The sequence below is a fragment of the Pomacea canaliculata genome, linkage group LG11, assembly GCF_003073045.1.
Source record: "Pomacea canaliculata isolate SZHN2017 linkage group LG11, ASM307304v1, whole genome shotgun sequence".
NCBI classification, from domain to species: Eukaryota; Metazoa; Mollusca; class Gastropoda; order Architaenioglossa; family Ampullariidae; genus Pomacea; species Pomacea canaliculata.
The window spans coordinates 21,502,761-21,574,849 of record NC_037600.1 but is presented as its reverse complement, the minus strand read 5'-3'; the positions used below and the strand labels follow the sequence as shown (position 1 = coordinate 21,574,849).

At 43.6% G+C, this 72,089-nt stretch overlaps 4 protein-coding genes across 6 annotated transcripts; 3 read left to right on the top strand and 1 right to left on the bottom strand.

Annotated features, from left to right (window-relative positions):
• The first annotated feature begins 10,559 nt into the window (after window positions 1-10,559).
• LOC112575663 lies at window positions 10,560-14,284 on the top strand. The gene is made up of 5 exons (XM_025257639.1): window positions 10,560-10,856; window positions 11,047-11,288; window positions 12,227-12,430; window positions 12,594-12,690; window positions 13,243-14,284. The coding sequence occupies exons 2-5, from the start codon at window positions 11,169-11,171 to the stop codon at window positions 13,902-13,904; spliced, it is 1,083 nt and encodes a 360-aa protein (XP_025113424.1). The 5' UTR covers window positions 10,560-10,856; window positions 11,047-11,168; the 3' UTR covers window positions 13,905-14,284.
• A 1,302-nt stretch (window positions 14,285-15,586) lies between these two features.
• Window positions 15,587-20,847, top strand: LOC112575817 (calcium load-activated calcium channel-like). The gene is made up of 7 exons (XM_025257851.1): window positions 15,587-15,714; window positions 16,548-16,625; window positions 17,460-17,519; window positions 17,970-18,040; window positions 19,034-19,101; window positions 19,599-19,743; window positions 20,383-20,847. The coding sequence occupies exons 1-7, from the start codon at window positions 15,654-15,656 to the stop codon at window positions 20,473-20,475; spliced, it is 576 nt and encodes a 191-aa protein (XP_025113636.1). The 5' UTR covers window positions 15,587-15,653; the 3' UTR covers window positions 20,476-20,847.
• Window positions 20,848-21,944: 1,097 nt separating this feature from the next.
• LOC112575816 (dipeptidyl peptidase 2-like) lies at window positions 21,945-31,343 on the bottom strand. The gene is made up of 12 exons (XM_025257850.1): window positions 31,136-31,343; window positions 30,756-30,895; window positions 29,735-29,898; window positions 28,871-29,006; window positions 28,341-28,428; window positions 27,481-27,653; window positions 25,954-26,014; window positions 24,156-24,277; window positions 23,788-23,944; window positions 22,794-22,858; window positions 22,397-22,467; window positions 21,945-22,182 (listed from the first exon to the last, which is right to left on the bottom strand). The coding sequence occupies exons 1-12, from the start codon at window positions 31,308-31,310 to the stop codon at window positions 22,086-22,088; spliced, it is 1,449 nt and encodes a 482-aa protein (XP_025113635.1). The 5' UTR covers window positions 31,311-31,343; the 3' UTR covers window positions 21,945-22,085.
• A 7,798-nt stretch (window positions 31,344-39,141) lies between these two features.
• Window positions 39,142-60,251, top strand: LOC112576056 (coadhesin-like). Of its 3 annotated transcripts, XM_025258278.1 has the most exons (15): window positions 39,146-39,342; window positions 44,054-44,134; window positions 44,575-44,606; window positions 45,280-45,467; window positions 47,574-47,762; window positions 48,310-48,498; window positions 50,470-50,658; window positions 51,012-51,200; window positions 53,635-53,823; window positions 55,364-55,552; window positions 55,860-56,048; window positions 56,985-57,173; window positions 57,438-57,629; window positions 58,223-58,380; window positions 59,017-60,251. In XM_025258278.1, the coding sequence occupies exons 2-15, from the start codon at window positions 44,096-44,098 to the stop codon at window positions 59,179-59,181; spliced, it is 2,286 nt and encodes a 761-aa protein (XP_025114063.1). In that variant the 5' UTR covers window positions 39,146-39,342; window positions 44,054-44,095; the 3' UTR covers window positions 59,182-60,251. The 3 variants fall into 3 exon arrangements, with proteins under 3 accessions (XP_025114065.1, XP_025114063.1, XP_025114064.1); XM_025258280.1 differs by lacking the exon at window positions 55,860-56,048 and having other exon boundaries at window positions 39,142-39,342; XM_025258279.1 differs by lacking the exon at window positions 48,310-48,498.
• Window positions 60,252-72,089: the final 11,838 nt, after the last annotated feature.

Sequence of the window (72,089 nt, the reverse complement as noted above, 5' to 3'; positions counted from 1 at the left end):
TGTATGTGTCTGTGTTTTCTGGTATTTTCCAATTCGAAATCGATTTCAGTTTGAGACGTTTCTGTGGTAAATAGCTTCTTCTCAATCTGTGAGGTACCTGTCCTTTTCTTTGCTCCGTCGCTGGTCTTCTCCTTTCTTCTTCTGCACAGAAGTGACTTGGGTCCACCAGCGATGATGTCCCAGGGCTGACTCAGATCACATGACTCCGCATGAAACCAGCCTCGTCCACTATGGTCCACCAGCTTTTGCTACGCATGCGCAGACCATGCTTTAGTTTGCCCTGTTTAAAGTTCGAAGTTCAATACTTCATAAAGGTTAACGGGCGAGTGATGCTGCTGGCTGCTGTGTGGTAGTCATTAAGGGCGATGTCCGGCGATGTCCGGCGATGTCCGGCCTTTCATTTTTGTTTTGAATGGGAGGGTTGCAGATTCGATTTTATTGTCTGTCGGATACTTTTTTCCCTCCCGGATACACTTTTCAATGGTTATCGAGTTGTGTGTGTGTGTGCACGAGCGTTCGTGTGTGCGTCTTGTCAGACACAATGGTGCTGACGTCAGGGTTCGATGAGGGATAATGTTGGGAGGAAGGTTTGCAGTGAGGGTTAGGATCTAGGTGTAGTATTTTTCAGCAGGGTGAAGGAAAGAAAATGGCTGCCGTCAAGGTTTGGTAGTCAGCTACTACGCTGTTGTTCGCGCATGCGTAGAACAGGCTGTGCCAGAACCTTGTAATAAAAATGTTTTCTTGCGCATGCGCTGTGGGCGATTTGACAAAGCGGATGGAACGCCACCCGATAATCTACAGACTATTCAGCTATTCTACACATGGTTATTGAACTCTAAATCAGATGTTATCTATGTTCACAGTTCAAACCGATGCCCCTGTGGCCTTGAACTAAGCACGTGACTGTCTCGTGACGCGAATAGTGTTTCAAGATTCAAGGAACGAAGGACAGACAACCATATCCGCCATTAAACATCCGTGATTTGATGGTTAGTTGAGTGTTCCGTCATCACCACGGACGTGTTAAGGTGGATTGCTGTCTGCCGAGACCAACACTTAGCCTCTTACGATGTTCTCTGCTAGTCTCGGCGAGCCTAAACAATGAACGCGAAACAGGAAGCTTTGTATACACCATCTCGTTCTAGTAATCAATGTGAAATGTGAATCAACCGGAAGCACGGGCGTCGTTTTAGTAGTTAACTGGAAAAATTGTTTGCCAGCAGTCCAGTAACTATGCGAGGCTAGTGTCAGGAGGCTAGTGTCAGCACTATGCGAGGCTGGTGTCAGCACTATGTGAGGCTGGTGTCAGCACTATGTGAGGCTAGTGTCAGGAGGCTAGTGTCAGAGCTATGCGAGGCTAGTGTCAGCACTATGCGAGGCTGGTGTCAGCACTATGTGAGGCTAGTGTCAGGAGGCTAGTGTCAGAGCTATGCGAGGCTAGTGTCAGCACTATGTGAGGCTAGTGTCAGCACTATGCGAGGCTAGTGTCAGCACTATGTGAGGCTAGTGTCAGGAGGCTAGTGTCAGCACTATGCGAGGCTAGTGTCAGCACTATGTGAGGCTAGTGTCAGCACTATGTGAGGCTAGTGTCAGCACTATGCGAGGCTAGTGTCAGCACTATGTGAGGCTAGTGTCAGCACTATGTGAGGCTAGTGTCAGGAGGCTAGTGTCTGCACTATGTGAGGCTAGTGTCAGGAGGCTAGTGTCTGCACTATGCGAAGCTAGTGTCAGCACTATGTGAGGCTAGTGTCAGGAGGCTAGTGTCAGCACTATGCGAGGCTAGTGTCAGGAGGCTAATGTCAGCACTATGCGAGGCTGGTGTAAGCACTATGCGAGGCTAGTGTCAGCACTATGCGAGGCTAGTGTCAGCACTATGTGAGAATAGTGTCAGGACTATGTGAAAATGATGAACACCTGGGGAGGGCTACAGCCTAGCCTCAAAACTTTTGTTTGAGCTTTTCTTTGTGTGTGACAACTTGTGAATGGAGACTGGGGTCGTTCTTTGTGAACCCAGTGACTGTAGGGTGGGTGTCACCACCGACTACTGCTGTTGTTTTCACTGCACGTGCAGAATAAGAACACAAAGGTTCCTGTGCATCGTCGTGACATTGTTGCTCCTAAAACAATTTCCCACGCTACTTAAGAGAAAACAGCACAAGTTGTGGCGGGGTAAATAAATAAACAGTGACTAGGTATCCCACCCCAGTCAGCCTGCGTAGCTGAGCTTGGCCGAGTCGCTCCGTGGTACTAGCACAACGTCATCGACAAGTCTCGCGAGAAGGCGGTGCGGCGCGAGAGCAGGTCACTTCAGCCCAGACGCCGCCATCTTAACTCGATTCCACGAGGTGCGGGTAAACAACCACCGAAGTGAAAGGAAAACAATGTCAGACCCCAGGGGGAGGGGGACGAAGGGTGATGGGGATGGGTGAGCGCTGCTGGGGTGGGGGAGGGCTGCAGGTGGGTGGGAGGTGGCTGCGGAAGTTAGGGTTTGTTTTCTCAAGAATAAATCTCTGGGACCGGAGCTGGCGGAACTGTCAGCCCCGACGTCGCCATCAGCGCGGCACAGCCTCGCGCTTGTTTCTCGCCAGCTCCGGGAGGAGGGGATGGGGTGGGTTCAGACCTGAGAGCGATGTGTTCTCAGGGCTTCAGAGGCTGAGAACAATATCAGGCCCTCCAGCTCTCTCAATCAGTCCAACGAACGTCCAAATTAATCTTTAGAGATTGTGTGAGACAGCCTGCCCGCCCCTACCCCTCCGTGTCACAAGGCAAGGGGGCAAAGGTTGCGAGCGACGGCAGAAGCATTTTTCAATCTCGTGCAAATCTCGCAAAGCTACGTTGTCATTCGTGATCAAGCGGTTATTTCTTTAATGGGGTGAATGTGGGTGAGATCACGAATCACACATCCCTCTTGAAATCTGAGGGACAGGAGAGAATGGTTGGACTCGAGAGACGGAAACGAGAAGCAGACGACGCAGTGGCAGCGACCCTGGTGGTCACCCTTCTACACATTCTTCGCTTATTCTTTCCATGTGGCCGGACAAGTATCTTCGCCTCCCTCGCTGGATCTTTTCCAGTTCCACTCTCTCCTGCCGGACGATGAAAGTGTTGTTATTTGGAGAAACCACAACATCTAAAGCTCGGGGAAAAGTTGCAGGTAAATTCGTCGCGCTGAACTTGATGGCCTGTGATGTAGACACCTCGCTGGAAACATGAAAGTGGCTCTGCTGTCAACAGGCCGGGAAGTGCCAGGTGTCAAAAGGAAGAAGCAGCCTAGGTCATGCATGACCTCCTAGTTCTCTGTGACCAAAGAGGAGGCTGGGGCACTTGAAGAAAGAAAGGGGAAGAAAACCCCAAGTAAATTCCAAATACAAAGTGAGTTGTGATCTGGAAAGGGATCGAGGGTCATAGAGGAGGATCTGTTAAGAACGACAGGTAAACATAAGATTTTAGTCATCAAAGACAACAATAATGGCCGCCTACTCACAGAAAGCAATGCTGTAGTCAACCGATGGACTGGGTACTGCAAGGACCTGTACAACTTGCAGCTGAAGACCGACACCAGCATCCTCCAAAACAACCAGAGACAGTGAACATACTGACCTACCAGTCCTACAGGAGGAGGTCACAAGAGCTGCACACAGTCTGAAGGGAGGAAAGTCGCCAGGTGTTGAGCTGCTCAACCAGGATGGGGATGAAGCAGCAAAGACTCACACATCTCTGGGACAAATGCTAAGAATGGCCCAACGAATGAACGTAGTCACACTTCACACCCCTTTCAAAAAAGGAAACAACAAACAATGCCAGAACGACAGAACAAGTTTAATTATTCACTAAAACGATGTCATGCTTAAAATGATACAGAGTCGCATCAGCATCACCACTGATAAAACTGACAAACAACATTGAAACCAGCACAGGTGAGCGGATCCTCAACTGTCATGTTTGGAACGAGAGGCTTCAGCGGAATCTCTCTCACAGCTTGTGACAGTCCGGGTGAGGGCCTGTGATGACAACATTCCACATCCAAGACAGTCTCGTGTCTGTCACGAGCGCAGTCCTGCTGTAACCTAATGGGAGGTAACCCTGCTGGACGACCTCTCTTACCTGTGTCTACACTTTTCTGTAGAACATCATGAAACCCTCCACGTCGTCTACGACCACCACACTTCCATTGTCGTCAGTTAAACACTGATATTCAGCCTACGCTTTGCAGACGACATCGATGTGGGTCTGACCTTAGGTTTGCTATAAAGCACACTCTGTACAAGTCCCTCGTAGTACCCATCCTGTGAAACGTGCGTGCATCCTGTTGGCCAACATGGGATACAGGCATTCGTCATCAAGTGCCTGAGGAGGCTGGTTCGGATCTCGTAAAGAGAACACAAAGCAAACGACTTTGTAGGAAGCACTGTTGCCACACTCGTATGCCATCAAGAACCCCTGCAACAGTCAAGCTGTGTAAGCTGATTTGTGAGCCGGCACGACACGATGACGACGACGACGACGACGACGATGATGATGATGATGATGTGAACTTAAAACCCACCCTGTGCGCAGACCAATAATGATAAATGAAAGATAACAGCAGTAGACAGTGAGGTACTATAGACACGCTGAACAACACAAAGATGAGGCACAAGATAACACAGTGGACCATGGTGTACATGGTGTTGACGGTGTCGTTGTTCAGCAGGCCGTTGGAATGACGTGCTCCGCTGCCCCCCCCCCCCCCACTAATCGTCGGCGTGAAGGCGTTAGGGAGATGGCGACTGCTGCCCCTTGTGATGCTGTGCAGATGGACCACGAACTGTCGGTTGAAGGTTTCACTGCGGTCCTCATCCACTTCCGCTCTTGTCGATCCACTGTGGAGGAACTAGCGGATCCACGGGTACGTCCTCCCGACATCCGGTGTCCTGCCCCTATGCACGGCCCTGCTCACGCAACTAGTTAGACTTGGTGGATGTGGGGGCCATCATGGATTTTATTTCCAAAATGCTGGAGCAGTGCCTGATTTTCACGACATATTTCAGGTGTCAAATAAGTTTTTTTTTCTCAGAATGAGAGAGAGAGAGAAGCCCCAAGTATTTCACAAGTCAAGGCATCAACACTTTGGTCCTTCTGTTTCAAGTCCAGTCTGACATTAGCTGATGTTTGCAAGAGTTCGACCCAGTAGTGTATCAATGTTATTAACCCATTCCTTGCTGGTCATATTTAGATTATTAACCCACTTCATGGTCTCATTTATATATTTTCTCTGTTATTTGTAATCAAGGGATTTAGTGATTTGTTATTGGTAAAGCAGACTTAATAATCCGTTGTTTGTAACCAAAATGTTTATTGTATGTTACATGTAACAAGAGATTTAACGATATGCTCTACGTACCCAAGAGGGTTTACTGATCTGAGATTTGTAAACAAGATATTTATGTTGTTATTGGTAAGCTAGATGTCGATGACTTATTACTTGTCAACAAGAGACTTGATGGCGTTCAGGAGAGCATCTCATTCCAGTGCCGTCTGGCCTCGCGATGTAGCCTTGTGCGCATGCTCGGGAAGAGGAGGCGGCCGTAGAGCCAGTGGACCACACTTGTCTGTAGTGGACAAAGCCCCTTGTGCGCATGCGTGGATGTCACGAGCACGTGCGCGTGCCACAGGCGGTATCGGTGGTGGGAGACACAGCAAACAGGGGTTTCCGTGAGAAAATCTTTCACCATTCCCACCCATCCACACCCCTTGCCCCCCTTCTCGCCCCCTCCAGGCCTTCAAGTGAGAGAAGGACGTCAGCAGTCGTCTTGGCGGGGATTCCCCGAGGACAAGGAGCCGTCAGATAAGAGGGCAAGGTCACGTGGTGTGTGCTGTCATTAAAAGACAGATGACGGCGAAAATAGAGCAGTGTGCTGACAGTGACCCCAGTCCTCCCATGCAACGTGCACGGCGACACGCAGCCGGGCTCCCCCTCCTTCAGTCGCTCTGCCACCTTCAGCTGCGCATGCGCGCGTACATAATGTACAGATGAGCACGTGCATCTCCTGCACACGACGCGGACTGGTCATACAGAGGGGTGGGGGAGCATGTGGGTACTGTTGTCGTCAGGCCAGTTCTTAGCCCCCGCGGGGCCCGAGGCAAAGGGCATGTGCGGGGCCCTCACGCCACGATCACACGGTTTTAGTTGGGATCTAAAGTCACATATCAATCAAAAGCGCGGGGCCCTAGGCAGATGCCTCGTCCGCCTGCCCCTAAGCACGGCCCTGGTTGTCGTCATGACAGGGAGGGAGACTGTCATGTTGACGTCACGAGAGGGAGGGAGACTGTCATGTTGACGTCATGACGGGGAGGGAGACTGTCATGTTGACGTCACGAGAGGGAGGGCTACTGTCATGTTGACGTCATGACGGGGAGGGCTACTGTCATGTTTACGTCATGAGAGGGAGGGAGACTGTCATGTTGACGTCACGAGAGGGAGGGCTACTGTCATGTTGACGTCATGACGGGGAGGGCTACTGTCATGTTGACGTCACGAGAGGGAGGGAGACTGTCGATGTTCACGTCATGACGGGGAGGGAGACTGTCGTGTTGACGTCATGACGGGGAGGGAGACTGTCGTGTTGACGTCATGACAGGGGGAAGGGTGAGTGGGGCTACTGCCATGTCTCATATCATACACAAGTGACGGAGATCGAGCCTCATCGTCTGTCGAGTTATTCCCAGCAGCCACGTGTCACAACCACGTGGTCTGACATTCGTGCTGTCACAACAACAACACAAACAACGGACTACGTCAGGGCTTTCCTGTCCGGCACGACACACGTACGCATTATATTCAACAAAAGCAAATAAGTGACAGTTTTAAATTCTCAGTGACACACACACGCGAACAGTTGACAAGTGCAAGGGACATAACCACTGATTTCAATAGACATAACTGTTAGTCTCCCTTAGAAGTACTACTGCGTTTCGTAGATGCTACATAATTAGAATAAACACGTGATTTATATAGCACGTGATCACACACGAAGCAGCATGCTCCTAGCTCTTAGATTGCATGGCCATGTAAGAATCTGGGTTGTAGCCTTATAAACACACAAACTCGTGGGGCCGTGGGGCGGGTGTGGTTTGCTGCCAGCGCAGCCTTGTCATCCACTTTATATCAGTCGTAACACAGAGTGACAGTGGCAGGTGACTTCCTCTGATCACAGTACATTTGAAAAGTAATTGTCCATAATGATGAAATATGAGATCCCAAACATGCTGGGCTTAGAACTGATTAAGTTGAGGGATACCTGAATGTCCAGCCACACTCGGCAATGTCCACTCTGCCATTGAGGAATCAGACCTGCGTGTGGTATTTATTTGTCCTCAATACATAGACTTTTAGTTTCTGTAACATGCTTTTTTTTTTTACATGGTGGGGTTGTTAGCCCTACCACAACCTATTTTACCTCTAGGTGAGGTGTCCACCTTAGTCGCCTCTTACGACATGCCTGGCTGGATGGCAGGGACCCTATTCTTACGATGCTTGCTAGGCAAGCAGACCCCGGGGTCCCACAGAAGAGATTGAGGAAGTTGACAGTTTCTCCTATCTTGGGTCCAAAATGTCAAACACCGGGGATGCGGAGGTGGAGATTCGAGCCCGACTGGCGAAAGCCAGCCAAGCCTTCGCCTCACTCAGGAGCACATGGAAGGCAACAAACATCAGGCAGAAGATCAAGCTGAGAATCTTCAAGTCAAATGTGATCAGCACCCTCCTTTACGGATCAGAATCATGGAAGATGACCAAAACCATCAGTAACAAGCTTGACGTCTTCCAAAACAGATGCCTCAGGCGCATACTTAACATCTTTTGGCCAAACACCATCACCAACGAAGAACTCCACCGAAGAACTGAAACCGAGTCCATCACCACGCAGGTTCAACGAAGGCGTTGGCGATGGATTGGACATGTGCTCCGCCAGCAGACAGCAGACCTCTCCACAGTCGCCCTACGATGGACTCCAGACGGCCGAAGAAAACGAGGCCGCCCAAAGGAAACTTGGAGAAGAACAGTGGAAAGGGAGATGAAGGGAAAGGGCTGGACATGGGGTCACCTAGAGCGGGTTTCAGCCGATCGACATCGGTGGCGGACTCTGGTTGAGGCCTTATGTGCAACCTGATGCACGAAGAGGAATAGATAGAATAGATAGAATACATAGACTTAAGCGAACAATAAACAACAGATCGAGAGAAAGTTCTGTGAACACTAATTCTGGCTTACATCTTTATGTCAGACATTGTGGGATGGACAGGTCAGATGGCCAGGCTTTGGGATGTGGGAGGAGGGAGGACAAACTAACGTGGACTAAGTACGTTGACCAGTGGACCACTCATCACCCAGATGTTCACCCGTTTTCCACATGCTTCTCTGCCACAGTCCGAGTTCACGTTCAGACCTCCACCAACGAAGACAGCGAAGTAGTCAATCTTTAGGAACAGCTGAACAGGTCCTGAAGTTCACTTTACACATACACTCAGTGCCTCCACGAGCAGCACCGGTATGACAGACTTCACACCTTAGTTATATCCGACATTTTCTTGCGGATTTAACATTTCACAAAACAACAAGCACAGAAGACAGGAAGTGTTACAGTCTGCCATCGGTAGTGTGGATGAGTCGCACAAAGCCAAGTACCAGGCTAATGACTGTCTACATTTGTCTGATACAGGGCTACATGTGTCTGATACAGGGCAGTCAGGGCTACATTTGTCTGATACAGGGCTACATTTGTGTAGGAATGACGCCCGCCATAACTGACACTACTTCACTGTCGCCGTCTAGAAGTAGTCTTTTCCTGTGTGTGAGTTGGGCAGGTGTCGTGTCTGCATTTCATACCTGCATTTAATGAAACTTGCTGCGAGGTTTGACAGTTTGAGTGACGTCACCCATGGTGGTGACCGCTTGTCTTTGATGTCCGCAGCAAAGAGTCGTTCACACCTGTGCACGGGGCTGTCACGTGACGCTCAAGCCAGACTGTGAGACCACATAATGATAGATGGAATGGACCACAATGGAAGGCTGGTAGACAAAGTATCCTCATTAACCCCTCGAGCGAGGCTTTGCAGATAATCTGATGGAGCTCTCGTAATCGACAAAGCGCAGCATCTCAAGCTCTCTCTCTCTGGTTCTCTGAATGTTCGGTTTATTGGGTGTTAGCCTGGTTGAGGGGTAGAAATGGAGGTCAAAAGTTTCTTGTCAAGAGGAAATAAATGATGAAGTAACAAACAAGTATTATTAATGTTAGTACATAGGGGGTGCAACTAAAACATAAGCTGATAGCGTGTGTAGTCACCCCAAAATAATATTTCACATAAGCGGGTACTTAAATAACAATCTCAAGATCAGTACAGTTTTGATCGTAACAATTTCGTCAGTCAAACCCTAACACTGTGTTTCCCAGGAAAGTGCTGCCAGTGAGTCGGCAAGCTTCCAGCAGTCCAGTTCATGTGCATCCAGGCTAAGACTGAAGTGACTGAGAGCTGAACGAAGGTTTGATGCCTCCGGTAGTGGAGGGTACAGAAGATTCCCGGGTGCACGTTGTCACCGGCGCGTGATCGCACGTGAAGCTTTGATCAGCGAGACTGGCGTCACCCTCATATCTGTACCATCACACCAGCGCCATGTTGCCCACCCGCTGCAAGAGCCGTCCAGATGGGGTAGATTACACTGGCACCGAAACTACAACCGCGGTGACAGGTCTGATGACTGATCAGCACCTTAGTCAACTGCAGAGTCCGTAACCGAGACTTCTGTCAGGAGCGCAGATTGTGTTGTGTGTGTTATATATATAAGTATATCCAGACATCATACAGACAGATTTATACGGTGTGATATGTGTGTGTGTGCAGACGTGCTTGATTGTACTTTTATGGCTTAGATAGTGGAGTGTCTGTTGCAATAAGTTTTATTAAAACTTTTTCTGCCTCGTGACCCCTTGGCGCGAGCACTTTTTGTAACCGTCGTTAGGGAGGGCGACACTGAGGTGGACAGAGGGAGACCTGACTGGCGAGCAGAAAGAAGTGGTCAGACGGACCAAGCAGGACTTGCTGACTGCCGGTCACGAAAGTTCTCTCTGCAACATCCAGTCCTCCTCCACGACCTCACGACCTGTGCTAGCAGCACGTGCGACATGCAATTCTGACTCAGCGGGGAATTAGAAGCAGTCTACTTGTTCCCCTTCTGCCATCTTGGATTATTTCCTTCATTTGTCCACCCGCCAACTACCCAATATATATATCCTCTCTCTCACACACACCGCTGTTTTCATCCCCTCCCCTCGCTGTCGCTGACAAAAGTTTCTCCCTCACCCGCCTCTCTCATCCAGCCTCTCTCTCTTTATTTGTGTCCTCCCTATCTGTTTCTTCTGTGTCCGTCGTCTGAACATGTTCACTGCCTTTTGTTTCGTGCTGTCTGAACGGCATCGCGTTTGCTACATATCGTTATTTGCTGTCAGCTCACCGTGTCAGCAGCAGCGGGTGTGTAGGCCATGGGATGTACCGATGGCCGTAGTCACACAGTTCGACACTATCAGTTCTCTGCTTGTGTCTCTTTTTCTGTATCTCTCTCTCTAGATTCGTTTTTCGCTCATCTCGATGAAATAAAGTGTAGTTCATCTTTGTACTCTGTGACCCCGGGTAACGACACGCGTCAAACGTAACGCGAGCCACGCTCGTAAGACGAGAACACGAGGGCGAGGGGTGTGTGTGTGGGTGCGAGAGACCAGACCTCACACTTGGTGATGCCACGAGATTGCACACGACGGCGGAGACTGAATATAAAGACCACAGCACCGCCACACACCGGAGACAACCATCAGAGTCGACAGGTAGGGGGACAGAGCCACATGCGAGGCTGGCCATGCTCATTGCAATTTACTTCTTGATTAGAATCACTGTCAAACTCCTGGGTGTAAACTGAGGTACTCCTTCAATCGTCGTGTATTTCTATGACACTTTCCACAAAAGATGTGAACACACACACACATTAAGTTGAACGCTAACCCTTTTCTGTCCTAGCGACTCTGACACGAAGGAAGGGGAAGAAAAGCTGTGACTGTGAGGACTGCGAGGACTGTGAAGACTGTGAGGACTGTAAGGACTGTGAGGTTGTCTCAGTGGTGCACGGACATCTTTCTCACATGGATCCACCCTGTCTGCTTCTTCTGTTAGCAGCCATCTTGTCTCTTGTCTCTTCCTCTTCTCAAACGACACAGAAATCGACTCACTTTGTAAGATGTGCTGAGCCAGGGATAATACAGGTAATGTCTGACTGTCTGCCAGCGGTAATACAGGTAATGTCTGACGGTCTGCCAGAGATAATACAGGTAATGTCTGACGGTCTGCCAGAGATAATGCAGGTAATGTCTGACGGTCTGCCAGAGATAATACAGGTAATGTCTGACGGTCTGCCAGAGATAATACAGGTAATGTCTGACTGTCTGCTAGAGATAATGCAGGTAATGGTCTGCCAGATATAATGCAGGTAATGTCTGATGTCTGCCAGAGATAATACAGGTAATGTCTGACTGTCTGCTAGAGATAATGCAGGTAATGGTCTGCCAGATATAATGCAGGTAATGTCTGATGGTCTGCCAGAGATAATACAGGTAATGTCTGACTGTCTGCTAGAGATAATGCAGGTAATGGTCTGCCAGATATAATGCAGGTAATGTCTGATGGTCTGCCAGAGATAATACAGGTAATGTCTGACGGTCTGCCAGAGATAATGCAGGTAATGTCTGACGGTCTGCCAGAGATAATGCAGGTAATGTCTGACGGTCTGCCAGAGATAATACAGGTAATGTCTGACGGTCTGCCAGAGATAATACAGGTCGTGAGGTTTGACGCTCAGACATGGGTATTGCAGGTCTCAGTTTCTCTGTGTAGCCAGGGTCAAAACCAGAATGTTAGCCATTGAACAGTTGACATATTGTCCAGCACTGAAGACGCTGCAAGTATCGAACACTTACAAATGTAAATGAATTTACTCACTTCTCTCTAAGTTCACGTGCTCTTGCTGTGTCATGGGAATCACCTGAACTCGCCGCGTCTCGAGCTTAAAAGACTTAAAAGACTTTTCCCATTTATGTAAATAATTTCTACTTGATTTGCTAAGTAACGCCATTTATTGATTGAAGCTGTTTTATGTTGTACTTACATTATTATCATCCTCATTCTCTCTCCCTCCCTGACTCAGGCGGACGTCTTGAGGAACGTGTCCATGGGGGTTGTTGGCTGCTTCGTACAATGCGCAGCAGACGACAATTGCAAGTCTCTGAATGTCTGCCCCTCCACTTCCGGTCAAAACACAGTGGACTGCCAGCTCCTGGCCAGTTATAGTCAGTGGTTCTGTCAGCCACTGGTCGCCGGGCAACATGGCCTCTGCTTCCACGCGGAGAAGGTGAGTTTACAACAACAGCAACAACAACAACAACAACAACAACAACAACAACAACAACAACAACAACAACAACAAATTGAGAGAGGGGCGATACAAAATGTGATCAGAGAGGGAGGGATAGAAGCTGACAACTTGTCGTGTCACTGACTACTGGATGTTGCAGACGACGAAATGTCTGAATGGCGGCCGTCTCCGACACAATGACACGTGTCGCTGTGACTTCGCCTTCAAGGGCTCCGTCTGCGAGAGTTACACTCGAGGTCAGTGAGCGCTACTCATAGGGGTATGACATCATCATCATCATCATCATCATCATCATCATCATCATCGTCATCGTCATCGCGTCGTCGTCGTCGTCGTCGTCGTCGGCAGAACTTTGGCTGGGCTTAGCCACAAGAATGTGACAACATGTATTTTGTTGTAGTCGAGCATTAGAAAGCAGAGAGAAAGGAGTCTGTATTCAGACGTTGGAGGATGACGTGGCTAATGTCATCAGAGTGCCTGGGTGTGTGTGGACATTGCAGACATCTTCCACAATGATGGCATGGATACGAACTCCTCCAGTGAACAGACAAGAAATATGGAGGATTAAATGGTTGTTGTATCTGCCTGAAGAAAAGTGTTATTTACTCAGATGTTGCCAACTCTCTTGCAAATAATTTTCACTTAGTCATTTTAAAAAGACGTCTTTTGGAATTTTTTTTTTTTTGAAATATAACGGAGACAGATCAAGTATCTGAGACTTAATGTACTGTTTCTGATGTTCATTATCCTTTCATCCACCCGTAATATCTCATCACTTTTTCCTACAGATTGCAAAGAGGCAAAGGATTTGGTAGATCTGGAGACAGTGACGTACCCAGGTACAGGTGTACTCGACCGTTTTATAAAGCCCTCAAATGCACTGCACCCGTTCCTCGTGAGGTGTTCTTTAAGCTACCGGACAACCACAGTTCTTATTCGTGTCCAGGAAGAAGACGGGAGGAGCCAAATTAACTGGGCCGAGTTGGGATGGAGTGCATACGAGGCCGGTGTCGGCAGCTTGGCGCAGTATAATTATTTTATCGGCTTGAGAAACCTGCACTTGCTGCTGAAGCAAGCCAAGTACCGCGTCACCCTGTACAACGCTTACCACCACAACGTCAACATCAGTGTCCAGCCCAGCTTCGGTAACGTCACAGTGGCCGACAGTTCCCACGACTACGCCCTGTCCTACTCCGTGTACACAGATTCCAGCGCCCACAATAACACTGCACTGCAAAATTTTGCGGGTGTCAACACGCCGCATCCCTTCTGCACTGATGACAAACAAGAAAGATGCACGTGCGCCTCCAAGGGCCCTGGGTGGTACAGCGCCAGCTGCACGGAGTACAGTCCCTTTGCGGCTGTGGCTAAGTGGCCAAGTTCCTCACTGGTGCCATTCATCATCAAAGAAACACAGTACCCTTTTGAACGTGATGGAGACTTTTATTGACAAAAATTATTCCCTTAACTTTGACGATAAATTAGAAATGTGTCCACAGACAGGGATCGTTGGAGTTACAGGGCTATGAATCGTAGTGTGTAGCGGTTTTGATAGTTTGGTCTTTATTTATTGTGATCTAGCTCTTGAACACACGTTCGAGATAATCATATAACTTGCAAGACTCCATTTTTCGATTAATATTTTAGTGAGGTAGGATATGCTACATCCGTCTTGCGGACTACTGTAGGTGAGCTCCACAGGCTGGCAGAGAAAAGGTAATCGACCATTTGCTCAGTCAGTTCGACATCATGATGCAATTATTTGAACAAGAAATAAATGACTTTTCATGTCGTCTCTTTTATCGGCATTGCTTGGCCCGCGCCGATGAGTTCTTTCTTTCTTTCTGACGACGCGCACGTTTGGATCCAGAGAATTTCCCAGTTAAGACATCTTCACCTTTTTTTAGATTTTCTTAAACTGAACTTTGCTTGTCTCTTGTATGTGAAGCCTGTAGGATGTTCCGTGTTTAAGTGCGCCCTTCTTTATATCAGACACAGTGTAACACTTATATCAGGGTTTTGCAACCTTGAGGCACAAAAAACTGTGAGACCTGTGGATAGCCTGGTGCCCCTCCCCCCACCATCTCTCTCTCCTGTAAAACCAACTTTGTCAACATTTACCTTGCGCAACCCTGACTTCTATCGTCCGTGTGTGCGTGCGCGTATTCGCAAAGTTAACTTTTTAAATTTGTGATAGAATCGACTCCATGACTCTTAGCTGCACTCGAAGACATGTACAGCAGTAAAATCGACTGGTGATCATGTGCCTCCATTTTCTCTTCTATCACTCCCGATACCTTTCCGTCAACTATTCAATTTCCCCTTCTACCCCCCCCCCCCCCACCTTGCACCTCTTGACTCTTTAAGCAGGAACTTAGAAAATTAACCATTCTGATAAGAGCCAACAGTTTATCGATCATTCCACACAAGCACGGTTGCCAGACCCACTGCAAATTTAACTGAAGCGGAAAAACAGTTTGGAAAAATCTTCAGAAAACAAGGGTTAGTAAGATTATTTTAAGAATATTGACTGGTCACATTATATTTAAAAGCAGATGACCATCACTGAAGTGAATTCGCTGCGACTCAAAATCGTTGGTGTAAATTAAACTGAAGCAAATGAATTAAGCCAGGGTGAAAATCTGATAAACAGATCCTGTCAATCGCACTAGTGTATAGATTATTAAATAATCTCTGAAAAAGAAACACTTCTTGCGTTAAACCCATCTCCTCCAACCTGTTTCTCGATATCACAGTGTTTGCTCTTTGTCGCACAAATTAAGTGACACAAGTACGATGATTGCGAGATGCAAGCAGTGTTGCCACGATCTGGTATTTCACGCTCGCGGTGCGGCTTAGCGACGGAATCAAACTTAAGACCGACTCCATAACTCGTTAGCTTTAACTCGCTTTGCTTCCAGAGCGTGAAATCATGCCCCGCATTTTTAAGATGGATCCCAAAAGTTCTAAAAGATTAGAAGCAGCATAATCATCATAAATTAAATTACATCAAATGAGTCAATTTCTTACATATTTTTTTTACACAAAGTCACTAAAATTTTGAACATTTCACTGACTTCATATTGTTTCTATCTCCGAATGGCTACTCTCAGATGGCTGCAAACAGTTTGCAGATCGGTGTAAAATAAAGATTGACACAGAATCAGTTCATCTTGTCTCATCATCTTGGTGTACAATCATGCTGGGCGATTGTATTCTGATAGTTTTCATATCTATTTGTACTGCTTTAATAGGAGAAGGTAAGTTTTCTTTTTATTCGATTTTGACACAGTAGGTACATGCTCAGATGTCAAAGAACCTGAAAATTAAGAAAAATAAATATCGAAAACAAACAGAGCAGCAATCGTGGCACCTCTCTTCCCCGACACCCACTGAAAGAGATTTAATAAGGTCAACAAAGGATGATGCAGCGACATAAGTTGTAATGTTGAATGTGTTTTCTTGAAATCTATGGGCATTTTGTATAATGCAACTAAGTGAGCGTCCATGCATGAATGTGTACATGCTGGCATTTGTGTTTGGGTATGTCTTGCAGTGTATTTCAGTGTGTGTGGAAATGGGTGTGGCTTGTGCGTTCAAGGAGAGGAAATTACTTTTTTATTTTCTTATGCATTTAATTTGTTTAGATGTATAGCGTGTGTAGTGGTGTCTGTGAGTGTGGGTGTGCGTAATTGGTGTTTGTTGAGTAGTGGCCAGCATCAAGAAATGTTCCTTGTGCAATGTCACTTGGCAATTAAATAAATTCGTCTTGTTCTTCTAAATCTAATTAAGGTGGCCTTCATGACAGCAATGAATAATACATCCTGTTTTATCATATACGAAATAAGAAAATACCATCCCAGCAAACAGACACAGCCACACTGAGTTGCCATTCATCAAAATGTGCCAGAAAACTTTCTTTTAGTAGAAGATCTGCTGATGTTTATGGTAAAACATATGCTTATAATTGTAGTAAAACATATGCAAATACTTATAATAGAATGTATGCTTATATTCATAGTAGAACAAAAGCTTATGGTAGAAGCTATATATGTATATACTGTTATACTTTAAGTACAATCATTCCTTTCAGGGTTGACATGGCTACTAGTCTATCGGACAGAAAAATATCAGAAGCTGAAAGCTGAAGTTGAAAAGCAAAGCAAAAAGTGTGAGTTCCTTATTAGCATGAAAAATATGATTTGACCGAAAAGAATCAGTTGGTGCTTTGACTTTAACTGTTTGTAGTAAAACCATGAGTTAAGTTCAATGATGTTCTGCTTGTCTGGTTTAAAGTTGGATTTCAAAATGTTCACAGGCTGTATATGATTAATTGTTACATGATAATGTGTGATAGCTTACACTTCCAATGAAACTCATTGTTGGCCACTTTTATTTAAATGTTTTTATGTCTTTACATCAAGTTTGCAAGTATCCTGTATCCTGCTGAATATCATTCAAGTTTTAGATGATACATAAAATCTTTACCGAAAGACAAACTGATCTGTTATCTTCAGCACATCAAAGTCCACTTCTCACCCAAGAATATTTCTTTAATGACAGTAAATGAAAGAAATATTCCAGGACAGCAACTTACACAAGACACAGCCAAGGGTAGCAACTTGCATTCTGTTTCCTTCTTTCCTCACTGTGCTTGGCACTGATATTCACTGTAGTAGGTCACTAGGTCGGTGACCTAGCTCCTGACAGGTAACAAGAGTAACACATCAGAAAATAAACAGTGGTGATGGTCACATCTGCAATATTTCAGTTTCTCTTGGTTTATTGATATGAAGACTGATGCTGTGTATGGGCAACTGACCATTCATATTACAAATGACTGACTTTACTATTGCCAATGTACTGTATATTTCATGCTCAAACTCAGTCCTCATTATGTGACTGAATGGCTAGGTTTTACCTCTGATAGTATAATTACTGATGATAGTGTATTTTACTTGTGGTCAACAAAGATCTTGGAATCATTTTATTTTTTTGAACATAGTGGAGAGGCAGAAGGAGGCTGGGTCAGAGGGCACCGACCGAAATGCTAAGAAGAAGCTCGGTGAGTAGCAAGTCAATTACTTTATGTGAGGGCTGCCTTAGATCATAGCTATCATCAGGCAATTATTTTATTTAAGGGCCACCTTTAGAGATCATTACTGCAGAGCTTTAGAAATATCACATGGCAATAGATAGAAAATGTTTCTGTGGTCATTATTATAGTTAGTGCTGAAACACACCAAGGTTAGGAATGTTAGTGTCAGAAACCTTGTAAAGAACCCAATGTAAAGAAGATAAAAAAAAAATCTTCACAGAACATGGGTTGTGCTCTAGAAAAGGCTGGCTTCATTTTAGTTTATAAAACAAATGGAAATTTCACTTTTTAAAAAAGATTTTTGGTGAGATTTTCACATTTTATAGCCATTAAACTGAAAGCAGTATGCCATATATAAATGTTCTGTAGAGACAAAATTGTTGCTTATGTCTCCCTTTTTGCTTATTTTTGTTGCAGAGAGACAAGAAGAAAAACTAAAGAATCATAGCAGAGACCTTCTATGGTTGGTTCTGAATTCAGATTCTTTTGTACTCTTAATCAGCAGTTTTCTCACATCCCTTCTCTTGGGCTTCCTTTGCCTATGATTTAACCCCCTATGCCCCTACTCCCTCCCTACCAGTGTCCAGATATATCAATGCATATTCAGTATTGGATATTTTATATAATAATAATACTACAGTGCATTTATATAGCGCCATAACCGGGTCATATGAGCAGGATCATGGCACATTTCAGAAAAAGGACAGTCATGGACTTGCACAGCAAACAGAATGCCATATGAGATGAAAGATATGTAGCCAGACACTACTCCCAGCAGGCACAATTCATTTGGAAAACTGTAATCCAGGCTGCAAATGCTCATTTCCACATTTTACTTATTTACATTGGAGAAATTTTGTACCTAAGTAGATGACAGCAAAGTGTTGTGGAATAGTAGGCATGGAGATGAGAATGTTATGTGTGCCAAGCTTGCAGGTTCAGACTTCTTGGTGGGTAACATGTTGAGTGAATGGCTATGATTGAAAAGTGCAAATTATTAATTTGAACCAGAAGCAGCCAATAGGGAGTGAAACAAGATCACTGATTAAAACATTGAGGGGATGTGGCATGACAGTAAAAGATAATATAAAAAAATGATCTGATCTGCAGTCATTAGAAATTAAGATGCTGATAGTAAGAAACAAAAATGGGAAAACATCTGGTTATTGTTTCATTTACCAACACCTTACAACCACTGAAAGTACTATTACTTATAGCGGTATAACAAGTATGTTAATGTAAAAGTGTTGTAGACTGCAGTTTATTCTGGCGTAAATGACTTTATAATGTGGTACTTGAACAATCAAGAAATAACAAGTTTTTACAGAGAAGGAAGGTAACATGAAACTTTACAGTCAGAATGGACTAAAATAAAAAATATCAAGCGTCCATGATCTGTGCAGAGAGCAAAGTTGTTCAAACAACAAAGCCTTTGTAGGCAATGATAAAAAATTTGCTATTAAAACTCGATTTCTGAACAGGTCAAGATGAAGTCTATGTTTGCCATTGGCTTTGCATTCACGGCCCTCCTGAGTATGTTCAACACAATGTAAGCCATTGATTTAACTATTGATTGTGTGGCTGCTTGCCACACAATTCTACAAAGCTACTTACTAGAATGTTTTAGCATTTTTTGGGAAGGCAGTGAAATAGATAAATTTGAAATTTCTATTTTTTGTTGTTATAAATTAATCCGTGCATTGGACAGTTCTTGAGAGCAGCAAGACTGAAGACTAATATATAAGCTTGTTAGGTAGGTTTATCATTAAATAATTATTATTTTTGTGCTTTAAATTTTGAACAAAGGCTGCTGAGAGTTGTTTGTGTGGTTACTGTTAGCTGTATTTTTGGTTTCTTTTTTTGTTAAAAGGTGTGTGATACTAAAAACTGTGTGAACTATTACCAACAGCTGTGTTGTTACTAAAGGCTGTATAAGTTCTTACTGGCAGCTGGTTTGTTTCTAAAAGCTTTATGTGCTGTTACTGACATCTGTATGTGTTACTAAAAGCTGTGTTTTTTTTCTGACATCTGTGTGCGTTGTTGCAGATTTGATGGCCGTGTGGTGGCCACTTTGCCTTTTACTCCCATTTCCCTGATCCAAGGTATTTCACATCGCAACCTGCCAGGCGAGGACTATACCCACTGTTCTTTCATCTTCCTTTACATTCTCTGTACTATGTCCATCAGACAGGTATGGCATTTTGATATATTTATATAAGTTGGTATGCCATGGCACTTCAGACTTGGCTTTGATAGGAACAAAGTAACTTCAGCTCTTCAGTTGTCTGGCATTGAGCAGAAATCAATAACCATTACTCAGGATGATTATAAAACAATTATAACCTATTTAATAATCAGCAGACTCCATGGTGAAGCTTGTCACATTTCAATTGCTTGTCACCACCATTTTGATACAGTAGTGAGGCTAGTAATGGGGATTTGTAAGACTATACTGATACAGGGGGTTATATGAATATTGGGAATGTGTACGAGTAGACTGATACAGGGAGTTATAGGAATATTAGGAATGTATTTACAATGTTCACAAAAGACCAGGGTATAGTGAGCTCTACTGAGCTTTCACCAGTACATGGTGAGCACTAGACAGCTCCTATTCACCAGTGTATGATGAGCTCTAGACAGTCACTTAAAAGCTACATGCATATGAAAACAGTTTCTGACAGCATGAGGATGTAATTGTCTTGTGGAGTCAAAGGGCAATGGATATCATCAGGTAACATTACATATTTGACACTTTCTATTGAAAGTCTTAAATGTATTGGTGCAGTGACTGATTCCATGCTGATACAGTTGCCCTGTATGTCTGCAGAATATTCAGAAAATGTTGGGTTTGGCACCATCAAGGGCAGCAAGCAAGCAAGGTGCTGGGTTCTTCACCCCTCCCTCACAGCTCACCAAGTAGCAGTATGCCATTCGACATGCAACACTCTGTCTGTGCAGAATATCTTCATGGATGCCCAGTCATGATCCACACACTGCCTTTCTTGATAGGGCAACATTTCCGTCATCTCTTGGCACTACTGACAAAATGTGGTTTACTTAGAAACATATTCTCTGAGTGAAAGTAAATACTGTCTTGATAGTTTTTTTGTTCTTGGGTGTAATTGCTTGTATGCTTCAAGGTTCTTAAGGCCCATATTGTGCCTTATTGTGGTTAGATTTTTCCAAGAATGGCTTTACAAGCCCTTAAATTTGCATCTCATGTTTACAAAATATCACTTCAAGTCCATTTTTAGTTATTACACATTTGTTTATATTAAAACTCATTTTAATAGTTGACTTTGGTTTCCTTCCAGATCACATCCAAGTTAGGTACTTGAATGCAAAGCCTTGTTTATGATATTTCAGGGAAAGTCTCTCATTTTCATTTATAGACCACCAGGCCTTACACTTGAACACCCTCCCCTTTTCCACAGCCACTTGATGCATCTACCTCCCCATGCCAGATGCCAGCTTTGATAAACAACTTAATTAGCTCTTGTGGTAGGTGCCTTACAATTGTCTCCACTGGTGGGTTGGGGGTGTCCACATTTTGTTGGCAGGGGTGCCAGAGAAGGTGGTTAGGATGACGGGTGATAAATAAAAGTGCACCAACCACCACGACCTTGATTAAAACCAAGTTTTTTCCTAGCCACTTCCTCAATATCTTTAGACAACCAGCGCATATCTGCAAAAACCTGTGATGAGGGTTGGGAGAAGTTTAGATGTATCTGATACAAGTATTTAGTATGTCATAGTTTTCAATTAACTGCTCCATGACTTGATGCCCATTCGTACATGATGACAGTGATCAACTTTATTTGTCCCAGTGGACAATTTGAAAAGGGGAAAAAGAAATAAAAGTAAGAATAAAGTTCATTGCAAGGTGGAGCTTTAAAAGATATTAGCAATGAAAAAGAAGGTAAGTGACAATTATATACTTAATAAAAAACAAGCAACAAACTTACATCAAGAATAATCATCACATCACACACACCACTGACACATCATCTGAGGTTGAGCAGATGGCACAAACGATTTCAGGTGTTTGTTACTTTTACATGTGGGCATGGAATAACGTTTACCTGAGCTTAGTAATACAAATCCTCTCATTAGTACCTGTTCAGGCATTGACAAAATGCGTGAAGTTTCCTTACTATTTGTTGATTACAAAAAGAAGGTAAATCCTTCTGTTTGATACCAATTATGCTAGAATAGATGTGGACAATACTGTTCAGACAATTCCTGTCATGGACAGAGAGAATTGCAAAATCAGCAATGAGTTCATGTGTACAAACAGGTGTGCAAGCATATGTATGTGCATATGTGGGAGTGTTTGTGTGTGTGGGTGTTGAAGAGTTTAATATGCTAAATGTAAAACACTCAGCCATATTATAAACATAGAAGTTTAATCAAACACTCATGTGGTAGCTATTTAACCATAAGACATACAAAGTGCAATGTGACATCAGATGCTGTTTGAAATACCAGTCTCAGACTTTGGAATGACAGATGTGTGATGATGCAAGCCTGTCAGAGGTTCATAGCACCATTTATCCACAGGTAGATATACTCCCTCTCCAGCTCTCTAGCTGCAATTACTCCTGCAGGGTCTAGTGGATTATTTCCCCTGAAAACCACCCCAGAAAACAAAGTGGATCAACAACTTGAAACTTTTCATCCATGCCTTTACACCATTCCTTCACATCTTTATTTTTGACATGAGGATATAGTGTCAAACTTGTTTTGCTGACAAAATAATCCAACACCAAAACACTGAATTGTTTAGAAACAAATATGAAATACTGCAGCTGTTTGTAGGTAGAAATTATCTGTAAGATTACCTCAGATCCAAGTGATGTGCTCCTCCTTTGACTAGTACAGCAATAAGAGAATCTGACAGACTGCGTGGCACCTGACATGTAAATAAGAATAATATGTAAATATAGATATAAGCTCATAACTTCCTTTTAGGTAGGTGAATAACAGAGACATTGCATATAGTTGCTTGTAAAAAAAAGTGTTTTTATGTAAGTAGTTTTACTGTTTTACATGACAACTGTTGTAAATAAACTTAAAAGTAAGCCTTTACACCCACATGCATGCACACACTGGCACACACGGTGATATGTAGAGCATAATTACACCCATGGGCACTCAGTAATGTGTTGAACACAATCACACACATGCCCACACTGGCACATATAATGATGTGTGGAGCATAGTCACAAGTGCACTCACCCCACCACCGTACCATGGATCTAGATCTCCATTAGAAAATACAATGTTTGAGCTTGCATTTATCTCTGTAGACAAACAAAATATAACAATAGCAAACAAGCATTTGGAACATTTCAGACAAACATGATGTCTGCATTTTGTAGTAGATATTATCATTAGACATATTATTGCATACTTTCTTTACACACACAAATATGCACATACATGGTGTACACTGAGTGTATCAAGGTGTTCCAAGACAGGGGTGAATGTTGAACTGCATGCTTTATGTATTTATATGAATGTGTGTGTATGCATAAACTTACAGGTACACCTTATGTACATGTGCACACACCTGTGTATTTTCTATGTGCATGTGGCTGTAAATATGACAATGCATCCAAGAACTTTATCTTTTTATTCATGTCTTTTGCTGATATCTAGGTACATGAAAGCAAACATTTTTTTAGAAAATGAGTGGCTGCAATTTTCCATGTATTATTGCAATGTATCATCATGTTGATAACGATATAAAGCACATTTTCCCACTGTGGATGCAAGTTTAGTCACAGGACTACAAACGAACTTGAAGATCAGCAAGTGACAAAAAAATACAGTTAAAACAAGACAACAGTTCATCGCACAGTGGCAAAAATAAGAGAGCAAGAATAAAAGTCTGGAAGAGGGAAGTGAGCAAATGGTGCCTAGACTCTGAATGTTGCTTTATCCTCAGGAATGTAGCAGAGAAAGAATAGCAAATATGTGCTGTGGTAAATTAACACAAAATACTATCCATGGGGTCTGAACACCATTCCTAATTATAAAGAAGATTTTTGCCCTTGAAGTTGCCATGATGCTCTTGGGCAAATTACTCTTGCCTCATAATTATGGTTCCAGGTGTTGTGCTTGTCACACTGTAACTTGGTAATAATCTCATTGTATGTGGTGTCCTTTGCTACTGACTGAAACTACCAAGTGATGCTAAGAATCACTGCAGTCCTATCACTGTACCCACTGGTTCCCCAGAAGCTAACAGCTGCCCACTGGTCCCTTGGCACCACTCCCCAGCGCTGCCTGCAATAGTCTGCTCGCATCTCTGGTGTGAAAGGTAATGGTGGAAACATGTCGGTCTGTCCATTGCTGCCATCAGGTAGCCTGACTTCTGTGCACGCCTAGTCAGACAAACACCATGTTTCTTCAACTCAAGCTGTACTTTATTGTCGCAATATCTTCTGGACAGGTAGAAAGTGAGAGACAAAAAAAAGATGAATGAACAAAAGGTAGCAATGATGAGAAAATGCCTCCACACACATATGGACACTGCCACATGCAGATGCTCACAACTGCACCAGTTTTCTATTGCTAGAACATGGAATCCCTTACCTGATAATCCCAGGCCAAGGCATTAGGGCCTGTACCACAGCCGGTGGGATCAGCACACTCCACAAAGTCTGCTGTGATGTTAAAGCATGGAGGTGTATGGGCGTGCACATCATAAAAAATACCTGCATCACAAGATGACAGGACCTGACTTATTACACTGTCTACAACAAGTATTTAGCACATAGCATCTGATGGCATATTGTATGATGAAGCATTAGCACAGGGGTGGGCAACTTCTCCGGTCGGCGGGCCGGATATGGGGAAATGAACTTAATCGCGTATTTATCTACCTATGCAGGAATAAATCGTGTTTAATGTAAACTCGTAAACTTTAATTTTAAAGCATATGAAAACAGTATTATGTTAACGTAATGTATCTTCATAGCTGCTGAAGTCAATGTCGATCACAGTTGTCAGCAAGTTGCTTGAACTGGCTGCATCGACGTAGAAACCCTCAGTACGACTGCAGTGAACATCAGTTATACTGAACGCAGATTTGTCTTGGTAATGTTCATGGTCGAAATGTCTGCTCACAAATGTATGTACAGAACAAGTAGTTTCATGTCATCTTTCTCAGGTTGGGGACTCATTCACTGACGCATACATTTGTCAATGCTTTCAGACTGGAATTTCTCTTTCAGGGTAGAGTCACACTGCAGGTCAGTCAATTTCAGCTGTAGAGCATCCGGCACCTTCTCAAAGTCAGTTGTAAACGGGATGACAAGATATTCAGCAGAAGTTTCTGGAAATCCGCAAAACGACGAGCAAATTCATTGTCTAGTGTAGATATCATATTGGTGTAGTTCTCAGTTGACATCATCTGGGTGCCATAGTCTCCAGGTTGGAAAGTGTGTTGTGATATTCTGACAAATTCACATCACCGAACGATTTGCTGTGCTTGGCAGTGTTGTATGCGACACAAAGCTGGCATGAGTAGCAGCCTTCTGCTTACTTTGGTTTTGACGAATACATTCTGGTGTTTACAAGTTTTCTGTCCAGTTCTGTTGCTCTTGTTTGCCGTTCCGCTGCTGATAAAGTCCTGCCATGCCTTAGCCTGCGTGTCGTCGCATCATGGCGGTAACGTTGTACTGCAATACGGCAACACTTTCACTGCACAACAAACATACTGCTTTCTTGCCGACTTCTAAATCTAATTCTAACTGAAACAAAGAACCCAACAATAACTAACAGTCACTATTATCGCCGCAGTAAGCAAGTAATTAGTACATGTAGTGGGAGATTGCCACATTATCATGTACGACCAGAACCAGTCTGGGCAGTCAAAATCCCGTCGCGGCCGGATCCGGCCTGCGGGCCGTATGTTGCCCACCCCTGCATTAGCACAATGTACAATAATGTTAACTAAATCAGCAAACAACAAACTAAATTTACACAAAACATGAAGGTCCCTTGTGCCTGTTTAAAAAGTGGATTACATTTTAGATAATACTGAATTACAACCAAAATGAATTCCTGTGGTAAGCCAGCTCTTCTCTTGTTTTTGGCTGAGTGTGAGAAGAAAGTTCGCTTACACCATGTGTCCTGCCTTTCAGTTACAAGCACATACCTTCTGAAATGTACCTTTATGGCAAATTCAGCTTAAAATTGGTTTTTACATATACGCCAAATGCTTTTAAGATTTTAAACTGGATCTCGAAAACCAGGCTCACTTTATTATCAACATTAAACATTAATTCTAACATTAAACCATCATAACATTAAGAAAAAACATTGGATTTCCTTAACCATCATTAGTTGAAGATGATAAGATGAAGAAGATATCTTAAGAAATTTGTACCTGCGGCTGCAGCAAGGCCTTTGACTGGGTCTGATGAATTGAAAATTGCATCACAGGCTGCCTGCAAAACAAAATCTTATTTGGGGCCTTTTTACTTGCATGGGTCAGTGGGGGGGGGGAATTGGTGTTTTACGCGTGTCAGCAGCTAAGGCTATATTACGGCAAGCAGCCAGCCCTGTAAACAGATGCCACGTGCAGAGAAAGAACAGCGTGCCCGAGACGAGAAATGAACTCTGGGCAGCCAACCTTCACTGTATTGGTGACAGGCACTAACCGTTGTGCCACCGGACCGCTGCTGCATGGGTCAGGAGGAACAGGGATAATTGAAACAGTAATCTTTAGCAGTATCATCAGCACTCCTAATTAATACTACACTCATGAATATAAACAACTAAATACTACACTCATTAACAATGCAGTCATTAATAGCAATAGTAAACAATGAAAACACGAGTTGATAATAGTAATAATAATAATTGCAATCAGTAATAATAATCATTACCAGAGTAATCATTAAGTCACAATAAATCAAAACACGTATACACTTGTGTTTGCCTTAGTTATGAGTAAAATTTAGTATATCAGGTGTCATGGGTTTGGAATAATGCTAAGAAATTAGAAGTTCTCTCTTTTCACCTCTGGCAAGCAATCTTTTGTAGGAATCAGAGAGAGAGAATGAGTGACAGTTTGGATTATTCAGAATGAAAGTCAGCATTTCTCATAGTTCTGAAAAACTGCTACTTTAGCATGAGAAATGCAGACTTTCAACGTCTGAATAAGCTGAACTGTCGCTCATTCTCTCTCTCTGACTCATATTGACTGCTGGCAACCTTGAGAATAGTGCACCAGCATGACGTTGTACACTGATAGCAGTGATCATTGATTGCAGGTGCAAATCGTGTACTTGCTAGTGGATAATTCATTAACGGATGGGTTTTGGAAGCTGACATTTACAGGTTAGGTTTACATCGCCTATATCTACTGATATCTGCAAAAATGTAAACCATTCAGGTTAGTCTTTAACATGTGCAGTGTTTGTGTGTGATTGAAAGGTCATTTGATGTCTATGTAACCTGTGTAGTCTGTGCAAGTGAGTGATTAAAGGTACGTTTGATATCTACTTAACACGTGTAGTGTGTGATTGAAGGGGCAACTGATGTCTGCTTAACATGTAGTGAGTGTGTGTGTGTAATTAAAGGGACATTTGATATCTAACATGTGCAGTGTGTATGTGTAAGATTCAAGGTGCATGATACCTACTTAACATATGCAGTGTGAGTGTGTGTGTGACTGAAGGGGCATTTGATGTCTACTTAACAGGTGTTTTGTGAGTGTGCTGGTGCACTGTCGTGGGTATAGGGTGTTAATATGCTCAGGGTCTGCCTTTAGTGATGGGTAAGGGCACTATATGAATTAGCAGATAAATAAACAGACAAATAAAAAAAAGTCTCGTTATATCCTCTAACAAAATCTCTACATGTACGTTCTATAATACTGCAACATTCATCTCAACTTTCCTCTGGTTACCTTCACTGGGAATGCAGGGACTTTGAAGCCAAGGAAGTCTACAGGGTAGGGATAGTCAAACATAGCCAAGTTAGTGAAAGCATTGCGCAGCCATAAGAGCAGATGCCTGTATGATGGTCCTGAATCAGCAAGGGGAGAACACAACTGAAAGTCTGAAGTGAGTGTTGCAAGCCCTGTATAGATAAATAAATGTGAATTGATGGTGAGTGAAGTGTACTTGACGCATACACACATGGTACTTTAGGGTAATACCTTAAAGTTTTCTCTAGTTATAATTTGAGTACAAGAGGGCATGGCTTCAGACATGCAAATAAATTCAGGCTTTGTGTTTCAGAGGAATGAGAAAAATTCTGTCATTACTTTGTGTTCCAAAGACATCTCATTATCAAAAACAAAGGCAAGAAACTGTTCTTGAATGTCCTTATTTTTATGGCTCCACCTATATCTCTAGCTGAAATTCGTAGCATTGGATTTCAAATGATACTACAGGTTACTGATGATCACAGTTATGTTTTTGTAATGCTAAGAAAATTTTATCCACTCAAACTAAAGTGGTTCTGAACCAATCCACTCATAAAGACAGATTTCTTGATGCACACAGTGACAACTATACAAGAATGACAGTGTCTACTATAAAAGAATGTCAGTATCTAATTAGACATACACTGCCTGCTTTGTTAATTAAAACATTTTAAGAAGTATTCTGATACAATTCTAGTTTTCTTAGATAAATTTACCCAGTGACTATCATGCATCTCATATATCCATGCTGCAAATTTACTATGTAAATAACAAAGATGCTTTGAATAATGCCATTTCCAGTCAGGGTATGGGTGGAACATTCTTTATAGAAAAAATACCTTGTGGCCCTGCTTGTGCCAATTTATCCATGGCCTCAAAACCTGCTTTAATTGATGCCACACAGTTATCACTCACTTCTAAAAAGTCCTGAAACAAAGTTAAATAAATAAAAATTATGAGATATCATCTCAGAGCATAAGGACCATGAGGACAGTTAAGTGGTTCACTGTATTAAAGGAATGACATGTGGTAGCTAGATCCCGCCTTTCTTCTAATGTCTTGATAAATCAGGGCCTCATTTCAGCTCACATAGCTGCTGTTGGGGGAGTCTTCCTAATTAAAAGCCTAGAGAGGCCTAATCTTCAGGCCTAATGTAAACCTAATCTTCACTAGACTTGCACAAAGTTTCTGGGGAAGAAAAGTGGGAGAAAACTTTATTTTGTGGTGATAAGTTGGATAACCATGGCAATGATGGTAGATATGCACATCATGACATGCACACAAATGCTAATAATCACAGACAGAAATGTGCTCATATTCAAATGAACAACAAGCCTTCTGCAACACCACTCAAAAATCTGTGACTTACGTAGGTGACATGGTTGAAGAAAAATGACTTGTCGGTGGATGGGTCCAACATGTAGATGGGTGCACTGGCTGCTATGCTGCCCGTCACAATGTTGGGATATTTGAACCTCATGTATGCACTCAGCATGCCACCATAACTGGCAAGGAGTCAAGGAAAAAAAATTATTCAGAAATCAGAAAAGGATCCCAGTTTGTTGTGATAACAAATATAGTGAAGGATATGGTAGATATCAATCTCAAAAGCACACAATGAATACAGGTAAAAGAATGCTTAAAATTTAAAACAGACTGAAGACAGGATCAGCCAATCAAATGGATTGTATTCTTTTTGCTAATCAAATGATCTCTGTAAAGAATGTAAATGTGTGCTGCACATGCTCGCACAGGCCTGAGGGTACATGTTAGTGTTAGTGTTAAGAAAGCAGTATAAAGTGAGAACAACTTAGAAGTAGAACCAAACTGTAGGCATGGCTTCATGCTTATCAAAGAAACAAAAAAAAAACAATACAATTTATTCCAAGTTTGGACAAGGCTTTTGCGTTAGTGTGACAGACATGTATACATCTTATACACATGCACCGACATATAAAGGGTCGGTCATTGCAGTTGCATCCCTCAAACAAAGAAAAGCATACACAAGCAAGGAAACAACAATTTGAAAAACACTGATTAGAAGTATAGATAAATGGCCTAAACTTAGGGCCTCCAGAGCAACATGTAACACAGCTAAACATACACATTAATAACAACCTGTGTCCTACCTAAGTTATTGCAGTTAAAGTGAAATGAAATAGGAACATTATACAACCTGACTTACCTACAACTCCCCCCCCACCCCAGCAACAACAACACCACAATGCTTTACCTGCCACCAAAACAAATGACAGGAACACTGGAAGCGTTCAAAGACGATTTTAAAGATGTAATGAGTACAGCATAGTCAGCCAGTGCTTGCTCCACAGTAAGAAGCCCAATGAATGGGTCTGTGAAACTCTTGTCTCCAAATGGCAAAGACTTTCCATAATACCTCTGTATTAACACACAACAGAGACAATGCTTTGCAAATTCACAGTCTTATTGCACTTGATTCTGTACCATTATAAAACATGCAGGGAGATGTATATTGTGTATCATTTTATGTACATCATTTAAGTGTATAATTACAGTTCACTTTCTTAAACATACGTCAAGAGATGAATGTGCACATCATTGCTGACAATATACGAATACAACACAGTTTCATTTAAATATTTCTCTGTAGCCTAAAAATAAAATCCTTTGAAAAAGAAACTTTGAAAGCATTTATAAATAAATCAGCTTTACTTAGGTTACATTAATCAATGACACTTTTGTCTGTAATAGTAGGAAGAGTTTACACATCAAACTTTGATAGGCTTGATCTATGCTGCTTATAAAGATGAATATTCATTAATGAGAGAAAATATTTCTGAATATAATAAATAAATATTGTGGCCCTATGCTCCTTGAGCAGTAAAAAGGAATATAGTCTGTGTAATGTATATGATGGCAAGTGTGAGATCAGGATAACAGTTACTTTTCTATAAATAATTAAGCTTGCTATAGGGGTTCATTTGGCCTCAACTGTAAAAAGACACATGGCAACTGCTCTGAGAAAACAATGTGCAACCTCATATTAAGTGACTGTCCACAGCGCTGAAAATCTGTAGAATGTGCTGTAAAATCTTTATTTATTTTCGTGAAGTGCCTTAATCGAGCTTGCCCTTAGGGTAGGGATAAGGTGCTATACAAGAAACCTTTATTATTATTATTATAATTATTTTATTCATATATTTTAAATATTTCCTTTTGCAAACAATGCAAATAGTGTTAGAAAGATGTTACATGACTAATTAATTCTTGCTCACATGTTCTGCAAATACTACAAGAGCTCCTGCCACTGGTGCAAACTCGTGCACAAATCCAGTTGCTGACCAGAAGTCTGTGATGTCCCCTTCATTGCCCGTGTAAAAAAATATTGGACCAACACCTTTCTTCCACCATTTATCTAAAACATGGGAACGACTTTTTTTTACTTTAAGAAGATATATTCATTATATATAGATTATCATTAATTTTTTCCATGCAAATATATGACAAAATTGGCAATAAGAATTGATATTGCTTCACAGGATACACGTGTGATACAGTATTATAACTGAAATATTTGCATGAAATGATTTTCAAAGAAATTGAAGAAAAATGAATCTCAAACGTCTTTCTCTGATTTAGCAAATTCTGTTCTCACCTTGCGTCAGATACCTCTGGCGATAAGTTGATTCTCCATTCGACTTAAAATTAAAGTGATCGATTGTTTGGTCAAAATAGCTTTCAACGTAGGGCGGTACGGGATCAGTCGCTGAAAATGCTACAATCCAATGTGTGCATATGATCAGCAGCAGAAGACATCTCGCTTCCACCATTTTGTTTCCAGGTACGTCATATGACTTGCTCACGTGACACAAAGGTCACATGACGAGGGGCAGGGGTCGACTCGACAAAGTCGTCCTCATCTTTGCGATAACTCGACCACACAATGACAAGAAGTGAATTTCTTGCGTACACAGAGCAAGACGCATGTGTGTGTGGTGAGACAGGATCTAAGGCGACCGGACGTTTCTGGAGCGTGCCGATGATCAAGAGACAGTTAGTAGACAGAGAATGGAGATCAAGAGGCATATACGTACTATATAGATATATAATACTATATAGATACATATTTATACATACTATATAGATACATAAATAGATACATATATAGACATATAGAATGGAGATCAAGAGGCATATACGTACTATATAGATACATATATATACACATAGAATGGAGATCAAGAGGCATATACGTACTATATAGATATATAATACTATATAGATAGATATTTATACATACTATATAGATACATATTTATACATACTATATAGATACATATATAGATACATATATAGACATATAGAATGGAGATCAGGTCTGACAAAAGCCATCTTCTCCAGAGACGTAAGCCGACGACAAACCTCCGCAACAGCATCGCGACTGCAGCAGCAGCGGCAATGGCCAGGGTAGACAGGATAGACAGGATAGACAGGATCTGACAAAGCAACACCATCGTTTGCTGCCTGCAGCAGACTGTACTTTGTACAAGTCCTGAACAACAACTTGTTGACAAACATAACGGAATAAAGTGGTCATTCCATGCAGCACTCTCTCACCGCCGCTCAAGATGGACCCAAGGGGAGAGACTTGACAGCCGTTACATTTACAGTTCTTCTCTCCCTTGAGCAGAGCTGTTGGCCAGCAGAACCTCCGAGAACTACTACCAGACAAGGGATTAATGAATGAATGATCATTTAGGTTTGTCAATTCCCTTTTTGACTAACGTGCTTATGCGGAACTGTTCTTGCTGCCTACCGACTCATCTTTCTAGAACTTTCTTCTTCCCTTTCCCGTCTTTTTTCCACATCAGCTCTTGTATCACAATGCAAGGGTGGCCCAAACCTACGGCCCGCGGGCCACATCCGGCCCGCTCATTATACACAGACACAACATAATTTCTTGCTTAATGTCGCGATTTTGGCAAAGCCGCCATCTTCTGGCCCGCGAGGGTTTCTATCTTTGTCATCACTCCAGTCTCGATGTGTTCACTTGCTGGTTGTACGATGTTACTTGCTTCTCGTCAAACCCCAAACATTGTCACCCAGTGCTGTCCGTCTTGTCCGCGCTTTCCGTGGGACACAGCTGTGAACACATCACACTGTTCACTCTGCCAAACACACTCACAGCAACATGTTACCTGCCAGTGGTTTGCAAGTTCTTCCTTTTATTACTTTTTTTTTTTTGCCCGACTGTCGCCAGCCCGTTGTTGCTTTTTAAGCTGTTGTTGTTATTTGACTCGTGTCTGTCCTGCTTTGCGATGTCCACACCCCACCCACCCCATCCCCACCCATCCCCACCCCACTCCACCGAAAGTGATGGCGCTGCGCTCAGCAGAAGTGTGCGCTACTTACAGTAGTTCTGAAAGCACGTGTGAAATGTAATGTTAAACTAGTTTCAATAATTACAGTTAGAAGAAATGAACTGTTGTGACATCTAGGAAGTTTTGGTGTTTATTGTGCTAGACAATTCACAGACATCCTCTGACCGGCGTATTGCGAGGGTGTAGTAGGGTCACCTGCTACCTGCCTGACTGATTAACTGTTCACGAAAGGAAGAACAAATAAAAGCTCTTTATGCAGGTGTTCAGTGACTTATAAACAAGGCCAGGTACTGACAAGGCGTGAGAGTGTGATTACACGCTGTGAGAGTGTGATTGTGTGTAGACCTGTATGTTTGTGGTGTGAGAGTGTGATTACATGCTGTGAGAGTGTGATTACATGCTGTGATAGTGTGATTGTGTTTGAGAGTGTGATTGTGTAGACCTGTGTGTTTGTGGCGATGGTTTTGGAGGACAACCTGTGACGACACCAGTGGTTGCACCAACACACACCTGACTACTGCAGACCACAGCGATTCCTCCTTCATTCTTACATTCATTCTGCTCATACACTCAGCCCTCGTGTCACGGACTCACGAGCTGCTCCACACATAGTGGGGTGGCACCTGAAGGCTGTCTGCACCCTGACACCCGGACTCTGGCGTCCTCAAGACAGACTGAAGGGCAGTTTCTGTGACGAATGGGTTGAGCCCAGTGCAGTCACCACTTCCCACAACTGAAGACTACCATGGCTTCCACACTGTGATACATATATACACACACATACATACATATATACAGCTTACACACAGCAACATGGCAAGCGGCAACAACCTCGACACCACAGATCTCATTACACGTCACTTGGTGTCAATATGACGAGGGTTATACACTTGGTGGTGTATTGTGTTTATCGTGTATCGTGTTTGACCCCCGATATCCTGTTATCACACAGTCTGTTGAGTTATATTGTGTTGTTATTGTATCGTGTTTGACCCCCTATCATACAGTCATACTGTCTGTTGAGTTATATTGTGTTGTTATTGTATCGTGTTTGACCCCCTGTATCCTATATCCATACAGTCTGTTGAGTTATATTGTGCTGTTGTGCCCTGTATCGTATTGTATCGTGTTTGACCCCCTATCATACAGTCATACAGTCTGTTGAGTTATATTGTGTTGTTATTGTATCGTATTTGACCCCCTATCATACAGTCATACTGTCTGTTGAGTTATATTGTGTTGTTATTGTATCGTATTGTATCGTGTTTGACCCCCTATCATACAGTCATACAGTCTGTTGTTATATTGTGTTGTTGTGCCCTATATCCTATTGTATCGTGCGCTAGTGCACTGAGTGCTATGGTGGACCCCATCTGTATCGTACCCCTGTTGTCGCACGGACTAGTCTCCCCTGTAAACACCTCACGTGCTTCAACGTGCATCATCTGACCAGCACAGGTCATGACGTCACGGTCAGGGTTATCTCGCTCTGAGCCTGACAGAGGGCGCTGCCTGTCGACCTTGGTGACCCAGTGGTGATGTTGCTGTAAGCTGAACCCACTGTGTAGGCAGGAGGCCTCCAGGAAGTGGAGGGTGACCATCTCCGTGTCTTGGGGCGGATGGGCGAGGAGGCGGTTATGTGCTGGAAGCAAGATTTATTGTCTATTTATTGTCTATTTATTGTCAAGATTTATTGTCTATTTATTGTCTACATGATAAGTCTATGTAGATGTTTGCCTTTCTAAGCTAACAGCCATTGTGCTGTTCATACTTCACATCTGTCGATGTTCAAAGAGATTTGTTTCTTTAGTCTGTGCAAAGCTCCGAATACTTAGTCAAAGCAGCCTCTCGTCTGTGAAACTATTTAGTGAGATGAACTTTATTCACACCTGTACTGACAGGACACAGACAGGAAGCCCTGACATTGTCACAAGCTGTTGAGTGTCAGTGCAGACTGTAACAAAGTCCACATCACTAGTTCTGACAGTGCAAGTAGACAGTCAGCATGAAGGTACTGACAGCCATAGACTAACAGCTTTTATATATTCTCTCTAGCAGTGCTAACATAGCCATAGACTTGTATATTCTAGCAGTGCTAACATAGACTAACAGTCTGTACATATTCTCTCTAGCAGTGCTAACATAGACTAACAGCTTTTATATATTCTCTCTAGCAGTGCTAACATAGACTAACAGTCTGTACATATTCTCTCTAGCAGTGCTAACATTCCCCTGAGTCAGTGGTTCTTAACCGGGGTTCTATCGAACCCTAGGGGTTGGGTGAGTCGGTCTCAGGGGTTCGGCGGAGCCTCCGCCACGGAGGTCAAGACACACCCGCAATTCGTGATGACACTAAAGAAGGGTTCGGTAAATGTGCATATGAAACTTGTGGGTTCGCTACCTTAAACAGGGTAAGAACCACTGGTCTGAGTGAACAGCTGTGTTCGCCTCATCTGCGGCGACAAGACATCGACTGGAGGTGGATGCTGAGGACAGCAGCGAGAGTAAAAGACAAATACACAAACACAGAACCCGAGAGACAGACAGCAATGCACGGTTATGACAGAAAAAAAACTATTTTTGCCATCATGTCAAACTCGAGCTTCAGATGTTACCAGAGGGATTTGTTTATGTGTTTCAAATGCACTTCAGAAAAAATCATTTGAAAAGGAAGATAAGACTTCCCGGTTCTATACTCTTTCTGAGGAGGCTCATGGAGGTTAGCGGATAACCTCTGACCTGTGTGACGCAGCTAACTGTATAATACGGGTATATCGTCTTTGCTGTGGCTTTCCTCACAAACCCGGACATGGACCCGGGGTGCACTGTAAGGTCTTGTCAACAATGCCACAGACAGGTCACAGGATCCGGATGGAGGAGCAGGGCAGAGACTTTTACGCAACCCTTGAAATTATGGAGGGCAGGAGCATGCAGGTCACGTGACTTTGCATGAGCTCTCTGTGTGTGAAAGTCACGTGGTTGTCGGCGACATTATGTAGTTGGTTTCTTCAAGGAGCAATCCCTCGTCTAGTCGTCTTGTAAACACAGAGTATCAACTTTCATGTTTACCGCTGTGACTGCAGGCAGGTAAACACGTTGGTTGTTTTCCTTCGTCAATGAAACAGGTAAAAATGAGTTCATGCTCCTCAGACTCAAATCACACGAAAACTAAGAAAATATGTCAGTTAGTTCAAAGAGAGAGTAATATTAATAAAAAATTTTCAACGAACGATATATTATATTTTGTGATCATGCGATATGATTTTGAGCTTACTTTACAATAACAATAAAAAGGATTGTTTACAGGACAAGTAGAGTTTGTTGAGGTACAACTGTGACACCGAGCCTTGCACTAGACTAGCCTTGACCCCCAGTACAAACCTTGACCCCCAGTACAACCAGTTTGACATCATTGTTTGTGTTGTTGTATTGTCTAAGTCTCTAAGACAACACGTGTCCAGTCGCCACCCCAGGAACCACAAGCGAGTTGCCAAACTGTGGAAGTGCGGTTTGCCCGCTGGCCGTTTCCCAAAGCAGGTGTGTGTGTGTGGGGGACTGTCGGTCACACGGCAACACGTTCACATCCGTTGTTTCTAAAACTTTGTGGAGGACAGTAGCTGCTGACAGCGGATGTGATCTGCTCATGCTAGCTTATTTATACATGTGTGTGTCTGTGTGTCACAGCCAACATCTGGTCCATGTTTGTTTTCAGCACCTAAACTTCACAGAGCTCGGTTCCTGTTCTGCAAGTGTTGTGTTTGCTGAGCTAAGGAGTGATGACTTATAGCATGATTGTAATTATGTCCTATTGTACTGCACTATTGCAGCGATAAAGCTATTAAACAAACAAGTAGTACCCCTCAGCTGTCACATTACACCATTAGACTGTTGGCTGCAAAAAAAAACAAACAAAAAAACCCAACTATTTCTCAAATTTACAGTGGAATATCGGCGAACAAAGTGCTATTGGCTGAGTTAAGTTACTGTTATTAGAAAAAAAAATACCAGCTGGGAATTGGAACCGCCTGATTAGGGTTCTAGTCCACGCACTTGGCACTTTGACCCCACAGGCCTCCACCGTGTGTCCAGTTGGTGTCGACACCTGGCTCTAACGGTCTGCTGACCACTGTCTCAGTTTTCTCTCAATTTTGTGTTTGTTTTACAACTTTGTGATGGCAGGACAGCCGATATTGCCTCGGACAGGCGAAATGTAACAACAAACATGCCGCAAACACAACTTGGGGGAAGTTTGCTGGTGACACGGGGAACACGAGAACTGGCTGTTTCGGAGAAACACTTTGGTGCTTTCGGTTTCTCGTGTCCCGCACCTTTGTGTTACAGGGGAAGTGAGAGACAAAGACAGTCGGACCTTCACCTAGCACTGCCTCTCTCCCTCCCTCACTCCCTCCCCCCGTAATACTCCCCCCCCCCATTGTACTCTCCACCCTTGTCTTTACCAAACACTTCAAATGAAGGTAGAAGCAGTTACCCGTCCTGTTTAACACACCTGTAGAGGTCTCAACACAACGACCTTGCCATTCTTTTTATTGGTTTGTTCTTACCTGCCACAAATGTTGGCCTTGTCTGAGGTCCGTTACTTACTCCAGCATAGAACTAGTGGGGATCTGATAGTGAGAAATATCTAGTCACTGACATCAGCTAGTAGCTCTCAGTAACAGTCTATAGTGTGTCTATAGTCACTGACATCAGCTAGAAGCTCTCAGTAACAGTCTATAGTGTGTCTATAGTCACTGACATCAGCTAGTAGCTCTCAGTAACAGTCTATAGTGTGTCTATAGTCACTGACATCAGCTAGAAGCTCTCAGTAACAGTCTATAGTGTGTCTATAGTCACTGACATCAGCTAGAAGCTCTCAGTAACAGTCTATAGTGTGTCTATAGTCACTGACATCAGCTAGTAGCTCTCAGTAACAGTCTATAGTGTGTCTATAGTCACTGACATCAGCTAGTAGCTCTCAGTAACAGTCTATAGTGTGTCTATAGTCACTGACATCAGCTAGTAGCTCTCAGTAACAGTCTATAGTGTGTCTATAGTCACTGACATCAGCTAGTAGCTCTCAGTAACAGTCTATAGTGTGTCTATAGTCACTGACATCAGCTAATAATAACAATAATAAGTTGGTCCTCTCGATGTCACTCTGCAAATATTGACAAGTGCGTACACTCATACACACACAGTTACATATGTATTTTATATACACACAGTGTACTTACATATATTACACACACAGTTACACATACACACACAGTTATATATATATACACACAGTTACTTATGTATATTATATATACACACACAGTGTACTTACAGGTTGGTGGCCAGTGACCTCTACTTCCAGGTCACCAGCCCCATTGCACCGCCGGTTACAGACATCACTCGGTGTGACGTATTACAAACGGTGTGTCACGTCATACAGGCATGAGTTGGTGTGTCACGTATTACATGGATTACATGATGTATCAGGTACTGCAGACATCACGTGATGTATCACGTGTTACAGGGATGATGTAGTGTACCCCGTGTTACATGTATAAACTAATGTCTCCCTAAAGCAAGGCTCACACAGACTGTGTGACGTGGCAAGAGACATTGTTAAGTCATGGCTACGTCACAGGGTACAGAGGACACACTGTTAGTACAGCTCAGCACACAGTACTGACAGTACAGCGGAGCTGTGTACCACGTGACGCGGACAGGACCACTGACAGACTCACTGACAAACTCACTGACAGACTCACTGACAGACTCACTGACAGACTCACTGACACACTCACAGCTTCTCAAGTGGACAGAGCAACGGTGGCAGCGACTACCGTCTTCATCTTTCATCCTCCCATCGGTCATTCCACCCACATAGCCTGTGGTGTCATGCTGTGTCCCTCTCTGTATGTCATCTGATTATTCTGTCGATGTATTATCATGGTTGGTATTATTGTTGTCATTATTATTGTCATTGTTATTATTGTCATTGTTATTATTGTCATTATTATTGTCATTGTTATTATTAAAGATGACCCAACAGCCTACAATGAGAGGTTTTCCAAGAAACTTGTTCGTCCCCGCCGTAAGTTGTTAAAAAGAAATACCAATTATCCCAATGAGGTGCAGCGCCCTCTAGCGGAGTATGTTGGTGGTTCCCACCCGTGATGAGAGTGTGTGTGTGTGGGGGGAGTAGGGGTAGGAGGTCAAAGTAAGGCAGGTGTGGGGCAGACAACAAGGCTGTAAACAACCGCTCGTCTGCTATTTAAAGTCGTCAGCGCCGCCGACTACCAACAGGTCCTCGGTGACTACACCTGCACAGGTGCACAAGGGGAGACTACCGCGCCCTGCACTCACAGTTATCCCAGGCTTGTGTCCGGTCTCCCTCCTCCTGCTGCTGCCTCTTGTCGCTGATGATGAAGCTGCTGGTCATAGTTATCCTTCTTGCCTGTGTAGGCGGCGCTACCTGCGGCACCGTCAGGTAAGGTGATACGTACCCGACTTGACTCACTGTTCAGTACTCACTGGCAGATACCCGTATATCACCCACGCTTACTCGTGCTTTTCTACAAACACTTTGTTGAGAGATACCCGGCATTTTCAGACACTTGTGCAGGTTGACCAGCAGGTACCAACGGTCGTTAGTCGTCCCTCCCACACCAGTGTAGGGGGCAGTTGAGTGTCCCTCCACAGCGCAGGTGTCGGATTGACAGGCCGCAGTTGTCTGCACCCGCGACCTTCTTTGGTGTTTATTATCTCGCCTACCCGGGGTACAGATGCTGCAGTTCGATGTATTTGGGGTAAATTATCTTATATTAGATTATGAGAGCTGAGCTGTGTGCAGCTGCTGTAGCCTTGTTGTAGCAGCCAACGAAATGTTGAGTAAGCATCAAGCTTGGGAGGGCAACATGGACAGGTAGGGATGGAATATGAGATACCCGATTAGTGTTCACAGGTAACACAAGTTACAGGTGACACTTGCAGTAGTGTAGGTCCCCTCCTCGTCATGCCTAGTGGCGCAGACGGTAATCATTCACTGACTAGTAACACAGTTACCTGTAGATTATCACTGACTAGTAACACAGTTACCTGTAGATTATCACTGACTAGTAACACAGTTACCTGTAGATTATCACTGTCTAGTAACTCAGTCACCTGTAGATTGTCACTGACTAGTAACACAGTTACCTGTAGATTGTCACTGACTTGTAACACAGTTACCTGTAGATTGTGTCTTTGACTAGTAACACAGTTACCTGTAGACTGTCACTGACTAGTAACACAGTTACCTGTAGATTGTCACTGACTAGTAACACAGTTACCTGTAGATTGTCACTGACTTGTAACACAGTCACCTGTAGATTGTCACTGACTAGTAACACAGTTACCTGTAGATTGTCACTGACTAGTAACACAGTCACCTGTAGATTGTGTCACTGACTAGTAACACAGTTACCTGTAGATTGTCACTGACTAGTAACACAGTTACCTGTAGATTGTGTCTTTGACTAGTAACACAGTCACCTGTAGACTGTCACTGACTAGTAACACAGTTACCTGCAGATTGTAACTGACTAGTAACTCAGTCACCTGTAGACTGTCACTGACTAGTAACACAGTCACCTGTAGAATGTCACTGACTAGTAACACAGTTACCTGCAGATTGTCACTGACTAGTAACACAGTTACCTGTAGACTGTCACTGACTAGTAACACACTCACCTGTAGACTGTCACTGACTAGTAACACAGTTACCTGTACATTGTGTCACTGACTAGTAACACAGTTACCTGTAGACTGTCACTGACTAGTAACACACTCACCTGTAGACTGTCACTGACTAGTAACACAGTTACCTGTACATTGTGTCACTGACTAGTAACACAGTCACCTGTAGACTGTCACTGACTAGTAACTCAGTCACCTGTAGATTGTCACTGACTAGTAACACAGTTACCTGTAGATTGTCACTGACTAGTAATACACTCACCTGTAGACTGTCACTGACTAGTAACACACTCACCTGTAGACTGTCACTGACTAGTAACACAGTTACCTGTAGACTGTCACTGACTAGTAACAGTTACCTGTAGACTGTCACTGACTAGTAACAGTTACCTGGAGACTGTCACTGACTAGTAACACAGTTACCTGTACATTGTGTCACTGACTAGTAACACAGTTACCTGTAGATTGTGTCACAGACTAGTAACACGTTACCTGTAGATTGTCACTGACTAGTAACACAACGTGAACAGTTACCTGTAGATGTCACTGACTAGTACACCTGTGATTGTGTCACTGACTAGTAAACACAGTTACCTGTAGATTGTCACTGACTAGTACAGTCACCTGTAGTGTCACTGACTAGTAACACAGTTACCTGAAACTGATAGTCACTGACTGTAGAACACTGAGTTACCTGCTAACACAGCAGATAGACTGTCACTGAAGTTACCTGTAGAATTGTCACTGACTGTTACCTGTACCACACAGTTCACCTGTAGACTGTCACTGACTCACTAACAGCTACACCAGGTACTGTCACTGACTAGTAACACAGTACCTGTAGAACTGACTGTCACCTGTAGATGTGTCACTGACTAGTAACACAGTTACCTGTAGATTGTCACTGACTAGTAACTACAGTTACCTGTAGAACTGTCACTGACACACACCTCCCACCTGTAGAGACTGTCACTGACTAGTAACACAGGTTACTGTAGATGTGTCACTGACTAGTAACACAGTTACCTGTAGACTGTCACTGACTAGTAACACAGTTACCTGTAGACTGTCACTGACTAGTAACACAGTTACCTGTAGATTGTCACTGACTAGTAACACAGTTACCTGTAGACTGTCACTGACTAGTAACACAGTCACCTGTAGACTGTCACTGACTAGTAACACAGTTACCTGTAGATTGTCACTGACTAGTAACACAGTTACCTGTAGATTGTCACTGACTAGTAACACAGTTACCTGTAGATTGTGTCTTTGACTAGTAACACAGTTACCTGTAGATTGTCACTGACTAGTAACACAGTCACCTGTAGATTGTCACTAGTGACAGTTATGTAGTAAAACAGTTACCTGTAGATTGTCACTGACTAGTAACGAACACACAGTACCTGTAGATTGTCACTGATGACTTAGTAACACAGTTACCTGTAGATTGTCACTGACTAGTAACACAGTTACCTGTAGATTGTCACTGACTAGTAACACAGTTACCTGTAGATTGTCACTGACTAGTAACACAGTTACCTGTAGATTGTGTCACTGACTAGTAACACAGTTACCTGTAGATTGTGTCACTGACTAGTAACACAGTTACCTGTAGATTGTGTCACTGACTAGTAACACAGTTACCTGTAGATTGTCACTGACTAGTAACACAGTTACCTGTAGATTGTGTCACTGACTAGTAACACAGTTACCTGTAGATTGTGTCACTGACTAGTAACACAGTTACCTGTAGATTGTGTCACTGACTAGTAACACAGTTACCTGTAGATTGACTGTCAGTTACCTGACTAGTAGTAACACAGTTACCTGTAGATTGTCACTGACTAGTAACACAGTCACCTGTAGATTGTCCACTGACTAGTAACACAGTTACCTGTAGATTGTGTCACTGACTAGTAACACAGTTACCTGTAGATTGTCACTGACTAGTAACACAGTTACCTGTAGATTGTCACTGACTAGTAACACAGTTACCTGTAGACTGTCACTGACTAGTAACACAGTTACCTGTAGATTGTCACTGACTAGTAACACAGTTACCTGTAGATTGTGTCACTGACTAGTAACACAGTTACCTGTAGATTGTGTCACTGACTAGTAACACAGTTACCTGTAGATTGTCAAGACTAGTAACGACAGTTACCTGTAGATTGTCACTGACTAGTAACTCAGTTACCTGTATTGTGATACTGTAACACTGTCACTAGTAACACAGTTACCTGTAGATTAGTCACTGACTAGTAACACATCTACCTGTAGATTGTGCGTCACTGACTCACTGACTAGTACACAGTTACTGTAGATTGTCACTGACTAGTAACACAGTTACCTGTAGATTGTCACTGACTAGTAACACAGTTACCTGTAGATTGTCACTGACTAGTAACACAGTTACCTGTAGATTGTCACTGACTAGTAACACAGTTACCTGTAGATTGTCACTGACTAGTAACACAGTTACCTGTAGATTGTCACTGACTAGTAACACAGTTACCTGTAGATTGTCACTGACTAGTAACACAGTTACCTGTAGATTGTCACTGACTAGTAACACAGTTACCTGTAAATTGATGTCACTGACTAGTAACACAGTTACCTGTAGATTGTGTCACTGACTAGTAACACAGTTACCTGTAGATGTGTTCACTGACTAGTAACACAGTTACTGTAGATTTGTCACTGACTAGTAACACAGTTACCTTGTAGATTGTCACTGACTAGTAACACAGTTACCTGTGACATTGTCACTAGACAAGTTACAGCTGTGAGATTGTAGTCACTGACTAGTCAGTTACCTGTAAATGTGTCACTAGGAGTAGTAATGTCAGACACAGTTAACTGACTAGTAACACATTACCTGTAGATTGTCACTGACTAGTAACACGTTAGTTCAGTTTACTGTAGAGTAACACTGTTAACACGTCACTGACTAGACTAGTAACACAGTACCTGTAGACTGTCAACTAACTAGTACACAGTTACCTGTATTGTCACTGACTAGTCACAGTAACACAGTTACCTGTAGACTGTAACACAGTTACCTGACTCTAGTAACACAGTTACCTGTAGATTGTCACTGACTAGTAACACAGTTACCTGTAGACTGTCACTGACTAGTAACACAGTAGACACTGTAGATGTCACTGACTAGTAACCACAGTTACCTGTAGACCTGTCACTGACTAGTAACACAGTTATGTAGATTGTCACTGACTAGTAACACAGTTACCTGTAGATTGTCACTGACTAGTAACACAGTTACCTGTAGATTGTGACTGACTAGTAACACAGTTACCTGTAGATTGTCACTGACTAGTAATGACATTTTGAGTCTTGTTTTTGCAATGTACTGTCACGTGGTATCTACTACTGCCAGGATGGTGTGTGACTTGTTGATTGTGTGATGACATGTGTGACTAGCAGCTGTGTGGTTGTTGCAGCTGCTCCTACTACTGCACGAGGTCTGAGCGCTACACTACAAAATGTGGATTCTGGAACTGGTCGCGCTGCACTCGATACAGGTACCACTGTCCTGCCAGCCTCCTGCCTCGTAGTCGTGTGTGTGTGTTTGTGTGTTTGTGTGTGTGTTTGTGTGTGTTTGTGTATGTGTTTGTGTGTGTGAGTGAATGTGTTTGTGTGTATATGTGTGTTTGTGTGTGTGCGTGAGATAAGATGACTGTTACCATGCTGGTAATATTCGTACTATGAAAACATTGCGTGTTACTGTCAGACAGGACTGTCACTGTCACTGTCACTGTCACTGACTGTCACTGTCACTGTCACCTGCATGATGGGCTGTCAACAGACGATTAGCAAGTGTTGATATAATAACTGTCATCTGCTGTGTAATGATACACCTGTATGGTGAGCTGTTACAACACATACGTCACCAACTTCCACACGAAGCAACTTTAAGAAAATCTTTTTCTCGTTTCTTCTTAAAGTGACTTTTGCTGTGCAGGGCTGTGGGGGACACCTGCTACAGAACAGGCGGTAAGTGTGTATGTGTTTATGTGTTGATGTTGTCTGTCGACTAACAGCAGGCTGAGGTTTGTTTATTGGTTAACCCGGGTATCTACATATGACATATGTAGCTTTGTGTTGAAGTACCCGACTTGAGTGCACTAACAGTTCCTTCTCATCCACATGACGTTTATAAATAGAAACTTTTGCAGCAAAAACATCAATGGAGATATAGGCGGTAGACATAGAAGTGAATATAGACAGTAGAAATAGAAGATAAATAGAAGAGATAGATATATTCGGTAGATATAAAGGTAAATATAGACGGTAGATGTAGGCGGTAGATATAGGTAAAACAAGATGGCGATGTGTCAGGTTCCTGGCGACTGATGTTTTGCGAGACATGGAGTTAAAGTGTCTTGCTTTTGTGGCTCACCTGCGGCTTCTTCAAAATTGTTTGAGCGACATTTTGTTTCTGGACACCTGTCCGCCTTTTACTGCTTTACACAGCCTGACAGATATATATATATGTACAACAGTTGTGTGATGTATATAAACATAAACATGAATGCAAGCAGGTACTCATACCATCAAGGACTAGACGGGACACGATGGTGCTGAAAGTCAACAACGTGCTGGACGATGTCGCCACAGGCGATGTGCCAGTCCTTGTTTCATCTTTGTCCTTTGACCTTTTGTACAGCCAATGGCGAGTGGTCCAGCTGGTCAACCTCTGGCACCGGAAGTTGCTCTGCGACCTGTGGCACGGGACACGCCTGCGGTCCTTCGTACGACAGTGCAACAACCCCGCCCCTAGCTACTGTGGCGCCACCTGTCCCGGCGCTAGCACCAAGAGTGAATACGAGTCCTGCAACGCCGGCTGTTGTCCGGGTAGGATTACGGGTGGCTTCTTGGTACAATAAGGGCGGACACGACCTTAATATGAGTGTTGTCTGATGAGGTGTTTGGATGTTTGGGTGTTGTCTGGGTGTAATACGGGTGTCTGCGTAGTGCAAACATGCTATTCACCAGACGACGAGAGACAGACATGTACCAACCTAACAATAACACAAAACAGGAAGAAACGCAGAGACCCAAAAAAGGGAGGAGGGGAGACAAAAGAAGTGAGAGAGGGAGAAATAGAGAGATAGAGAGAGAAAGATTGATGTCTGATGTTTTTGTAAGTAAAAAGTCCGTTAAAATACCCGCATTCCTGTTTGTCAACACACGTCTTGATCAGATGCGGGTGGCCGTTAGTCAACAACAGGGTGTAACATGAGGAGTGCATGTCAGAGAACAATGCAGGTGTCACAGTGTCCTGTTGTCAGGGTATGCACAGGGAGCAGGACTTTGTGATAATAATACACGAGACTAGGTGCAGCTGCCTTGAACCCTGACGGCACGTGCACCTGCTGCTACAGCAGGGGTCATGGAGCCAGGTGTGACCTCTGAACCCTGTGGTCTTGTTCAGCTCCAGTAGTAAGGTTGCCCCCAGTCCCGGGTGTGTGAGTCTAGTGAATGGTGTTTACCTGGCAGAGAGGCTCTGTTGTTGCTGGCACTCTTCTGTCGCCAGACTCTTGCCTCGCAAACTGTGTCAACAGCTGTCACGTGGTACACAGAGGACACTCGGCTCTGTGATTGTAATCAAGGCTTCAAGGCAGTTTTTTGTGAGCTGAACCGTCAACAAAACATTTTTTCCGTCGACAGGGACGAGTTTTATTTTCCTGATATGAAACACAAAGAGAATGTGTTTATAGGGCAACCCACAGTGCACCCAGTGGAAATAGGATTCCATGAGTTTAAAGTGAGAGACCTTGTGAAGAATGCACAGCCTCATGACACCTGGCGGGGACATGAAAACATTGGCCCAATGCACTCTGATGCTTGACACACAAGGTGTTGACTGTGTACCACACCTGTAAACATGCAGACACATGTTTGTTTGTTTTTATAAACTAACTGCAGCATCTCCTCCACGTCTGTGTGGGTCTCCCAACCCTGCGCCTCCCCTGTGGGTTCCAACCCCGAGCTTGTGTTGTTAAACTGTCAGCGGGGTTCCCAAGGTGTGACCGTGCAGCCCCCCTTCTGCCTCCTGATGTCCCCCCCCCCACTGTACATAAACATACAGAGAACATCAGTGGAGTAGGAGGCGCGGGGGCAAGTGAGGGGAGCCACCCGTCAAACAGTTACTCAGGAGGCAAGAATGTGAAGGTCGGTGACTGTCGTCATGGTTTGCTCATCATCGTCCTGCTCCACTGAACACGGTTTCCATGGTTAAATAATCCTGTGTGACGAGGACAGGAAGGTGCGCCCTCAGCATGAGTACAACTCTCATCTGAAGCACGCACAACTCATTCTCATCCATGTGTAGGTTCATTCATCCCTCTGTAGACGCAAAGACCTTACCTGGATTAGGCCAGGTCACAGCAGGGGTCAGAGGTCGTGGCGGTACCCGCCTTGTAGACACAAGGGTCAGCTCCGTCTGGTCACTAGTCCAGAGATGTTGACCTTCCCGCACTTAGAGACTGCACTGGTGACACACACCTGGGGAATCCTATGTGTTGGTGACCCACTGACCCGCTTGTTGTGGTGCACGCCTCCCTCCGACACCACGCGGCGTGTCAAGGTCGGGTGGCACCCGCACTGGTCCGTGACACATCACACACGCACACATGCACACACACACACACGCGCACATATATAGCATATGTAGACATACTACGTAGGTGTAACTGCGCTCTTTGTCTTGGATAGCAGCTTGGCTAGACTCCTTCTGTCATAGTCACGTGCTTTTGTGTTTTCAATCTGTCGTTCATCCATGTTTCTGCTGTTTATTTCTATTTACAATGTTTACTGTCTATTTTGGCTATTTGTGCTTTCTATTTCTGTCATTTGTGTTGTTTATTTTTGTGGACTATTTCTGTTATTTACTTCTGTTGTTTATTTATGTAGACTACTTTGTTTACTATTTCTGTTGTCTACTTCTGCCTCTACCAGTCAGCGGCGGCTGGTCCAGCTGGCAGTTGCAGTCTGTCAGCAGCTGCCCTGTGACGTGCGGGGGCAGTACTCAGAGCGTGACGTACCAGCGCTTCTGCAACAACCCACCACCGTCGTGTGGGGGCGCCACGTGCGCTGGGAGCAGCACTAACGTCGTGCAGCAGACGTGCAACACTCAGAGCTGTCCTGGTGAGCTCTCACCCTATGTGGTGTTGGCTAGCATGGTGTGACTGGTAAAGTGTTGGTTGGGTGGTGTGGTGACATGGTGTGACGTGCTGCTAGCTCCGTGACATGGTGGGCGGTTGGTCTGATGCTATGTGTAGTAAACTGTAAAGTGTGGTCACGTGATCCCACCTTGGAGTCGCTGTGCATGTAGAGTGGAAGCCTGTATGTAGTGGAAGCCTTCAGTGGTAAGACATACACTGACATACACACACACATACACATACACATACACATACACATACACATACACATGCACATACACATACACATACACATACACACTCACATACACATACACATACACACTTGTAATTATTGTAAAGTAAGACTATCATAAATTGCTCATTGCTAACCTGCCAGCACCATGCCGGCTGTCTGTCGGCATTCAGTAAATACTAAAGTTTGCAAGACACCGTCACCTAGCGACAGTTGGTGAGAAACACAACAAAGCACACAAACCCTCGCATGGTTCACACCTGACACCCGGGTAAGGAGGAGACTGTGTGTGCAGTGCACGGCGGCTGGTCCTCGTGGTCTGTAGACAACAACGGTAGATGCTCTGTGACGTGTGGACCAGGAACGATGAGCGTCTGGTATCGACGTCACTGCAACAGCCCCGCCCCTCAATATGGCGGGCGGAACTGCACGGGTGACGTCACCAAGGTAGAATCCGCGTCCTGCAGCCCGCAGCCATGTCCAGGTAAGTGACGTGTCGCCAGATGCCGCATTTCTCGATTTCACTGTACCACGTGACCAGTCCCTGCCTCCGTGTTTCCCACATTATTTTAACCCCTCTGCGACTTACGGACTGCAAGTGTAGATAGAATGTATGTGACAGTGGGTGAGGAGGTCACAGGGGAATGGGTTAGCCGTGACACGAAGTATATGGTGAAGCTGGTTCACCAGTAGGTTTCTGGCGGGAAGGAGGTAGAAATGTACCCAGCCCCGAAATAGTGAAGGAAGATGACGAGCCTGAGGCACGACATGCAAATGTCCCGAGATGAGATTAGAGAGTACACCGGGGCCATCGACCCTGGATGCGGCGCGGTACTGACCCCTTGTGGTTTGACCTCGCCTAGACGAGGTTTTAATTGTATGGGCTGATGAGGAAGAATCCCCTCCCAGGACCATTCCTTGATCACCTTTGGTCCAGCACCCAGCAGCACGAACTAACTGTACGAGATCCACCAACGAGTCTATGGAGGACTTGTCACTAGGCCAGTGGAGCACCTGTCGACCCGTGACGTCACCGCGAAGTACCACGTAACCTCCTCGCCGACACGGTCAGTGAGTACGACCTTCGCGGGTCATCAGTCGCCGAGTTACGAATTAACCCTAACCCTAACCCTAACCTCTCAGGGAAGATTCACACCCGATTCACTAGGATGGTAAGTGTATTTATGTGACGTGGATTGTAGTTGGCTGGCGATGCGCAGGGCGACAACCCTAAGATGGGGGGACACAGAACTGTGATTTTCGTTATGGACCACTGATATTTTGATGAGTGACTGAGATGATGCTTACAGAGTGTATGAAGGTTAGTGTGGATGGTTATAATAGAGACTGATATATCGAGGACTTGAACTCTGGAAACTGTTGTGAGAAAGTTTGACAAGAGACGGACAGACTTAGTCAAGGGTAGAAGCCATTGGAGGGTGTGATTCGCTTTGAAACCCGCGCCTTCGTTGCTTACTTCCCCATAGACCTTTTGAGCATATTGTAGTGAGAACTTTGTGTTGATATAGATATATCATATGTATCATATGTATCGTATCGCGTAGCAAAGTCCCGAGCCACAGCCCACAGGCAATCATTTTGTTGTTCATTGAAACAATCCGCTTTTGTGTTGTTGCCCCCCCCCCCCGGTGCCGTGACACGTGTACTTACAGCAATGTCAACCTTACATCTGCTGAGGTCTGGAGGCTGTAGCTATGAATGACAGGTAATTGTAACCGGCTGTAATTACAATTAATTACAATTACTGACATGTCTACAGGGACTGGAATGTCGAGGTTGTAAGTCTTTATGTTGCACGTATTGAGGTCTTCATGCTGTATCCCCCAGATGCACCCTTTACACAACTCTTCACCACACACCCTCAAGACAGTCATACAAGGATTACGTCCCTTCCAAACAGGAGGAGATAAGTCAGTGTGAGCGCTGTTTGGTCTTTGTGTTGCCTCCAGTACAACAGCAGCTGCTCTGTGACCTGTGGAGGGGAGAAATAACCCCAGCCTACAACATTACTGCGACAGTCCAGCTCGTGATGATGTCGGACATGACTGTACAGGAAATGACAACAGACTTGACCCCTGACCTTCCAACATACAGCTGTGTCCATGTAACAGCTTCTGGACGTCCTCTGTAATTTTCATTTTTCTGGATTGAGAGATTCCTTTTCATCTGCAAGGAACACCAAAGTCTCTTAACATAACTTCTGTTCACTTGTGAACTTGTGCTAGAAGACAGCTTACAACCTTGATACTCACATCAGATTATTTATATATATATATGCATGTGTGTCATTGTTTATATTGACATTTTACGTTACAAACAGCTTCAGTCTCTCACTTTCATAGAAAAATGACCTGAACAACTAGCAAAAAATTCTTGAATGAATACACAGAGATGTACCCGCCAACACACACTTGATGACCTGTTTCTTTTCCAGTCAATGGCGGTTGGTCCACGTGGACCCTGGAGAACAACAGCAGCTGCTCTGTGACGTGTGGAGCAGGCGAGATGAGCGTTACACACACACGTGACTGCACTAACCCCGCCCCTCAATATGGCGGAAGTAACTGTACAGGAGACAACACCCGGGTAGAGTCTGTAGCTTGCAACACTCAGCCTTGTCCTGGTGAGACAAACTTGTGTTGAGAACATTGACGATTTCTTCTTGCTTCTGTGTTTATCTGTGGAGTCACAATATTTGTGTCTTATTTACGAATGTCACCGACCTTTTAAATTATTTGTATATTGTGTATCTCACTACGTCACATACCCATAAAGTGAGCATTATTTTATATTTGACTTTGTTTTTTTTGTTTTTTTTGTTTTTTTTGTTTTTTCTGCTTTTTTTGTTTTTTTTTTGTTTTTTTTTTTACCTAAAGAGGGTTTAGTTACAAGTTATTTTCATACAAACATGTTAGCCTGGAAACTGTGTGTACAAACCCACAAGCTCACTACAGTCGGTTCTCTGTCTTCTTCCAGTGGATGGCGGCTGTTCCCCCTGGTACCTGGACAGCAATGGAAGCTGTTCTCAGCCGTGTGGTGGAGGGGAGCAGAACCAGAGTTACACACGCAACTGCACTAGCCCCGCCCCTCAATATGGCGGAAGTAACTGTACAGGAGACAACACTCGAGTAGAGACCGTAGCCTGCAACACACAGCCTTGTCCAGGTGAGACAAACTGTGTTAAATACATTGACGGACTTTTTATTGGTTTTATTATCATAAAAATACATCTGTAGAGTCACAATATTTTTGTCTTATTTCACACATGTCACTGACATTTTTAATTATTTGTGTATTGTGTATCTCACCACATCACATACCCGTGAAGTGAGCAATATATTATTCCACTTTGTTTTCTTTTTTTTTCTTTTTTTTTCTTTACATAAAGAGGGTTTAGTTGCAAGTTATTTTCATACAAACATGTTAGCGTGGAAACTGTGTGTACAAACCCACAAACTCACTACAGTCGGTTCTCTGTCTTCTTCCAGTGGATGGCGGTTGGTCCCCTGGTACCTGGACAACAACGGAAGCTGCTCTCAGCCGTGTGGTGGAGGGGAGCAGAACCAGAGTTACACACGAAACTGCACTAGCCCCGCCCCTCAATATGGCGGAAGCAACTGTACAGGAGACAACACCCGAGTAGAGACTGTAGCCTGCAGCACACAGCCTTGTCCAGGTGAGAACTAATATCAGCTGATACCCGCTACCCTCCATACTTCTGATATTTCAGTCATCTGTAGGACCGAACTCTCCATTTTTTTCTTTCTCTTAACGACAACTTTTGCAGAATATTTCACTCGGTTGACTTTCACCTTTGACTCATTTAACATCCACTTATCCATAGAAGTTTACATGCAGTTGATCCAAAATTCACATGAGCAGATACCCTAGATTGATATCCAGTAGATCATCAACTGACATATCCAGTAGGTCAATGAGTTATGTATCCAATAGTGTTGACCTATCTATATAATCCAATACATCCATAGATCTCTTATAGCCATTAACGCAGGTAAACACTTGCACAAGCAAAACACATCCATCACAAGCAGTGTCTACTCTATGTCTACTCGATGTCTACTCGATGTCTACACAATGTCACTCTTTCTATACATGCATGCCACTCAACACTATTTTACACATCAGCTTACACTCCTATATACACGTCTACTCATACTCCTCTTCATACACCACTCACATTCTCCTTTAAACAGTCACTCACACATTCTTATATACACACACCACTTACACACTGCTTTACACACACACTAGCACTGCTTGATATACACTCACTGACACTCTCATATACACCCCTCTGATACTCCTCAAAACACACCGACTGACACTCCTATATATACAGCCACTCATAACACTCCTATACACACTGACAATCCTATATACACACCACCTGAATCTCCTCTTTACACACGCACTTACTCTCCACTATATACACCCACTCGCACACTTCTATATACACACACTGACACTTCTCGCTACACATACCCAATCAGATACTCATTGATACACACCCACTTATGCTCCTAAGTACAACACACTCAGTCCTATATATGTATACTTCTATGTACACACCCACAACATTCTTTACACACCCACTCACTGTTCTCTACACACACCACTCACAACTCCTCTATACATGCCCACTAACACACTTTGATACACACTCACTCACATATATATATATACATCCACTTATTCTCCTATATACACATTCACAGACACTCCTACACACACACACACATTCATGCTCCTGTACACATCCAATAACACTTCTATGTATGTATACCCACTTATACTCTTGTATACACACCTACTCACACTCCTAAACTCACTCTCACTCACACTCTTAGATACACACCACTCTCATGCTCCTTGACACACCCACTCACAGCTCCTCTATACATTCAGTGACACTCCTTTATACACACGGCACTCACACTCCTGTACACAACAACTAACACTTCTATGTAAATACCCACTTCTACTCTTATATACACACCTACTCACACAATTCTACACACACACCCACCATGAGGCCTGTACTCACAGATGAGTTAATGGATGACTCATTCCAGTGGATGGCGGCTGGTCCCCCTGGTACCTGGACAGCAACGGAAGCTGTTCTCAGCCGTGTGGTGGAGGGAGCAGAACCAGAGTTACACACGCAACTGCATAGCCCGCCCTCAATATGGCGGAAGCAACTGTACAGGAGACAACACTCGAGTAGAGACTGTACCCTGCAACACACAGCCTTGTCCAGGTTAGACAAACTGTGTTAAATACATTGATGGACTTTTTATTGGTTTTATTATCATAAAAATACATCTGTAGAGTCACAATATTTTTGTCTTATTTCACACATGTCACTGACATTTTTAATAATTTGTGTATTGTGTATCTCACCACATCACATACCCGTGAAGTGAGCAATATATTATTTCCACTTTGTTTTCTTTTTTTTTTTTTTTTTTCTTTACATAAAAGAGGGTTTAGTTGCAAGTTATTTTCATACAAACATTTAGCGTGGAAACTGTGTGTAACAAACCACAAACTCCACAGTCGGTTCTCTGTCTTCTTCCAGTGGATGGCGGCTGGTCCCCCTGGTACCTGGACAACAACGGAAGCTGCTCTCATCCGTGTGGTGGAGGGGAGCAGAACCAGAGTTACACACGCAACTGCACTAGCCCCGCCCCTCAATATGGCGGAAGCAACTGTACAGGAGACAACACCCGAGTAGAGACTGTCGCCTGCAGCACACAGCCTTGTCCAGGTGAGAACTAATATCAGCTGATACCCGCTACCCTCCATACTTCTGATATTTTCAGTTATCTGTAGGACCGAACTCTCCATTTTTTTCTTTCTCTTAACGACAACTTTTGCAGAATATTTTCACTCGGTGACTTTCACCTTTGACTCATTTAACATCCACTTATCCATAGAAGTTTACATGCAGTTGATCCACAATTAATATGAGCAAGATACCCTTAGATTGATATCCAGTAGATCCATCAACTGACATATCCAGTAGGTCAATGAGTTTATGTATCCAATAGGTTGTTGACCTATCTATATATCCAATACATCCATAGATTCTTATAGCCATTAACGCAGGTAAACACTTGCACAAGCAAAACACATCCATCACAGCAGTGTCTACTCTATGTCTACTCGATGTCTACTCGATGTCTACACAATGTCACTCCTTTCTATACATGCATGCCACTCACACACTATTTTACACATCAGCTTACACTCCTATATACACGTCTACTCATACTCCTCTTCATACACCACTCACATTCTCCTTTAAACAGTCACTCACACATTCTTATATACACACACCACTTACACACTGCTTTACACACACACTGGCACTGCTTGATATACACTCACTGACACTCTCATATACACCCCTCTGATGTTCCTCAATACACACCCACTGACACTCTTCAATACACACCCAATCACACTCCTATACACACTGACAATCCTATATACACATCACCTGACACTCCTCTTTACACACACACTTACACTCCACTATATACACCCACTGACACTTCTCGCTACACATACCCAATCAGGCACTCATTGATACACACCCACTTATACTCCTATGCATACACACTCACTCCTCTCTCTATATATATATATCCACTTATTCTTCCATGCACACACACACAGTCCTATTTATATATATCCTCTTGTACTCCTATGTACACACCCACTCACTCTTCTGTATACTTATGCTCCTATGTACACACACTCAGTCCTATATATGTATACTCCTATGTACACACCCACAACATTCTTTACACACCCACTCGCTGTTCTCTACACACACCACTCACAACTCCTCCATACACGCCCGCTCACACACTTCGATACACACACACACACTCACACACTCACATGTATACACACATCCACATATTCTGCTATATACACATTCACTGACACTCCTATACACACACATTCATGCTCCTGTACACATCCACTAACACTTCTATGTATGTATACCCACTTATACTCTTGTATACACACCTACTCACACTCCTAAACTCACTCTCACTCACACTCTTAGTTACACACCACTCTCATGCTCCTTGACACACCCACTCACAGCTCCTCTATACATTCAGTGACACTCCTATATACACACCGGCACTCACACTCCTGTACACAACAGCTAACACTTCTATGTAAATACCCACTTCTACTCTTATATACACACCTACTCACACAATTCTACACACACACCCACCATGAGGCCTGTACTCACAGATGAGTTAATGGCTGAGTCATTCCAGTGGATGGCGGCTGGTCCCCCTGGTACCTGGACAGCAATGGAAGCTGCTCTCAGCCGTGTGGTGGAGGGGAGCAGAACCAGAGTTACACACGCAACTGCACTAGCCCCGCCCCTCAATATGGCGGAAGTAACTGTACAGGAGACAACACTCGAGTAGAGACTGTAGCCTGCAACACTCAGCCTTGTCCAGGTTAGACAAACTGTGTTAAATACATTGACGATTTCTTCTTGCTCCTGTGTTTATCTGTGGAGTCACAATATTTGTGTCTTATTTACGAATGTCACCGACCTTTTAAATTATTTGTATATTGTGTATCTCACTACGTCACATACCCATAAAGTGAGCATTATTTTATATTTGACTTTGTTTGTTTTTTTTGTTTTTTTTTTCATAAAGAGGGTTTAGTTGCAAGTTATTTTCATACAAACATGTTAGCCTGGAAACTGTGTGTACAAACCCACAAACTCACTACAGTCGGTTCTCTTTCTTCTTCCAGTGTATGGCGGCTGGTCCCCCTGGTACCTGGACAACAACGGAAGCTGCTCTCAGCCGTGTGGTGGAGGGGAGCAGAACCAGAGTTACACACGCAACTGCACTAGCCCCGCCCCTCAATATGGCGGAAGTAACTGTACAGGAGACAACACCCGAGTAGAGACTGTAGCCTGCAACACTCAGCCTTGTCCAGGTGAGAACTAATATCAGCTGATACCCGCTACCCTCCATACTTCTGATATTTTCAGTCATCTGTAGGACCAAACTCTCCATTTTTTTTCTTTCCCTTAACGACAACTTTTGCAGAATATTTTCTCTCAGTGACATTCACCTTTCCCTCATTTAACATCCACTTATGCAAGATACCCTTAGATTGATATCCAGTAGATCCATCAACTGACATATCCAGTAGGTCAATAAGTTTATGTATCCAATAGGATGTTGACCTATCTATATATCCAATACATCCATAGATTCCTATAGCCATTAACGTAGGTAAACACTTGCACAATCAAAACACATCCATCACAGCAGTGTCTACACAATGTCTACTCTATGTCTACTCAATGTCTACTCTATGTCTACACAATGTCTACACAATGTCTCTACATTACACCTTACATCCATCTGAGTGGACTGTACATCCTTCAACTCTCTCACCTTTTATTACTGAGAACTTAGGACATGTGCAGCAAATCAGAATTCTTCAGATGCGTCTATTAGTATCTACCCGTGCTCGATCACACATCTGTCCTCTCTCTACACTCCTATACTCACTCTCACACTCACTCACTCACATTCCTAGATATACACCCACTCCTGCATACGTACTCCTCGATACACACCCACTTACACACCTATATGTACACTCGCTGACACTTATACGTACACCCCCACCCACACTCCTATCGGTATATACACACACTTATACTCTTATATACACACCTACTCACACCTACCCACCCTCACATATAAAAATACACACACCCACTTATACTGTTACATACACACCTACTCACACCTACCCACCCTCACATATAAAAATACACACACCCACTTATACTGTTACATACACACACCCACCATGAGGCCTGTACTCACAGATGAGTTAATGGCTGAGTCATTGCAGTGGATGGCGGGTGGTCCCCCTGGTACCTGGACAGCAATGGAAGCTGTTCTCAGCCGTGTGGTGGAGGGCAGCAGAACCAGAGTTACACACGCAACTGCACTAGCCCCGCCCCTCTGTACGGGGGAGGTGACTGTCAGGGGGATGACAGTAAGACTGAGTCAGTCCCCTGTAACACTGACCCCTGTCCAAGTAAGTTCACAAAACACAATTTTCTTTTGCCATTTAATCACCGGCAGTTACACTCATTAGTTTTAGCTTTCCTCAATTTAACATAATTTTAAAAATAACTTTGACGAGCATTATTTTAAACTAATTAGGAGGACCACACCATCAGAAACGACTGATTTTGAATTTTGGCACGAGGTGAAAAGGTCAAACCGACGTCCATTATTGATGTCAGAGATGTAGCTATTGCTGTGTAGCTAAATATAGCCTGCGGGTATTTTGTTGCAGTTGATGGCGGTTGGAGTAACTGGAGCAAGTGGCGAGAGGTTGGTCAGTGCAGCGCCCTCTGTGGTGGGGGTCAGGTCCTGCAACTCAGGAAGCGGAAGTGTGACAACCCACAACCTGCTTACGGTGGCAGTGAGTGTGAGGGCGCTGCTCAGGAAAACAAGACTGTCGTCTGCAATAATCAGGATTGTGGAGGTGAGTGAAAAACCTACAGGCTGAGGTCTGGTAGTGCGTGCGTATACGTCCTCCGACCCCTAGTCTATCCTTGCACCCTCCTCACGTCTTCTCTACGTCCTCCTCACGTCCTCTCCACGTTCTCCTCACGTCCTCTCTACGTCCTCCTCACGTCTGCTTCACGTCCTCCTCACGTCCTCCTCTTACCCTTCTCATGTCCTTAACGAATGAGCTCTCTCTTTCTTCATGATGTATTCTCACCCCTGTTCCAAGGATTTATGTATATACATTTATTGATATCAACGATGACACGCTGATGAGGTCAGTAGAAAGTCCAGAGCCAAGGTCCAAGCAGGTCCACTGGATCAACGCAGCCTTCATTGCTGCTGTCGATGTATGGCTGCCGCCTACCTTTGATTTTCTTATTAGCAGCACAGGTTGAGACATGTTGGTGTAGGTCAGGATACCAGTGAATAAACGTTAAGATGCCCCTTGACCTCTGTCTTGTTGTCTGGTAATCAGTCGGGCTTGGCCGTCAAGAACAAAGAATCCACTTTTCCCCTAAAAACAAGTGTTACTGCAGGATATGGTTACATTCTGTGCTCTCTCCTTAGCTCAGTGTCCAGAAGGCAGCACGAAGTTCATCCCCGACACCAACAACAGCCGCAACTACTACCAGTGCGACAACGGTGTGGCGAGGTTGATGAGGTGTGGTGTAGGAAGCGTGTGGGACGAGCTGACCAACACCTGTACACACGACGGGTCCCAGCAGGTGAGGTGACAGCCACGTCCTTGACACACAGACAGACAGACAGACAGACAGACAGACAGACAGACAGACAGACAGACAGACAGACAGGCAGGCAGGCAGGCAGGCAGGCAGACAGGCAGGCAGGCAGGCATCCACAATGTCTGCAGTCATGTACGTTCTCTTCCTTTAAAATGCCGAACGAACGAAAAGGACGACAGAAGAGAACACGCGGGTATTGAGATGTAAAGAGTAATTAGCCCTAGTTATTGTTACATCATTGAAGTAGCAACAGTATTGAATATTAACATTGCTACAACATAGAATATACTAGAACATTCAGACATAACTAACACGGACACGTCAATATTAGCGAGACATTGAGACGCACTTACTGTTGTAAGTGGTTCAACGACTCAAAGATACGATGTATGGAAGAAAGTGCCCACCATCTACTTTATTCTTTGCTTAATATTCCCTGATATGTCCCCTGTCTACTTCACTTAATATTCCCCGACATGTGATTACTTACTGCGTAGACAGGAAGTGTTTGTGTTGTCGGCAATGTACCCGGAGTGCGACTAACCTTAGTCCTGTCTCTACTCGGGTGGAGCGTGTCATCACCTGCTGCTCACGTGTTTGTATTGTGTACATGCGCAGAAGACTGAGTGCGACCCCAGCCGCGTGTACCAGCCGCACGCCAGCGACTGCAGCAAGTTCATCATGTGTGTGCAGGGCAGAGCCTACACCATGTCCTGCCCCAACGACCTGCGCTACAGTGACGCCATCAGCTCCTGTACCTTTGCGAGTGACGTCAGCTGCTAGCCTCACTGACTAACCCCCCTGACTAGCCTGACTAGTCTCATTGACTAGCCACCCTGACTAGCCTCTCTGACCTCTAGCTCCTCATTGCACCTCATTTGACCGGAGAACTGAGTAACTTTAGTGGACATTGACTACCTGCACAATCCAGTGTAACAGCTGTCCTCAGTCTAACAGCTGCCCGCAATGTAACAGCTGTCCTCAGTGTCACAGCTGCCCTCAGTGTAACAGCTGACCTCGATGTAACAGCCGCACAATCCAGTGTAACAGCTGCCCTCAGTGTAACAGCTGTCCACTCACAGTCGCCAGTCCTCCATTGTGCAGCTGCTGAATGTAGCCCACGTTCCTCAGCGGCTTCTCGCCCAGACCTTGGTGAGGTCATGGAGTGCAGGCTGCACAGCCCACCGTGACAGCTGTGGTCACTGACTGGACAGCCTCCCCGTGTCCACCACCTTCAGGTGGCGAAGCATCTCCAACGGTCCTTAGCCTTATAGTCTGCTGACTCTGTTAATGTCTGTGAACGCCTGCTTTGCTGTCTGCCAGGCAATCATCGTCACTTCTGTCATCGTCCTCATTCCGACAACATCCACAACACTGAGGTGTGGCTCCTCCTGTCGCAATGGCTGTACGAGGCTTGTAGCTAGGTCTTACCTTACTTATATTATGTAACATTGCTGAGTTGACACCTTTGTAACAAGACAAGCAGCTCACACCCAGTCTGTTCCTGTAACCCAGCTGTCAGGCTTGGCAGTCCAGAAGGTCCTGCTACTACAGCAGCTGTGAACTACTGGGGTACAGTCAGTACGTGGGGTCACCTGGGGTCACTTGAGGGAATGAGTTGTAGACTTTTAGTAAACTGATAAACTGTTGGTAAACATTAAACTTACATTTAGTATTGCTTTTACTGATTCTTAATATATCCTATAATATATTTCTTGATTCCTCTGCACCACTTGTACAAAGTTAATGTTTATCTACACCCATGATCGCCTTGTTGAAAAAACGTGTTTTCAGAATTGAAGTTTTTATCATTTGGCAACAATCATAATAAAAAATTATTTTAACAAACGTTATTGTTTTGTTTATTGTTTTATTTTGACGAATTTAGTTGTATACTTCGTTTATTCCAGATATTTCTGTTTTATAAATTGTTTTCAGTTCTGTCTAGTTGTCTCCTGTTTGCCTCTACATCATGATTCAGAAGCTGGGTGGATTGTCATCTTTGTGGTTACTGACGAAGATACATGTCGTTAGTATGTCGGCATGATTGTCTTGTATGTCAGCTTTCTAAGTGTCGTGAAATGCACTAATCAAAATCAAATCAAAATCAAAACAAACTTTATTGTCTGTCCAGGAGACCCAGGACAGAAATTTGTCTTCGCTCACAAGGGCAGGCATAGATACTGATACAGACATTAACACACAGTTAGCAGTAAAAGTTAGAAGTAAAAAAGTGGAGATTGCACCAGTCCATCAAAGCAGTTTATGTTTATCTAAACATGCCACAGTAACATCACGACAGGGAGGGGCCGTCAAACTCTGAGGATACCATCACAAGGAGAGGAAGTCACCTGACGAGACTGAGCGCGACTGAGATATTGAGATCTTCGAGCCCTGTCAGCAAACAAGGGTTAATTACTGTACTGACTAGCCTCCCCAGACTAGCCTATTGACTAGCCTCCCAGACTAGCCTCATTGACTAGCCTCCCAGACTAGCCTATTGACTGGCCTCCCTGACTAGCCTCATTGACTAGCCTCACTGACTAGCCTATTGACTAGCCTATTGACTAGCCTCATTGACTAGCCTCACTGACTAGCCTCATTGACTAGCCTCACTGACTAGCCTATTGACTAGCCTATTGACTAGCCTCATTGACTAGCCTCACTGACTAGCCTATTGACTAGCCTCCCAGACTAGCCTATTGACTAGCCTCCCTGACTAGCCTATTGACTAGCCTCCCAGACTAGCTCATTGACTAGCCTCACTGACTAGCCTCCCTGACTAGCCTCATTGACTAGCCTCCCAGACTAGCCTATTGACTAGCCTCCCTGACTAGCCTCATTGACTAGCCTCACTGACTAGCCTATTGACTAGCCTATTGACTAGCCTCATTGACTAGCCTCACTGACTAGCCTCATTGACTAGCCTCACTGACTAGCCTATTGACTAGCCTCATTGACTAGCCTCCCAGACTAGCCTATTGACTAGCCTCCCGGACTAGCCTCACTGACTAGATTCCCCAGACTAGCCTCATTGACTAGCCTCCCGGACTAGCCTCACTGACTGACCTCCCTGACTAGCCTCCCTGACCTCTAGCTCCCTGACCTCTAGCTCCCTGTTTACTTGCTCCACCTAGAATTTCAAACAAGCTCTTCCTGTGGTGTGTGGAGGCAACCCTCCTCTGACATCTCTGTGGTCGGCAGACTCGTGCCATCGGACCAGAGGCAGCCCCCGGTCAGCTGATCTCCCTTTAGTCACCGCGAAACACACGGCATAGTGCTGGAAGGGAGGTAATTATATTATATATGATATTTCCCTACTGAGCCAAAAAAAAAACCACCAAACAAACAAACCTGAAACGAAGTAAAAACAATGTCATTACAAGAAAAACAGTTTTTGTACAAAGAACATCCCTCTGTTGTTTTCTTTCTCTAGTCCCTACTTGCTGTGTTATACTTTCTTCTTTCATTCTTTCGTTTTTCTTCATTTCTCTCTGTGAAAGTCTTTACATGTTTTCGTCATATTTCTAAATATTAGTGATCACTGGCAGGAGCAAACAGAGCTTATGAATAGATATTGAAGTGGCACATATAGAAATAGTAACGGAGCAATTAAATATACATTAACTCAGGGCTTCTGCTAAGGCTAAATTCTTTGGGGTCCCAGGGACCTCTTCTTCAGATTTTTATGGGGTTTCTGTTCTTCGCCCAAATGTGAAGGGGACCCCATTGACGAAAATTGAAGGGGTCCTCCGAACTTTTAATGCGTACTGTACGCAGTTTTTTTGCGTAAGCAGAAGCCCTGTCATTAACGTAACACATAGAGATTTATGTAGCTCATATAGAGATATGTAAATATAGCACAGATAAAGATATTTATGTAGCTCATATAGAGATGTCAATGTAGCACACGTAGAAGTATTTATGTAGCTCATATAGAGATATGTAAATGTAGCACAGATAAAGATATTTATGTAGCTCATATAGAGATATGTAAATGTAGCACAGATAAAGATATTTATGTAGCTCATATAGAGATATGTAAATGTAGCACAGATAAAGATATTTATGTAGCTCATATAGAGATATGTAAATATAGCACAGATAAAGATATTTATGTAGCTCATATAGAGATGTCAATGTAGCACACGTAGAAGTATTTATGTAGCTCATATAGAGATATGTAAATGTAGCACAGATACAGATATTTATGTAGCCCGTATAAAGATATCAAGTTGTAAAGACACAGGCACAGATACAATCTCATGTTGACTAGTGACAGATGAGTGGTCCTCAATGTCCAAATGAAGGAAATGTCGAAGGCGATGAAATTTTCACTTTTTGTTGCCTTTTTCTGTCCTTGGAAACTACTTATGGGGGATGGGGTAGGGAGGTAAAAGGTTGGTCCCATCACGGGAACAAGTGTGGTGTGAACAGTGGACAGCTGGCTGTACCTCCGGCCTGATAGCCACTGCCCTGACCTCATCCTGTACACGTCACGTGATCACACATACACTCGTGTACTCCTGGATGTAGTCGTGGAAGTCAGTGCACCCAGTGATAGACATCAGCAGATCCACCCAGGACCTGACCCCAGCCGGTGTGTCCTACAATCACCGACCAACCAACATCCGGGGACCGTCATGCTGCCATCAAGGAGCGAGATGCAGGACGGGTACACCAGACCTGTCTCCCACCTAAACAAGCAGGACTGTACACTGTCACCCTGTGGCACTCCACATGGAAGACATTGTTTCGTGCAGGTGTACAACAGTGTCCCGCGCTGAAGATCCGGAGAAAGCAACAACGAGAGATAATTATCATGATCACACACGCTGGTGGAACCTCGATGATCACTCAGTGACCCAACATGTTGTCTTCCCCACCCCGATAATTGTGTGCTTGGGTAGACTTCTGTCTCTTTATCACACGTGTCTGTGTCTCTGATTCTCTCCCCATTGAAACAGAGTAAAACCACGCTGGATAAGATAAGACACACTCGCCTCCATTGTTTGTAAGGAGCTAGTAAACACTTCCTGTAGACCAGCGGTTCTCAACCTTTTACTTGTGACGCCCCCCTGACGAACACCGGTACGTCCGCGACCTCCTTAGCCAGCTAGGTCGGTGGAGAAGGGGGGGGAGCATTAGCTAACCTCGAACGCCACGTCGAGGAAATCAACAACGGAAGAACAAAGTTCGTATCTGCAAGAAGTATAACTGTTAATGAAATTTTACTAAAGCAAATTCTGTGGTGCTAATAAATATTATTTTATTGGACACTCACTTTGATTAATGAGAAGGTTGAGCCTGCTTGCTGTTGCATAGAGAAGCGAACCTGTGTGCGATGTTCGTACCCACTGCTATTCGCAGCTCAGCCTCTGCGTCCACACGATTTCTGTATTGAGACTTCAGTGCTGCCAATGATGAACATCCTTGCTCACACATATACGAAGTTGAAAATGGCAGAAGAACTTTCATTGCTTTCTCAGAAAGGAGAGGATATTCACTGTTGATGCTAATCCAGAATGTTGGCACTGGTGTTGTTGGAAGACCATTTTCAGGGATTGGTCACTCGAAAGGTCGATGAGCTGCTCTTCTTCTTGCGTGGACAACCCGCTTGTGCTAGGATCAGCCAGAAATGGATTACGAATCCAATCGTATTTAGTCACACCAATTTCAGCGAAGTAATGCTGAAACCTTTCTTGCAGTCCGTTTAGATGGGCAATAATTACATTCTTCACCTGATCAAGATTCAAGTTGTCAGCCTTGCACTTACACAAGCACGGAAACATATCAACAATATTTTCTTGGCATATCTTTTGCCTCCACAACGAAATTTTTCGGACGAAAGCATTCATCTTGTCAGTTGTTTGTAATATGGTGGTGTCCTTCCCTTGCATAGAAGTATTCACAACGTTCAGCTTCTCAAATATGTCCGATAAATATGCCATTAGCAGCAGCCATCGGTCGTTCTTAAGCAGGTCAGCCTTGTTGAAAGAGTTCTCCTTCAGAAACACCCACAATTCTTCCCGCAATTCAAAGACTCTTGCGAGAGCTTTTCCACGCGACAACCACCTTGATTCGCAGTAATAGAGCAAGGTGTCATAGTCGGCTCCCATGTCTTGACATATCAGAGAAAAACAGGCGAGACCTGCAGAACTGTTCTTTACAAAGTTCACCATTTTTATGACATCTGTTAGCACTGTGTTCAACTCAACACTCAAATCTTTGGAAGCTAGAACTTCACGGTGGATCATGCAGTGAGTCCAAACTACGTCTGGAGCAACCTTTTTAATAAGAGATTGCAACCCTTGTTTCTTTCCAGCCATTGCAGGGCGCCATCTGTGCACAAGCCGACGCAGGAACTCCAGGAAATGCCTTGGTCCTTAAGGAAGTCATCGACAATCCCAAAAATATCTTGGGCTGTTGCTCTGCGTTCAATTTTCTTGCAAAATAAAAAGTCTTCCAGAAGATTATTTTCCCACACGTAACGAATGTCAGCAATCAAATGTGAGTCACCTGCAGTGTCAGTAGCTTCATCTAACTGCAAAGCAAAATTTTGGCTTTTTATACAACTGATCAACTGATCAGACACGTCTTCAGATATCTCAGTTATTCTTCGGCGAACTGTGTCATTTGACAAAGGAATGGCTTGCAGTTGCGTAGCAGCATCTTCTCCTATCATGGTCCGTACAATGTCCATTGCTGCAGGCAATATTAATGACTCTCCGATCGTATGTGCTTTTTTGTTTTGAGCAATGCGATAGGAAACTTGATACGAAGCCATCAAAGCTTTCTTAGGAATTGATGTATGTGAGACAAATGTTTTTTTGTCTCTTTTGTATTCTTGCAATTTTCGTTCAAAAAATTCGAGAGGTTTGCAAGCTAACTCCACATGCCGAGTTTCCAAATGGCGCCGTAGTTTGTTTGGCTTCATACTCTCTGGAGCTAATATTGCGAGGCAAACAACACACTGTGGCCGTTCTTTACCATCAACAATAATGTTTGTAAAACCAGTTTTCAAGTATTCATTGTCATACTTTCTTACTTTCGTAGCAGGCCTTTCTGGTTTTTCATCGGCTCCAGCACCCAAAACTTGCACATCGCTCGTTTCTTCACTTTTTCTTTTCAAAAAACCACCGCAATCAGTTCCTTTTTGCATCACAAATTTATCCATGGCTATCTTCTTCAGAACAAACACGTGTACTTGCATCCAAAATTTGGATTAAAACTGCTGTCTTTATCCAGTCGCAGCGCATTGTCTGGTCATGGCCTTCTGTCAGGGACCTATAGAGTACTAGGACTGAGCACGTGCGAATGAAAGGGTGTGAATGATGGACGTTTCCTGAATGCCTGCCTTTTAGATGTTTAAAAAAAAAGAGAGGTGTGACTGGAGAGGGAGAGGGGAGTCAGCGATGAGAGATTGGGGAAGAGAGAGGGCAAAAGGCGAGAGGAGGGAGATTGGAGGCTTAATTGTTGAGAGGGGGATTGTGTTTTGAGTTTTGGAAGTGAGAAGTCACTGCATGCCGAGACAGTGTACTTGAATAGGGAGAAGAGATTTGGAGTTTGAGCCCCCGCACCAGGGGGTCGCGCCCCACAGGTTGAGAACCGCTGGTTTACTGTTTTGTAGTCTTGTGTTTAATATTAAGTTAGCTTTCATTTTTGATAAATTGTTTTCAAAATTAAAAATACATAAGTTTCTATGTTAAGTCCCTCATGTTCTTAATGATTATGTAACTTGATTGTTGTTCAGCTCTTGAAGACGTGTTTTACAACATGCCTGTAAGGAGCTTGCGAAAGCGGAGTTCGAATTTTGGAATTTTTTTTTTCATACTGTAAAAGAGGTAGACAGGTGTTAAAAAACAAGCTTCATTTCTTTTAGAGTTATTTTAAACCAGGATGACTTCGATAACTGGTATTTGTCGCTACCACACCCTTGTGTAGCTGGTTGGTCGTTTCCTGCGGAGCAAAGGTCAGCCGACGACCTTAGTGACCTCGAACTCATCTGCGCCAGTCACACGACCGTGACGTACACTTGACGACGGCGTTTCCCAGCAACGACAGCAACCTTGGGAAGTCGCCAACCACGCCAAGTCACGTGACCAGGAGAGTATGCTGGTATTACCGGGGTAATTATTCGTCGTGTGTACCACAAGTTCTCATCGAGGAATATAAATGTTATCTATGTAGACTAGAAAGTGGGTCTGAAGTAAAACGGATTATTTCAACGTCCTCAACACTCGAGAGGAATAATCGTTGGATTAAAACTCATAAATGATGATGATTGATGATGATTGATGATTGATGATTGATGATGATGATGTGGGGTTTTATAACTCGCAAATTCCGTATCATAGAGATACGCTCAGTGCGCCGGGGTGCTCAGCAGCATGAAGAATTACAGAACAGGCCCAGAGACAAACTATCCACAGAGTCTGTAAGTCCACGAGGCTCACTGGTGCCAGAGTTTGGTGTGAACACTTGCACGAAGTCTGAACGGAAATTAGCAAGTCTACATGCTCGAACGATCCTCCCACCACGGACTCCACACACGGTCTACTTCTTAATTAGTCCAAGTTTTCTGCAATACGACAGCAAGTTAACATCCAATACAGTCACATTGTCGGCAAGGTCTTTTAACACAGAAGCAGAGTAGTGCAATTGACTCATTCACAAAAGATGAAAATGAGCATATCGCAGTGTGTCGACAAAGCACAATCTCAGTTCGTCCAACCACTCAATACTGTTGCTGTCCCACAGGAAAATACTGTTGTTAAACACTACTCAGGGAGAAGTCCTGACACTACCATCGCTCACAATACAAGTACACCATAGTCCTAACGGAAAGCCTCTGAACATCAGATCAGGGAAAACCTCTAATTCTCCTGTGCCACTGTCAATGAGTAGAGTAAAGCCATTCAACTTCAAGAACCAGTTTTCACCAAAGTTCATAAAAGTACTCCAATAAAATTCACATCAGCAGTTGAAGAATCAAAAGGAAAGTTCACACCAAAATTTATACAGTATTCTGATGGCTGAAAAGGACCTAAATTGTTAGAGACAATCTGCTGCTTCCAAGCGCATGAACACCACTCACAAACACAGGTCCACAAATCAGAAAATGGAAAAATGCAATGCTCAGCAGTACTGGATAAGTAACAATGGTTTGTGGGCACAGGTAATCCAGACGATAAGTAACAATGGTTTGTGGGCACAGGTAATCCAGACGATAAGTAAAACTTGTTTCTATAAGTGCTAACAGCGACTGGCTACAGCTAGTGGGGGAATGAGTTGTGTTGTCTGTTAAATGACTTGGTCCGGTACAACAACTAACATGGACCTGGACAGGCGGAGGCAATCTCCGAGTTCTTTGTGCAACGGTCCGTCGTGAATGTGTTTGAAGAAAGTGTTGCGATATTCACTGATATGTCCTTCGAAATATCCTGAATTGTATAATGTGATATATTTATTTTACAATGTTTAGTAAGTTTTACTGTGGTTACAGCTAGATAAAAACATGAGGTGATAATGAAGATTTCTTGAAATTACATGCAACTCGAAACATTTCTGCCACATGCTTTTCGATATTTTAACAGGTATTCACTTATGTGACTTCTCTGTCAGAATTAATCCAACATAGTTACTGCACCTTAGAACCAGTTTCCTGATTGACGAGGCTGACAGCCTTCTCGATTTGTTGTGGAGTGCCCCGGATGATGATAATCTTCATGTCCGTTACAGGTTGATTCTGATGGAACTGTACTTCAGAAGCACGTGACTGCTTTTTGACTTCTTGAAGGGGGCATGTGTTTCCTCGAACATAAACAAACACATTATTTACAAACTGTAATGTTTTTACTTTTTGTGTTCATATGACAGAAAGACAAGGGAGAGGTAGATACTGTACTGTGTATAAAAGTTATGGCACGCTCTGTTTCTTCTGTCTAAAACATTTTGACTGATGTGCTCAGATAAAGCTGGTATAGACTGTTTATTTAGACATGTAATTTACCATTCACTGTAAGAAGTGTTGATTGAATGTGTTTACAGGACATAAAATCCCACCTATTTATGAAGTAAACCTGTCTGCCTACTTGAGAAAGAAAAAATTAGTTGCTTTTCTAAGAATTACAAGCCTGCTGTATCTTTAAATACAGATAACGTTTTATTATAACCGAGTGGTGGGAGTTGTGGAGTGACATCAATAGTCCAACACTCAAACAAAGGCAGGAACAGTCAGCAGGCGTGCGACCCTTTACTACACAGGCCAGTACAATGTCTACGTCACATTGCCAGAGGCTCTAGATGTCTAGAAGCTGTCCCTACTATCACGTCTGTGCTCTCTCCCTGCTCCGCCGACGTCTGTTCCGTCCTTTCATCTCTGCTCTACCCTTATATACCTCTCGGAAGGGGCAATTAGCCGTTTAACCCTAGCCAGTAACCGCCGAGTACCCTCTCTCGCCATGCCTCAGCAGATCCCGCCAAAAACTAACAAGCGCCGGTCTACCGGCCCTCTACATATATCAGGAAAAAAAACCTCCGACAGCTAAAAGAAATACAACCAACCTACTATTGTCTGTTAGAAGAGCAGCCTCATCATTGGTCACGGCATGGAGATAAACTTTGACCCGGCCACCACCGCCAGAATCTTCTCCACCACCTCCCGCCCCCTTCTTCCGCTTGGCCTGTAGTTGGAGCACACATCAAGTACACCAGTGTACATATCAACTTGTGGAACATGTGAACACTGTGTATAATATGTTGAATGCAATGATGCGATGTGAAGTGTATGTAACAGTATGTGACAGCATGTGACAGTAAGTGACATGATAACGCCCATGGGAATTCTGTATTGTGCAGTCCACTCTACGTGAAAAAGTAATGAGGGCCACAAGAGATGTTCAAATAATTTCAATAATTTTGAAAACAATGCTACATGGTTATTTAAGAATAACACAAACTCTAATTTAAAAGAATCCTTCACATGGCTGGCTACATTTCATCGACATAACCTAACCAAGTTGATGACATTTCAATTATTTCCTGACCAGAAATAAAACAAACAACTGTAAAACTTAGTCCCGTAATCGGTAGCTGTTAGTTTTGTGTTACATCGCGGTACGGGGACTGTTGTGCTTGATCAGATGTATCAACAAGTGCAAATTAACAAAGTGTCAAAACTTGTTTCGATACCTAACATGGTGTCCAGTCACTTAATCCCCAGTCACTTAATCCCCAGACACTACATCCCCAACGCTTCATCCTTAAAATGAAATTTTAACTATGAAAATTATCAAGCCAGCGAAAAATTTAATTGCAATTCAAATAATTATTTTCATATAAACATCACAATAAGTTTTACAATTAAAATACTTTAACTAATGTCGTAGAGGTTCAAATGACGTTGAAGTTAATAGCATGATTTAAATATTATTAATGTATTTCAATATTTATTTTAATCACAGCTTCCGGCGATTGGCCTCCTGGTGGGGAAAACCAGTGAACGAGTGGTCGTTGAGTGGCACATGATGAGTGACACATGATGAGTGATACATGATGAGTGATACATGATGAACCACCAAATCACCAAACGGCAGATTTGTCAAATGATAAGAAACAGTTATGATCTTCAGTATACAGGAGGTGGTATATATACAGTATATATTGAGTGTATAGGGGGTTTCTGACAATCGTCGTTGAGAGAGAGGATAAGTGTGTGTACAACGGTACGGGTCAGTGACCTGTGACTATTAATTGCTAAGTTTAATATTTATGCAAGCTCTCTGTTGTTGACAGACAAAGAAAATAAGGACTGAGTGTGATGTACTTAGAACTGCTTATATAGTAAATGTTTTATAGTAAGAGTATCTTTCCGTAAATATGTTTGAGTAATTTCTTTCTTTTAAGCTTTATTTATTCGTTCTGTTTGTGCAAGTAATATCTGTACGTATACGTGTGTTCTTACTTTTGAATGTGTGCAGGCGGTGTTTGTGTTCGAGAAGAGATTCCATGAAACTGAGTACGTGACACTAAGTACGTGACACTAAGCACGTGACACTAAGTACGTGACACTAAGTACGTGACACTAAGTACGTGACACTAAGTACGTGACACTGACTACACGACACTGACTACGTGTCTTACTTCCTTGTAATGATGACGATGTGGATGATGTGTGCGTGTGGGTGTGTGGGTGTGCAGGGGTGGGGGGTCTGGCATTCAAGTGGAGACCGTTGATCAGCCACAAAGCCAGCCACCACACACGCACACCTACACACGCTCTCACTCACTCACGCACGTATGCACTAAGCATTTACGCACGCAATCATGCACGCGCTCACTCACATGCAAACTCAGATAAATTTACACAGACTGCAAACACACAAAAAACGGAAAATCATTGACGTGAGCAGCTGTAACATCGAGAGAGAGAGACACAGGCAAGATCCGAACCCTCAACATGTTGACATTTGTGCAGATATGCGTTCCAACTATTAAAAACGAAAGATTTTCACAGAAAATAGAGGAAGGTTATATGTCTTCTGCTGTTTATAATCAAAGCTCAAATTAAGTTTCTTTTGTAAATTGAAGAAATTCAAAGACTGCCTACTAAGATGGAGTAGTTATGATTATTTGTTTGATCAGCAAGAGAAAAGTGTTTCTCTCTCTTGATATTTACAAAATATAGTCTGCAGTTTATATCACATTTGTTCATTTGTTTGTCTTGGTGTGTACACAGTTATTATTATGTTACCGGTGTATTTGTGTGTGTGTGTGTGTGCATACATTAGGTTAGCTTGTTTCATGTTAAGAACTTTATTATTTTACCTTGTTATGCTTTTTGCGTTAGGACACATTAGTGATTTCTATTGGTTAGGTGTGTCGTACGCCGAGCGAGCTCTTGGTTGTCTTTGTCACCCGGGGTAGAAATCTTTGAAGCATTGTGTTCCGGCCACTTGACGAGCTCCAGACACTTCAGCTCGTGTCTCTTCACCATCTGAGTTGCTATGGTAGCACAATTCTATTCTGTGTAACATGCCAGGCCTCTTGCTCTTGCGATTGGCAGTAAGACGACACACCGTACATATTATCAACCAGGTCAAAGGTTATCTGTCAGGGCCACACTTCAAAACTGCGAATGATAACCGAAGGCGATACAGCAAGCTGGAACATGGAGTGCACCTTGACAACTTCACTGATGTTTGAAATACTTTCCTTCAACTAAACACTAGTCCTCCCTGCTGTAGAACATTAGAGAATATTCTTGTGCCCTAGAAATCCACAGTGATGTTGCTAAATGATGACAGGTGTGTTTATTTAACTCTCCTATAATCTCAGTGAATGTTTACAAACATGTTTAATGAACTGTGATCAGTGTGTCAGAGAAGCTAAGTGATGACAGATTTGTTTATTGAACTCCCCTATGATCTCAGCGAATGTTTACAAACAAGTTTAATGAACTGTGATCAGTGTGTAAGGGAAGCGTGTGTACACGGCACGACACCCTGTCGAAGACTGTCCCTCCAGGCAGCTTGGAGGGTGGCCGGCATCCCGGTGGACAGAGGAAGAACCGACTAACGAACCTCTGAGTTTCTTTCTTCCCGTGTATCAAAGTCACGTGTTTGTAGAGGAAGCAAGTAGAAGTGAGATAAACATAAAGACCAGTACAACAACTGCACACCTCATTAAGC

What these genes read in the sequence shown, in the direction of transcription:
- LOC112575663 (XM_025257639.1), top strand. Translation starts at nt 11,169, where the DNA reads ATGGATCCACCCTGTCTGCTTCTTCTGTTAGCAGCCATCTTGTCTCTT. An exon ending in CTGAGCCAGGGATAATACAG is followed by an intron (nt 11,289 to 12,226) that starts GTAATGTCTGAC and finishes TCCCTGACTCAG; the next exon opens with GCGGACGTCTTGAGGAACGT. An exon ending in CTGCGAGAGTTACACTCGAG is followed by an intron (nt 12,691 to 13,242) that starts GTCAGTGAGCGC and finishes TTTTTCCTACAG; the next exon opens with ATTGCAAAGAGGCAAAGGAT.
- LOC112575816 (XM_025257850.1), bottom strand. Translation starts at nt 31,310, where the DNA reads ATGGTGGAAGCGAGATGTCTTCTGCTGCTGATCATATGCACACATTGG. An exon ending in TCTTCAACCATGTCACCTAC is followed by an intron (nt 28,429 to 28,870) that starts GTAAGTCACAGA and finishes ACTTTGTTTCAG; the next exon opens with GACTTTTTAGAAGTGAGTGA. An exon ending in AGGCCTTGCTGCAGCCGCAG is followed by an intron (nt 24,278 to 25,953) that starts GTACAAATTTCT and finishes CTTGTGATGCAG; the next exon opens with GTATTTTTTATGATGTGCAC.
- LOC112576056 (XM_025258278.1), top strand. Translation starts at nt 44,096, where the DNA reads ATGTGGATTCTGGAACTGGTCGCGCTGCACTCGATACAG. An exon ending in TCGCGCTGCACTCGATACAG is followed by an intron (nt 44,135 to 44,574) that starts GTACCACTGTCC and finishes TTTGCTGTGCAG; the next exon opens with GGCTGTGGGGGACACCTGCT. An exon ending in CACCTGCTACAGAACAGGCG is followed by an intron (nt 44,607 to 45,279) that starts GTAAGTGTGTAT and finishes CCTTTTGTACAG; the next exon opens with CCAATGGCGAGTGGTCCAGC.
- LOC112575817 (XM_025257851.1), top strand. Translation starts at nt 15,654, where the DNA reads ATGCTGGGCGATTGTATTCTGATAGTTTTCATATCTATTTGTACTGCT. An exon ending in TACTGCTTTAATAGGAGAAG is followed by an intron (nt 15,715 to 16,547) that starts GTAAGTTTTCTT and finishes CATTCCTTTCAG; the next exon opens with GGTTGACATGGCTACTAGTC. An exon ending in AAATGCTAAGAAGAAGCTCG is followed by an intron (nt 17,520 to 17,969) that starts GTGAGTAGCAAG and finishes TTTTTGTTGCAG; the next exon opens with AGAGACAAGAAGAAAAACTA.